Source organism: Pteropus medius, unplaced genomic scaffold (genome assembly GCF_902729225.1).
Source record: "Pteropus medius unplaced genomic scaffold, Ma_sr-lr_union100, whole genome shotgun sequence".
NCBI classification, from domain to species: domain Eukaryota; kingdom Metazoa; phylum Chordata; class Mammalia; order Chiroptera; family Pteropodidae; genus Pteropus; species Pteropus medius.
Window position 1 is genome coordinate 3,828,602 of NW_024354886.1, and position 67,336 is coordinate 3,895,937.

General features: G+C 41.3%; 1 protein-coding gene across 4 annotated transcripts; it reads right to left on the minus strand.

Moving 5' to 3' along the window:
- Window positions 1-1,173: 1,173 nt before the first annotated feature.
- On the minus strand, window positions 1,174-35,275 carry BRPF3 (bromodomain and PHD finger containing 3). 4 transcript variants are annotated; one of them, XM_039856068.1, is made up of 13 exons: window positions 35,051-35,275; window positions 30,663-32,139; window positions 27,644-27,800; window positions 25,305-25,436; window positions 22,738-22,866; window positions 22,128-22,440; window positions 21,117-21,419; window positions 18,480-18,986; window positions 15,545-15,638; window positions 11,993-12,090; window positions 9,034-9,131; window positions 4,894-5,048; window positions 1,174-3,559 (listed from the first exon to the last, which is right to left on the minus strand). In XM_039856068.1, the coding sequence occupies exons 2-13, from the start codon at window positions 32,111-32,113 to the stop codon at window positions 3,376-3,378; spliced, it is 3,621 nt and encodes a 1,206-aa protein (XP_039712002.1). In that variant the 5' UTR covers window positions 32,114-32,139; window positions 35,051-35,275; the 3' UTR covers window positions 1,174-3,375. The 4 variants fall into 4 exon arrangements, with proteins under 4 accessions (XP_039712002.1, XP_039712005.1, XP_039712004.1 ...); XM_039856071.1 differs by having other exon boundaries at window positions 30,663-32,118; window positions 35,051-35,168; XM_039856070.1 differs by lacking the exon at window positions 35,051-35,275 and adding an exon at window positions 34,757-34,820.
- Between the last annotated feature and the right edge of the window lie 32,061 nt (window positions 35,276-67,336).

The following is a 67,336-nucleotide window of genomic DNA, read 5'->3' on the forward strand; positions in this document are numbered from 1 at the left end:
TGTGGGGGTCTCCTTGCTCACAGATGTTTGAACAAGGGGCAGAATTTGGTCTCAGACTTATTTCCACTGAAATGTACCCCCAGTACCAAAGATGGAGATATATAGCTCTCATTCAGTTTCAATTGCTGGAGACTACCAATATTTTAGCAAAACAAAAGAGCATAAAAAACAAAACAGTAACAGGCAAAGGTTGGCTTAGGCCACTTCAGGATACACAGCAAGTGAGGTACGGCCAGACTTGGGCGGAGGCAGTGTCAGGTCTTGTGTTCCAGTCCTGCCAAGAATTTCTGCAAGAACCATCAACATATTGGAGGTCCTTTGTTAATGTTATACCAAATTGAGAATGTTCAAAATTTAGTGACTTCAATGTTGAGAATTCATAGGTCCTGTGGAAGTAATCAAGAGACCCTTGTGTCCTTTAGCCATACCACTGGGACAAGCACAAGAGCCATGCAAGACCAGAAAGAATGGGAGTGGAGGGGATGGGGAAAAGCTACCCTAGGCCCAGCAACCTAGTAGCGTGTCCCTGGGGACTCTCCCTCTGATTCTGCTCAAGATGTGCCTTTCCAAAAATGATGGAGACACAGCCACTGAGAGAGGGAAGAAAAGTATGAAAAAGGCTAGCACGCCTTGAAATGTGTGGAGCCCATGAGAAAAACCTTGGCCATATTCTTGTTCCAGGATTCTGCCACCATTTCTTGGCTGGCTGACTTTGAACAGATCTTCAAATCTTGGTTGGTTTCTTCATCTGCAAAATAAAGACCTAAGAGGCTCAAGGATCCCTAATGGGAACAGAGACAAGGTCAAAGGAGGAGTGAGCATCCTAGAGTCGAATTCCACAAGCTGGATAAACAGGTGCCGGAGATGTCCAAAGGGCCACTTCTGCCACTAAAGGAACACAGCCACAGGGAAGCTGAAGCATGGGAGATAGGCTGGACCCTCCACAGCTCCCAGAAGGCGGTGCTGTTTGGGAGGGAAACAATGTCAGAGCTCATCTTCACACTCTTTCCAGGAGTCTGAGACCGACAGGCAGGCAGACAGACACCTCTTCAGCTGGGAGCCTACGACAGCAAGATGACCCCCTTCTTAATGGCCCCTGGCCTTTTGAGGAGGGGGTGGGCTATAGGAATTAGGAATTATTCCCACTGATAACACCAAACACAGCTCAGCAACTGCTGCCCATTAGAACATTTATTTCTCAGAGAGAAAATAAGTTTCAGACAGTCATATTATAGTAGGTAAAATTAACTTTTGTATTCTTTACAAGCATAGATTTTTCTCTGTTTATTACCTCTCTTATACCATCTGTTATAAACAATTCTAGAAAGCAAATAAAGTCACTTTCTACAATAAATAGAGCATCGTGTGCTTCACAGCAGACGCGACTGAGACACGTAGGCCCCATGCCACAGCAGGATCTGAGCCGTTTCCCATTCTAAAAGAGCAGTTTTAAAAATGAGACTCAGAAACTGAAAGATTCAAAGAGATTGAGGGGGGAAAAAAAGAGAGAAACTAAGAAAGAGAAAGTGTTAGGGGGAAGGAAGAGAAAGACACAGAAAGAGAAATAGAGAAAGCCCCGAGATTTTACAACACAGGTTGAGACAAAGGTCACAGAGTCCACAGCTGACCGACTACCTGGGGAGAGGGGGATGCGTTGGCTCCTTTAAATAAACCACACTGTGCGCATTTATAATACTCAGCCACACAATGGAGGAGGACTCCAGTAATGGAAACTATAGGCCTGAATAATTTAGAACAATATTTTACAATTATATACACCATGTCCTTCCCTAGCCATATGCTGTTGTTGTATTTTTAGTATTGTACAAAATCCAAAACCCCATCTTTTATATTATAGAGAGTTTTGTTGGTTCCCTTTAAAACTCTGGCTCTTGTCCCAAATGTATAAGAAGTTGTGGTGGTTGGTTATTTATTTTAAAAATTTGTGTGTGTAAAAATGGCAGTGATCTCCCCAGTGACTTGTTTTGTCCAAAACTCCCCTATGAAAATTTTAAAACAATTAGAAAGAACGTCAGGTTAAAAATCAACATGGCAATCAGTGGCCTGCAACCTGGCCCTGCGACTTTGGTGCTTAAGAAGTAAAAAGAAACACCCAGAGAACAGACATCGAAGCCTCTTAAAGTTGTGGTGGTTTGTCAGTCAGCATTCCCTGTTTCACAGTTTTTTCCTTCTGTTTTTAGAAGGTGATGGTGGGGAGGGGATTGAAAGAAAAGGAAGAGGACAGAGGGTCTGAAATAAAAGTGTTGAGTTCCCTGGAGTTCAGAAGTGGGAGCAGCAGAGGCTGGGCAGGCAGAGCACAGGATAGGAAGATGCTGGACTGCAGGAACCATGCCACTCATGATGGTGGAGAGGGAGGCTACAGGCTGCAGTTGCAGGAAAGGAAAAACCCATGAGAAGAGGAGAGGAAGGATAAAGGGGCAGACCCAGCTCCACCCAACAACCCTTGACATCCAATTGGACAGATGGACACATCCATTCAGCCTGCTCTGCTGACAGGAACCCACCTAGCCTCAGCCCACCCCTTGGCAAGATAGGGAGAGGGCAGGAGGGGCCCCACCTCAATCCAAGGGGCAAGCTCTCACAGCCTGGCTTTAGATGTGAAGGTCAGTGGGTGAGGGAAGGGCAGGAGGACAGGAGGTGTGTGCTGGTGGAGGGGTCACCCGAGTGGTAGGCTGGCCTCTGTTCTGGGCCCTGACGAGCCATGCGAAGGCGCCTACCTAGCATAGCAGCTGGCCTCAAAGGGAATGAGACATAAGAACAAAAAAAACCAATTTGGTGATGGTTTCTGTCAGTTTGGCACAAGAGAAAGTAAGGAAAGGAACATGGGAAAAAGACTGGGAAGAGGTGCAGGAAATGGGACAGGGAAGAGGTGTGAGAAAGGGTGATGGAGGCGGAGAGAGGGTGAGCTCACTGAGATTCCCCGCAGGACCCTAGTGTATCCACAAGCACCCTGGGGTCAATGTCAGAGCCTCACTCGCCCTGAGGTGTAGTTAGTTGGGAGTGGGGTAGAAAGGGTCAGGCACACCCTTGAGAAAGAGCCCAGGACTCCTCGCCTTCTGGGGCCAGGTCCATCTCCTCAGCTGGGCCTCACAGCTGTTTCTACTTCTAACTAGTTATTCAGTGGACTAGGCCCTGAGGGAGCTCAGGTGGGAGTTTTTGGCACAAAGCAGGCCCACCAGTGGAACCATGAAGTTCATCAAAATTGGGGCCCTGCCCTTGGAAAGGACACAGCCCAGTCCTTGGCCTGCTATAAAAGGGGGAAGCTGCAGGCCATGTGTGGCTGGGGTAGGGAGATGCTTCTCTGTGTCCCTTGGGATGGAGGCAGGGCAGACAGACACAGGCCAGGCCCCACCCTTACAAGTAGCTGGAGGTGACAAAGGAGTGGGGCCCCCGGACACGGCTCAGGTGGATCATTGCGCGGTCGTAGGCCACCTGCACTGACTTGCGGATGCTGGTCTTGCGACCTTCCAGCATCTTGAGCTTGTCCACGGTGTCTTCTACACCCAGGGGCAGGACTTTGTCCCTCGGAAGCCACTGCCTAAAATACAAACACAGTAAGGGGCCTAGGCCGTGGTGGGTCAGTCCCATGAGGATGGTCCTCAGGGCCCACTTGCACAGGATCAGCAAAGCCAAGGGGAAGGGACAGGAGGAGGGAGGCAAGCTGGGACACCCTAGAGAGAAGGCCACCAATGGACCTATTTTGTAGTCAGGCCCTTCCCTGGGGCCCCAAGGTGGTCACTCTGCTTAGGGCGTTGTCAGGGCCCAGGAGCCAAGAGAGAGCCGTGTGTTGTTGCCCTCTGGGATTGGCTGAGCCATCGCAGGGCTCTGAGCCTTGCCCTGCCTTGGAGAACCAGGGAGCTATGGCTAGGAAGTGGGGCTGATGCCAGGCATCAATGAACTGATCCCTGGTGGGGACTGCAGGTGAATCTAACATGTGGCTAAGAGACGAGCCTTTGGAGCCAAATCTTGGTTTGTACCCCAGTTCTGAGGCTCAGCTTCCTCATCTGCAAAATGGATTGGGAGGGAATCAATGAATAATTAAATGAGATCATATATGTAAAGTAATTTACAGAAGAATACAGAGTAAACAATAACTGGTAGCTATTACTACCCATTATTATTATCATTTTTACTAGCTAGTCCTACCTCCTTGTTCTATAGAAGCAGAGGTGAAAGAACTCCCCTGCTGGTGCTGAGAGAAACCTTAAGGTCCTCATAAACAACAAACAAGCAAGCCCCTTGCAGTGGACCCTGCACTGCCCAGAACCCTGGCCCCAGGACCAAGACATGCATTCCTGTAGCCACTGGATATACCGGCAGCTGTCAGGCTCTCAGCTGAGTTCTCTCCAGAATCACCCTCCAAGGGAGCTGCCTGGCCCTAGGTCATCCCCCTCCTTGGGGGCAGCCAGCATTCAATGACTAGTTGATGTGGAGGTGCAAAAGCACAGCCCCAATTTCTGACACTGCTAACAATCCACTCAGCTGCAGAGCTCCCCACAGGTCAGCTGAGGCCTCTGTAGCAAGTGCATTGCAGTTCATTTTTCCTTCTGCCCAGTGCTGCATCCCTCAATCTCACACCTCTCCTCTGTAGGCCTCCTGAATCAATTTCCATCTTAGTATTTCCCAGGGAATGTGATCTCAGTTACTATTAACACTATTAATCAGCGTTGTTAGTAACATTAACTTACTATTAATATGGCAAGTGCAGGCTAGCTGCTGACAGGTAATACCCCACCTTCAGCTGGGTGGAGGCAGGGCAAGTCCAAAGTTCCTCTGTGTATCTCTCCAGCATGTCAGCATTTAAACAGCTTCCTGACTGTGCCCCTCAGCCTGCACCCTGGTGCACCATCCTCAGCTGCAGCGCCCACTTACCAGGTGCGCTTGTTGTCAAAAAAGAGGACAAGGAAGAGCTTCTCTCCAGCCTCGGCCTGTTTCTGCTCTCCCAACTTCAGCACATCCAGCGGGGGGACAGGGATGGGGACGCCATTGTGAAGGAGGCCCTCCCGGGGCATCTTGGGATCGATGATCTGGAGGTAAAAAGGAGATGGCACTCAGCTGCGAGTGGACAAGGTGAGCGGGGCACCCTGCCCCAGGACTAACCACTAAATACCCGCACCAAAGCTATGCAGGGGCTTGGCTAGATTCACAACCAAGTGGTGAAGAGGCTGACCTCTTCCATGACCCTCAATACCCCAAAATGGAAATCTGTACTGTTTCCCTAGCTCACTGTCCTAATCCTCTGGCCCAGTTCTTTAGATGAGGGAGCATGCTCCTCGAAATGTCAGGGCCCAGAGCTGAAACAGAAGTCATGGGAAACCAGCATGGGGGAGTTAAAATTGAGTGGGGTGTCTCTGATGTCCAGGTCAGACAGGCAAACTCTTTTCTCTCAATGTCCCTTAGAGGAGAGGAGTGGAGACCATTGTTTTCCTGTCGATTTCCCCTTAGAACTTTTGCAATCCACTTTAAATGCTCCAGGTCCTTCCCAGATACCATGAAGAAGGTTCTGCATCAGCAGGAGGGCCCATCCTTCTTCCAGTTCTAATCTAACAGAGCCTCTGGTTACCCACTGCCTTCATGTCTTACTATAATCCTTCCTGGTGCTTGGATCAGATACATTTATCACACTTTCACGGTAAGATCAGAGAGAAGGTAGAAGACTGAGCTAGCAGGGTTGCTGGAGAGGGGAGAAAGATGTGGCTGGAAATAAGGGCCACTAGAAGAATGAATCCTTGAGGTTGTATGTTCCACAAGGGCAAGGGCTCAGCAAAATGCCTGATCACACATTAACACATCAACAAAACAACAATTCTCCACCTCTATGGAGCACGTACAAAGTTACCAAAGCTCCTAATTATTCACACATCACCATCTTATTTCATCCTCTTGCTCATGCTGAGAAGTCTTCTGATACGTATTAGCTGACAAAGAAAAACACCAAGCACAGAAAGAGGATGTAGCTGGCTGAAGCCATGGCTGGGACTAAAACCAGGCACTTGAACATGGTTTGGGCCTCTGCTGCCCACTGTCTCCTACACAGCTTCTCTTCCAGAGCAGCTGGCTGACAATCTCTATGTGCTAAGGCCAGAGAGACTTGAAAACTTACTGAGGAACCAGCTTTCTCCAGAGATGGAGCAATCTTCATTTCTGTAACCTGTCCCAAGGGGCTTCTCTTAATAAACTACTCTATTATTTACCTTTGGGTGTCTGCCAGCCTCCCAACATCCTTCTCAAGACAAACAGCTGAAAGCAGATGCTCTGGTTAAGAGTTTACTCTAAGGAAGAACCACGCCTGCCCTGCTGTGAGATGTGGTTAAAACTCTATCTCCTGGCCTGTCTGTCTCTCCTAGGACTGACGCCAAAGGTACTAGTGAAACCACCATATAAGCCCTCCTGAGCTTCCTCGATTACCGAACAAGACATCTTTCCTCTTGACTAAGTCACACTGGTTCATGCCTTGGAAAATGGGGAAGACAGTGAAAAATTTCCCCCAAGGTGGGTAAGTCTGCCACTTAAAGAGAGCTCTTCTTCCTTCTTAAAGAAGATATAGGCAAATGTGTCCCAAATAATAAATAATGGTACATTCACGCAAATGTTATACAGATGTAAAACAACATAAAAATAAATCACATGATAAACTTTCAACATATAATAAATGTGTACATACACTGTTACAGCTATAACATTATAAAGAGTAAAGAGAAGGAATGATACAAAATGCTTACAGTCGACATATTAGAATGGTAGACATTTGTGCTGCTTTTCTCTATTTTTCCAAAACTATTATAATGTAGATATGTTACTTTTATAGAAAAAACAAAAGCGATTTTCTTAAAAAAACAAGAAACTCCCCCCACAAATTTAAAAACCATATATTCACTACGGATGCAAGCATAGTTGACTCTTACACATGGTGATTAGGAGGACCGACTCTATGCGCAGTTGAAAATCTGTGTATAACTAACTTTTGAACCCCCCAAAACTTAACTACAGTCATCCCTTAGTATCCCCAAGTGATTAGTTCCAAGACCCCTGTGGTTTACCAAAATCTGTGGATGCTCAAGGTGCTTATAAAAAATGACGCAGAAGAATGCATACAGTTGGCCCTCCGTATCCGCAGATGTGAAACCCGAGGATATGGAGAGCCAAGTATGTATTTATTGAAAAAAATCTGCAAACAAGTGGGCCCGCGCAGTGCAAACCTGTGTTATTCAAGGTTCAACTGTACATATTCAAGTAAGCACAGGAAAACAAATGGGAGAGCATAAACCAAAATAAAAACACAGGTTGTGTTCAGGTGATTAGGTTTTCAGGTGGGAGTTGAATTTCTTTAATCACGAAAGAAAATAATTAAAAAAAAAAAAGAGGAGACTAGTTTTAGATGAGTTTTGCATTTGTGTAAGATTTAAAAAAACCAAAACCAAAACCTGCCCAGCCTTAATCACTTTTTCAACTACTAAGCTGGGAGTCTCAGGGACAGCAGGGCTCAGGGCTCAGAACCTTGTATGGACAGCCCCAGGCCGAAACATCCTCTGCAGCTGTCAGTGTGGATTCCTGCACTTGCCACTGCTAAGGAAGAAGTGAGGCAGGCAACATTGGCTCCGATATGGCTCCAGCAAGTTGTATAACCTTTTGGAGCTACAGTTTCCTCACCTGTCCAAAAAGGATCAGAGTTCTTGCCCTCTTTACCATAAGAAGCTGTTAGACAGGAAAGAGCCCCAGACATGAATAAGCTGGGAGAAGCCCAGAACTCTGTGTGCACAAACGAAGTTGGTGGGGTAGTTCTCAAACATGGCTAAAGATCATCTGGGAAGCTTTTTAAAAAATATTCATGGGTTGGTCTGGCCTCAGACAGTCTATTTTGGTAGTTCTGAGCCTCAGTATCTGCACTGTTTAAAAAAATTCCCCCAAATGATTCTGACATGCCCCAAAGATTAGAATCGGTATCTTTCAGAGCCAGATGGACATTACCTTCCCAATACAGAAAGAGTTCTAAGAAATAACATTCAAGGTGGTAAGAATGGAATTTTTAGCTTACTTCTACTATGGAAAAAATGTAAATTTTAACTACTGCTGGTGGGAGTATAAACCAGAACTAACTTTCAAAAGGGCAACTTGACAATATGTATCAGAATTTTGCAAAGACTTTGCCCTAAGAAGGCACTCCTAAGAATTCCCTGTAAAGACATAATCATGGATGCGCACAAAGGCAAAGCTACAGTGATGTTTATTGCTAGCTGTTTATCATATGAAAATTTCTAAACAATTTAAATGACCAGCTAGGGAATAGTTAAAATAAGGTAAATACATGCATATAACTAAAGATAATGCAGTCAATAAAGTGATGTTGATGAAGAATGTTTAATGACATAAGCATGCATGTTTATATGTTGTTAAGTGAAAGGAAGGCTAAATGGAGTATAGTCTCTTATATATGCATATTTATGCATTAATCAAACAAAAAAAAAAGGTTGTGTATATATACACCAAGAGGTCATTTCCGTCTGAATAGACAGGACTGTGGATGATTTTGAACTCCGTGGCTCAGAACACAGGCATCACACATTTTAAGCCCTGGGCTCAAACTGCAACCTTGCCACTTAATAGCTAGATGACCATGGGTAATAAATAGATCCTCAGGTTTTTTTCCCTATGAAATGAAAATAACCATACTCTTCTCAGTATTAAAAAACCTTAGCATGACAGATGTTTAATAAAACATCTAAGTATGATTAGCAGCTTTTAAAATTCTCTACAATGAGCACATATTACTCTTATGTATTAGCAAATAAATAAATCCCTAAGAGCCCTAGACTCTGTCTCCCCAAAGCTGGGATCCTTGCTGGACTGACCCACCCGAGGCTGGGGCACAACCTCCCTCCCTTCTGCAGCCTAAAGGCACTCTGACTCCCACCACACTCTGCTGGCTTGATCCAATCAGATAAGCCCCCAAGGCAAGGCAGGGGCCAGAACCGCTCAGGGGAGGGAGGAGGGTGGCATCTGGGGCAGACTCACCAAGGCAGGGTAGGAGGGATAGCCTCGGCACTTGGCCCACACCAGCTCCAGGGGCTCCAGGTCTCCACGGTCTTCAAAGGGCATCAGGAGGCTTCTGCCTGGGGGTAGGGGAGGGGAGGAGACAGTGCCCGAAGGGGACTTGGAATGGTGCCCAGGAGGCCTGCCTGTAGCCTCCATTTGACTGGGGCAACCCCAAAATGAGTAGGCCACATCCCCTCCACCCTTCCTCCTCTCTGCCCCTTCCTTAGCAGTCCTTAAACTAGATTAGAGGTTGGCAAACTTTTCCTGTAAAGGGCCAAAGAGTAAACATTTTAAGTTTCAGTTAAGTCTCTGTTGCAATTATTCAACTCTGCTTTGCAGCAGAAAAGTAGCCACAGATAATCTGTAAATTAATGAGTATAGCTGTGTCCCAATAAAACTTTGCTTCTGGACACTAAAATTTGAATTTCTTATAATTTCCATATGTTACAAAACATTCTTTTGATTTTTTTTCAATCATCTGAAAATGTAAAAACCATTCTTAGCTCGTGAGCCCTACAAAAACAGGCAATAGGCTATAGTTTGCTGACTTCTGGACTAGAATCCTAGGATAGTGTTCCTTGGAAAAATCTAACTGCTTCATCACCAGGGCCCCAGGGAAAAGGACCATAACCCAGCTTGAGCAGAGCCACGGACTGCTCTCCGGGCCTCCCCAAGTGGGGAGTCCTCATGACAGACGCTTCATAGAAAAAGATGCCTGGGACAGACATCCTAGTAAAACCTATTGTTAAGTGAGTTCTTTTCTGACAGGGTCACACCTGGCCATCCAGGTCACGTGGATGCACAGCACTCAGCAAAACCAAGCAGGTCTGCAGGTCCTTCACATACCTGCTTTTGTCAAAACCTTATACTGGTGTCCAGCCTAGAGCGGGCACTAGGTCTCTTTAGCATCCTTTGTTCTGTACCCAGTGTACTAGCACATCTGCATAGGTGTTCCACAAATGCTTCTGAAAAGAAGAACCACCTATCCTCTCCCACATCTGTAAACTGGGAACAGGGAGATGACCACTCAATCAACCAAGGAAAAAGCCCCAAATCTCAGAGTGAAAACTATGTTCTAAGGAAATAGTACCACCATCATTTACAATTTTTAAAAAACCTACTGCTAATCATGAGGCATTATTTTCTACCTATTGAGTCAATAGCAATAACAACAAATAGATAAAATCCAATACTGAAGAGGCAGGCTGCAGGGAAACTGGTGCAATCGCATACTGCTCAGGCAACTTTCAGAATGTAATTTGGTGGTATGTCTCAAGAGCCATAAAACAAAAAAAAAATGTATGAACCATCTGCTCCAGTAAATTCCTTTCCTGGGAACTTAGTCTAAGAAATAACTTTAAAAACAAATAAAAGGACATATTTTTTTAACGTTATGTATAATGTATACGTATTATGTATTATGTTAAAGTTGAAAATAACCAAATGTCTAACAATAGAATGGTTAAGTAAATTTTAAGTCACTGAGTGAAAGGTACATTGTTCTAATAATATAAGATATATAAAGACTATGTCAATATGAAAAAAGTATGATAACACTGAAGAAATAATACAGAAGAGCACGTGTTTTAGATTATCATTTTGTTAAAAAAAAAGTACCTAAAATAAACAAAGCAACAGAGAAATGAGGACAATTATGTTAAGGGGATGGAACAGTGGGAGGTCAATTTCCTTATGCATCATTTCAATAAGTATGTGGTGTTTAAAATAAGAATAAAATGTCACCACTAGAAGCACAAGGTATGTGCCAGTACCCTCCCAGTTTTATGTCAGATGTTATACAAATGCATCTAGACACGAGCCTTGCCTCCTAGGCGCTGACAGTCAGACCGCAGTGAAACACACAGGCATGCATTTTTCAATACACATACAAGAAAAAAACTGATACTAAGGGAAGATAAAGCAGTTGGGAAAGGAAAGAGCGGAAGAGAAACCCTGAAGCCTGTGTGTTAGATGAAAGCTTCAAAGACAGGGCATCCAGAGAGTGCACACCTGCCAAGGGAAGGCTGGACGGTATATTCAGAAAACAGCCTGTTCTATGCCTGCTCCACCTGACCACCACCCGGCCCCCTCCTTTGGCCCTGCTCTGCCCTTTATTCCCTTGATCTAAGGAAACAAGACCCATATATTCCATGTTTGGACCAGCTGGAGAAGAATGTCTCATGAGGGGAAGGCTGAAGGCACTGGATCACATGAAATTACAGGGTTATGTGTGAGATTCAGTGATATAGGCTATCAATGACGACTCCAATGAGGGTAGACTGGCAATATCTACAGGGATTACAAATGCACACTTCCTTCCTTCAATAAGGTGACTCCAATTCTATAGATATACTCCCCACGGATACAAAATGATCTATGTACAAGGTTGCTCACTCCAACACTGACTGTAACAAATACGTAAAAACAATCTAAATGTCCATCTGTAGAGGGCTGGCAAAGTAAATGGCACCTCGGTATAAGGGGACACCAATTAGGCAGACGACAAAAAGCACAGAAGGCTCTCTAACATATATTATTAACAGAACAAAAAGGCATGGTTTAGAGAAATATGTGTATACTAGGTTTCTCTAGTTACTCTCTTATATATACACACAAGTTTTAGCTTGTATATGTATGGATTACAACTGGAAAGCCACCAAAACTGCTAACAGTGGTAGTTCTAGGGAAGAGAGTGCTGACTTTTCATTATGCATGCTTTTGTAGCTTTCTGATTTTTGTTATCATGGGCATGTATTACCAATTCAAATTTAAGATGAATTTAAAAAAAAAAAAAGTGTGAATGACCTGGGAAGGAGGACTATCTCCTTGCCCAGTGCCCGAGGATTTGGAAGAGGTTAGGGTCTGGCTGCAGCCCACAGAGCTGGTTCTTTGGAAGGCCTACCTCCCCACCCCCATCCACCTATACACTGCTCCTCACCTGAGCCACTATAGTCAGAGTCTCCATTCACACCTTCCAGGAAGGGCACTCGAGACAGGGCTGGCTTCCCACGGCTGCGTTTGGGGGGCATGAGACCACTGCATACAAAATAGGGAGGGAGAGAGGGAGAAATGAGCAATTGCAATGACTAACACCCCTACTATTGTTCTTCCATGGCTACAAAAACCCTTCAAAGAGAATGGTTTCTCACTTTCCCCTAAAAACTCACACTAAACCATAACATACTTCAGACCAGAAAGTTCTCACAGGCTTTGAGGAAACATTTCATCCAGGTGGAAAGACTCAACCTGGAAAGAGATGTCTGTTCCCCTGCTTGGGGACCTTGAACTTCATCCAGAGGAAAGGTCACCCCAGGCATGTCAATCAATCCTTTCAGAGTTAAACAGCAGGGCCATGAAGAGGGGCCAGAATTCTTTGCTCTATGGTTCACATTGCTTGTTCTTTTGAAAGCAATTTATTTTTTTAGAGGTACAAAAATTTGCCTCTTTCTCAAATTTTCTATAAAGAACATGTCTTAATTCTTTAATTAGAAAAGACATTTTTAAATTAAAAAAAATCCACTTCTCATTTCTACTTTGTGTGAAGTTTTTCTTAGAAACGGATCTTTTTACAGGGCTACTGCAAGGAGGTAAAAGAATATGTTAGATAAAGACTAGAAGGTAATAAGCAAAAATGAGAATAGTAATACGAGAGTAGTGATATAACTGGAACCCACTCAGGCGTCAGCATCTTTTCAATAGCTCCCAATACAATTCTAACACAACCACAGTTGGGAGCCTCTAGGCAAGAACGGTGTGGCCAGGGCTTTCTTTACATCTAAACTTCAAAAAACATTAGCGCTGTATCATTTTTTCGACTACAAAAGAAATGCTTAAAAGACAGGTCAACAATCTGCAGAGGAGTAGAAATGTTTAAGAAACCTCTGGTGGGATAAGAGGAAGCCAGGGTTAGGACTGGTTGGAGAGTAGGGCTCTCCTGTTTTGTTGAATCATAACTGACTTTATCATGGTCTTACACAGAGCACCTGCACAACCAAAACTCAATGAATTAGTAACTAGTACATTGAGAGCTTTCTTCCTGCTAGTCAAAATTAGGACCCATTTGGGTAAACACAACACCCAGTTCACATTTAGGACTCAGTTCTCACTTATCCTTCAAAAATCTGTCACTGGGCATAGAGACCCTAAGGCCTTATAAAAATGTAAGATATTACATTTGGTAGTTAACATGGTAGTTTTATTAGGAAAGCCTCTCTAAGATCATATCACAGATCTGGGAAGACACCTTCAAATACAACAGAAGAGGGTTAAGAGATTAAACTGTGGAGCCAGACTACCGGGGTTCAGAACTTGGCTCTTCTATTCAGTAGTTCCGCGACCTTGAGCAAGTTATTTAACCTCTGAGGCTTGTGTCTCCCATGTGTTGCTGTGAGGATTTAATGGATTAATACACATACCAAGCACTCAATAAGTGGCAGTTCTATAGTAAATAATATATGAAGAGCAATTAGTTTCAACGTCTCACTTTAAATATTACAAACTACTAATGTTAAACTACCAAATGATGAGGTCTGCGAAAGATGAGCTCAATAAAAATAGGATGCAACACCAAAACTAGGTCTGTGTGTTCCTGTTTCATAGAAAAAAAGCACAAGTTACTTGATCATGGCCTGCATTTCAGCCGTCTCTCCAAGTTACCGAGGCCTAAGCAGGTAACCCAATCTATAATTATTTGATTTACTGATTTAATATTCCTCTCTCCCCTACAGAAGGTAAGCTCCATGAGAACAGACACCCTATCAGTGCTTAGAACAGTGCCTGGCTCATGGTAGGTGCTCAATTAATAACTAAATGAGTGACCCGCAGAAAAACAGTAAAACCCTAACCTGCTCAGAAAATCAGCAGAACAGATAAACCAAGGTGGGGGAGAGGGGTGGGATTAGTGATCAGAAGTTTTTTCAAAGTTCTAATTCTGAGATTATATGATTTTAGTTGAATTAGTAAGATCTTCTTTTATGTACTTATCACCGGTATAGGAAAAAAAAACAGAAAAAGAAAAAAATCCCTACGATTAGAGCCCCTGAATCTCCTGTTTTAAACCTTGAAATGCCACTGAGAGCCACTGAGCTAAAGAAGAAATGCCTTCCAAAGGCATTTTTTTTCCAAGGGCAATCAGTGGCTCTGGACTGGAGTCTTGCACAAAGGCAAACAAACAGCCTGAAACAGCAGGCTAACTAAAGCCTGGCCTGGCTTGCTTCTTGTAGCTCCCAGCGGGGAAGAGCACCCTTCACAGAAGAAAGAGCCCAACACACCTTCGACCTTTAGTCAAGGTCTCGGAGGGGTCAGCCTGGTAACCCCAATCCTATCCACTCCTAATGAACTGGGTTTCCAGGCACCATTTCACTGAAGGGAGTCAGGAACTCCAACCGAGGACCAGACAAGAAGCATTTTAACAAGATTCTGAAATCTCTGCTTCCTCTCTATGCCTGGTAACTGTGTTCTTTCCCATCTACTCTCCCTATATCTCTTGAGTCTGCAACATGGAGGGAGTAAGCTAGGGCAATTTTGAGACTGGGTGGGGAGAAAAAACTCAAAGTAACCATCAAAAGCTGGGCCTTGCTGCAATGTGGGACCAGTGTAGGCCCAACGGATAGCTGGGCACCTCCCATGGCCCACCAGGAGCCCAGCAGCCAGGACGGAGTGAGCACCTAACAGAACACACACCCAATATGGCTTGGAGGTGCTTCAAACACAGACACATCATCTTTTGGTACTACCCTGGGACCTTCTCTCCCCTACTCAGAATCCAGGATCCATTTGGCAGATATGTGGAGGGACCATGAGGTCAGCCTTGAAGACAAGTTGTTTTTCCTTTGTGGCACTGATAGTCTCATTTCCAAGAGTCCCACACTCCTTAGTGCCTTACAGAGCACACAATACAGAGCAGGGATTCAATAAATTCTTAGACTTGGAAGAAACTTTAAGATTCTGTCTCAGAAATCCTTCCTTCAGGTAAAAGAATGGGAAAAGAAACCTGTCCCTTCTCAGCTCAAAGATGGTGGAAAAACTGGGGCCTTTGTCTAACAAAAGGCAATTCTCGATTTCCTATCAGCTCATTTCTTATTCCCATACCACACCTCTAAAGAGGCTATTACTATGATGCCCCAAAAGACAAAGGATGAAAACATGTCTGTAAAAAGCTGAGTTTTCTGAGTGGGTCGGGGGTGAGTAGGGGACTAGCTCAATTGTTAATATCACTGGGCAACAGAGATTTGGCTGTCCCCACCCTCTAAGGCCAAACTCAGCTCCACAAACCCTGTAAAGCATCAGTGCCACTCCTCCCCTTCGAGTCATATCAGGCCTGGAGTCAAGGGTCATGCTGTTTCCTAGGAGCTACCAGAGTTACAGACCAGAGGCCTCAGGAAATAGCAGTGGTGAAGGAAAAAAAATCTGAGATAAGAAAGAGGTTCAATCAGAGAATACAAGGAGGTGGTGAAGCTGCCAACAAAGCTTTGGGGTCAAGTGTTCTTACCTGCAAGCTTCAAATGCCAGTCCACCACTGAGACCCAAACTACATTCCGAGTCAGACCCGCTTTCAGTGTGTTTTCCAAAGCCGTTGGTCACGCCTGCCAAGGACACACAGAGTGAGTGAGCCTGAGTGCAGAAAACCCTTTCCTTTGACACGTGCTGCAGTGTGTGAGCCACCCAGGGAGGGCTCAGTGAGGAGAGGTGGAAAGAATGGCTGTGCCTTCCCCTGTGGAAAATGGGTCTTGGGCAGCAGAATCTGAGAAAAGTTTGAGGAAAATGTCAGCTAGGGCAATGAGCAGACACTGCATTTCTCTTCCCATATTCAAGTTATACTTTAAGGAAAATATAACACGTAGCTTACTTGGGCTATTGTCATTTAGCTACAAAGGGAAATATCAAGACTTCCCAACTCCAGCTGGCTCATAAGTCCCTATATCTGCTTCTCATTTCAAGCCTCGATTATCAGGGAGTCTCCTCTGCCTCTTGGGGAGCCCACCCGCCTGGCCTCTTCAGATAAACACTCACACACCCTATCCATCACACAGCTGGCAACGCTAGCTTCATTCTTTTGAGATGGTGTCAGGGGAGGTTGGGGCAGGATAAAGGCTGTGTCGACCACACCCGGAGATATTAGCTGGGTTTGTCAGAGTTGAGGATGCAGGTTCTTTTCAGCAGAACTAAAGCAGACCAAATCCTCCCGGGAAGGGAAGTCAGAATTCTCTGGGTTCTAGAGTGCTGAAATACAAGTCCTTTTTCTTCCTTAAGCCTTGACCCATCCTTTTGTGAAGATAATACCTTTTTACTTATAGAGGATGCTATTAAGTATGAATGAGAGGTTTATTTATAGCAGGAAGCCCTTCAGAGACAAATAAGGACTACCTGCTCATCCCAGGGACAAGTCTCATCTCCCATGAAGCCTTCAGCTCTCCTCTCTAACTACCTAATTCTTAACCACAATCCAGAGTCCTACAAGTCTGACAGCTGAGTCAAGACCTCTAAGTTATAGACACCTTGGCCAGAAAACTGTGAGGAAAGTCACACCCATAAGAGTAGGTGTCTAAGCCAAGATATCTGGACTCTGAGCTAGCTCTGCCTCTAACATAGTGACCTCAATTTAAATCTCCAAAGCCAGCTGTGCCTTAGGTGCCTCATCTGTAAAAGATCAACACCTGTTTTTGTGAGAGTCAATGAAGATTTTTCAGAAGTATTCCTGAGCGTCAGGGAGCTGGACTGTGCAGGAGGAATAGATTCTAACAGTATGCCCAAGCAGTGGGCCTGCTCAGGCTGAATGAGGCTGATGTCCAGACCTATCACTCAATGGCAGGACTATTTAGTGCAGTGTTCTCAGTGCTGTCTGGCTGTCCCTGATATAGCTGAGAGGATGGCAACAACCATAACTGCTACCTTCTACTGCTATATGCCAAGTGCTTATACAGACTATTTCCAATCCTCAGAGCCCTGCAAAGTAAGTATCATTAACTCTATATTAGAAATAAGAAAACAGGCTCAGCGAGCCTTTCTAACTTGCTCTAGTTAATTAATTTGATACATGGCTGATAAAAAGATGCAATTTGAATTCAGGGTTGCCTAACTCCAGGCCTCAAGATCTTGCCTCAATATACCAACCTATTGCCCTAATGCAGGGAAGTCTGGGCCAGACGGGAAAGGAAGATATTGCTGGAAATAAAGTGTCAGGAAGGAAGAGAGAAAGCATGTGCTGGCCACACAGCCCCAAGCCACTACATAAAAGGACATGAGAGGGATATGAGGAGCAACAATCAAGAGCAGGTCTCTCCCCATCAAGCAAGCTGGCCTTCATATGCCACCAAAACTCAACTCCTCTGGCAATGGAGGGCCTGCACATCCAGGCCCACCTCGCTCATCCAGCCTTGGCTCCTGATGCTCCGGGAAGCCCCTCTCCAATCTATCCTTCATAGGGACTCTGTCCGTGTTTCCATGCACCTGGGTCTAAACCCTTTATCCCATCTTTGTATCCCACCCTTATCCCTCAGGACCAGCTTAGGTAGTGCCTCTTCATGAAGACTTCCCAACATCTCCACTGGTGCTGTCACCTGACACATAATCACATACTGTCCAGCACTGTGACATCTCTGCTCTTCAGGAGACCATCGAGTCTCCTCCACTACAGTTAACTCTTCCAGAGCTGAAACTGAGTCTGAGCTATTACCCGCCAGTGACCAGCTGGTGCTGGAAACGCAGTAAGGATTCTTTAGTGACCAAGCCCCCATTTTCTACTTCTGGGACTTCATCTCCTACTACCCTCTGGCTCGCTCTGCTGCAGCCACATTGGTTCCCTCACTGTTCCTCAGACATGCAGGCATGTTCCCACTTCCAGGGCCTGTGCATTTACTAGTCTTTTTGGAATATTCTTCCCCTAGTTATCCAAACAGCTCACACCTTCACCTCCTTCAGATCTTTACTCAAATGTTACCTCCTCAGAAGGCCTCCCCTAGCCACCCTCTGTAACACCACCCCAAGGTCCCCTATACCCCTTCCCTGCTGGATTTTTCTCAATTTTTAATACAAAATATAATTCACTCATTTGCTTTTAATGTATCTCCCCTAGAAAGGAGATTCCTCCCCACCCCCAGTACCTAGAATAATGCCTGACAAAACTATCTGATGAATGAGCTAAAATGAAAATAGGACCCATTTTACCATATGCAGCTTTGTATCTCCCTCAAGGCCCAAGAGACCCCCAGACACAAATTAGCCGTCTCAAAATACTTGCTCGAAGCCTATTTCCCCGGCTACTACTCAGGCCCAACTGTGAGCTATGGAGCCTTCAATGCTACTATTGGCATCTGCAGAGGCCATTAGGGAGGCAACTGATGGGCGGCAGCGGGGAGGGGTGCTGCTGGCAAGGCAAAGCAGGAAAGCAGATGAGAAGTAGCGAGAGAAGTCACAGGCGGGGTCACCTGTTTCTTCCTCCTGCTGGGGGGATCTCTCCCCATCACTCTCACTACCGCTCCTGCTCCTCGGCCGCTTCCGGGAGTGCCGCTCATCCTCGATGCTGGCAGGAGAGGCGGGAGAGCCCACTGCACCATGGTCCTCGCCATTCTCCAGCGCCCGATCTGGGCTCCTCTGCAGCTTAACCCCATTCTTGGCCTTCTTGAAGAGGACTGAGGTGCGGCGGCCCACACCACTGAGGGAGGCACTGGCAGGGGTATCGGGGGCCATGAGGGATAGTCTATTGATGCCATTGTCACTGAGCAGGTGTTGCAAGGGCTCGTTCCCTAGCTGCAGAGGTGATTTTTCCAAGAGCTCATCTTCTTCTACCTTTCTGGGCTTTAGGAATCGGCTTGGAGGTTTGCTATCATTGATGGGTTTCAGAGTGGGGGGGTCCGGAGGGGATTCTTGCTCAGACAAGGAAGGTGCAGGCCCAGTGGGCTCCAGGGTTGGTGGGGGAGGCAGTTTGGAGTCATCTGTTAGAGAAAAATAGAACCTGCTTGAACATTTTAGAAAAAGTCTGCCCCTACAAGCCAGATAATGACACAGATTACCAAGAACCAAAAGCATGAGCATTATAAGGCTTGAGAAGCATCCCAGGTCTCAGGTCTGAAATGAAGAGAATGTAGGACTAAGTTTGATCGACTAGTAGTTCTCAACCTTGGCTATGAATTAGGATCGCCTAGCAAGTTTCTTAACCCATTTCCCATTTGCCCCGAGAACATTCACCGGCAGTGCTCACGGCTACAGCATTTACCCTGAGATAACTCATGGATTACAGTCCTAACCTTACTCCCACAGTTTGCCACAAAATATCTTGCTTTTATTTTCATATCGCTCTAGTATATCCACAGTCTTTGGAAACAAATGACATCACTCTATTTATAGCATTGTTTTAGTAGTAGTATTTCCTTTTACAAGATATAGTAATTCTCAGTCGCTGAAAATGTCAAATCCTAGAAAATGTAGCATTCCTACACATGTTAACATCGTGCTTGAACAGTTGTTAGCCGAAGATTCATATGATGAATCGATTTATGTATACATTTCTGTTACATTAGGATTAGAGACAAGTTGTTTAGAAATAACTCCAAGAACAGTTTTTATATTTTATTTTCACATTGAAAACCAGTCAGATTTGTTTGCTTCAGCCTCGAAGAATGTGTTTATGTAAAATTAAATGAACGTTGGCAGCAAGTTGTACTTTTTTTTCTAAATGAGAAATGGGTTAAAAATTTCACTGCCGAGGTCCCATCCCAGACCAAACCTATAAAGATGGGATATTGTTTCTTTACGCTTACCAGGTGGGTCTGATGAAGTGAGGGTTACAAACCATTGCTCTACACTCGAGAAAGTTGAAAGCCCCGTTCAATCAATTAAGTAAGTCTCAGCTTCGCAGATTAGGGGTCTCTTTATACTCTCTTTAGACTCAAGTGTTTTCCCACCTTTCAATGTATTTTGTTTCATTATCACCCAAGTGAAGCAAGTAGGACAAGCAGAAAGAAAAGGTTTATAAATATGGAAAACTGAGACAAAGTAAGTTAAATCTGTGATTTCCAAACATCTCTATTCACTTACCATTTTGATATTTTTCAAAATTGAGACTTCTAAGATATATCCCAGACTTCTCTAATCTGAATCTCTGGGAGGTGAGCCCTGGGAATTTTGTTTGGAAACCCTCTAGGAGAAACTGTTGCAGCTGGACCACTGTACATGACTCTGTGCTGCCAAAGCCCAAGAGTGGGGATACCGGTGGCATGCTATCTGCCACATGAGGACTTGAGAAGAATCGCAATGGACATGAAGCCCTCTAATGCCAAATGTGACCTCTCAGCAATGCCCCTATTCTCTTCCAACCTAAAATGGGCCATTCCTTGCAATCATCTCTAACCTCTAGAGATAACTCCCAACCTTTTGAACTATGTGGATGGCAGGCCCTTCAAAGCCATAGGCTCAGATCCAAAGACAGGTAGCAAAGAGACAATTCTGTCCCCAGTGAAGCAGGGTGAATGGGAAGCAGCTCTGAGAATCACTTCTCCAGCCGTCTTTTGCAGTCTGGCCTTTTTGCTTAGGATGGACCTATAGACTCAACCAGCTGGGGTCAAAGCCATGAGGTAGCTTGAGAGCCCAGACCATGTTTAGGATCCTTCTTTTCTGTGCCTCCACACCACAATTTAAGCTGCTCTAAGAGCTTCTCTACATGATGGTATGAAATGAGCTGATGTTTAACTGCTATGTGTAATAAGACTATGTCAGGTGCAAAACACTGAAATGCTTCTTTACTGGTTAGTGAACAGCTGCTGGGCCCCAGCATGTGAAACTCCGTGAATATGCCCACAATTTGGCAACTAAATATCTACATCAGTGAACCTCAGGAGCCAACTCCAATACAATGGTCAATATCTACTCTGAGTAATCAATTTTGGTCTCTACCGATTGCTAAATGTTTTGAATGTCATTCCTGGGTACACATACAACTGTGAACCCCTCTGAAGGCTTCTGCTTGCCCATAAAGATCAGACCTACACTCAGGAAAGGATGATTCGACTATGGGATTTCGGTTTAACCCTTACTCCCTATCCTGCCTGCTCGTGACTATCTCTCACCTCTGTCCTCATCGTCTTCTGGCTCCTCCTGCGGAGCCTGCTCCAGCACAGCAGCATCCTCCTGGGGCCCAGCTGGCAGCTCCCCGTTGGACACAGTCTTGTTCAGTGAAGGGGGCTGTGGTGGTGGCGGCTGCGCCAGCTTCTGCCGAAGAGCATTGATCTCCCGGCGCAGCAAGCGGACGCGGCGGGTCCGGGCCCCACTGGACCGCATGGCACTCACTAGGTCCAGTTTCTCCAGCAGCTCCTTCAGCTGCACCTCTGGGGACAAATGGGCCCGGTTCTCTGGGATGAGGATGTTGTCCACTGCCAGGAAGAAGGGAGGACAGAAGGGGCTGAAGGACCCGCCCAGCTCAGGGCAAGGGGAAGGGCTGAATCCTTTGGATGCAAAATATTCTCCTGGAATGCCTGGGCCAGTGGCTTCTAGCAGCATCACTGTGGGGCCTTGGCCCTGGCACCACTGCTGCCCAGAGGGCAGACACAGGGACAAGGTCAGAATCTGGGAAACATCTGCAGGAAGTAGTTCACAGTCATGATTACGGGCTCCATGGAACAGGCATGAGGCAATCCCCCGGCCCGAGTGACTGTTTGGTTGTTGGCATCGAGAAGCAGAGAGCAGGGGTAGGCAGAGCATGGGGCTCAGAGGCAATTCCATTTTTGGTCCTCTATCTGCACTCTTCTGAATGAGCCAGACGTACACCAGGATTGCACTCCGCCTGCCCCATGCTCCAATGCCACACAGAGGGGGTCCAGGGGAGAAAGACCCGGTGAAGCTTTAGCTTTTCAAATAGACAGCTACTACCTGATTTCCCTTTCCTACCATTCAAGAAGTACTCAGTGAATTAAATTTTAATCCTTGAAACTATTCTGGCCACAAGCAGGTATATTCCAGCCTGTGCCTACCCTCAGCTTTGCTTCTATAGCCCCAAGGCCCATCCCGATCCCTGGCTCTCTGAGCTCTGTCCCTGTGCCTCAGCCTGGCCCCTCTCCTCCCCACCCATCCAGGCTTCTCACCGTCTTCCCAGGAAAAGCGGTAAAAGTCCTCCAATTTGGGTGACTCAGGCAGGTGGGTGCCCCTCTCGGGGTCATAGCCGATGTTCTCTGCCTGCCGCCGGGCATGCCGCAGGATGGCCCCTCCCAGGTCCCGCAGGCGGACAGCTGCTCGGTGGAAAATTGTGTCTTTAGCATTATACTTCATGCAGTTGGTAACTATAAGGTTAAAGTCCTCCTCAAACTCCTCCAAGGTGCGGTACAGATGGGACTCCAGCTTCCGCCTCATAGTAGAAAAATCCATTGGCTTGGATATGAATTCCAGGTAATCTGGAACCTAAACATATAAAACCTGTACAATTACAACAACCATTTACTAGCCAAACAGGCATACCCGTCACCGATACTGTTGCCTCCCTGTTTTCTGGTTTGGCCATGCCAGGCTCACTCAGAGCCCCAGGGCCCTGGCCCACCCTAACCTGCTGACCCCTCACCATGGGTAAGTCTACTAGCCTTGTCAGACACCCCCAGGTTTTGTACATCCTGAGGCCCAATCCCCTCTGGGCCTACTCAGACCCTGTTTGCAGTTCAAGAGGGGCTCACTATTTAGGAGGTGGCTGGGGGGGAGACTTGCCTCACTCAGGTTGACGGGTTCAGCGAAGATGTGTGCAGGATCCTTCTCCTGCAGCAAGTCCAGTGTTGTCCTCAGCAGAACGTTGAATGGCATCAGCTCCAGCTCCATGGCAGCCTGCTGGACCTTGATCTGTGGGTTAGGTGGGGAGAGATCAGGACACCCCCCAATTTCTGCCAAGAGGCACTGAATTTTTTCTTGATAAACTTGACTTTTATCAATCATGCAAAACATATTTTCATAGGATGTTAAGCTGACCAGTTTATGAGGAACTATCACCCAACCCACAGCCTAGAAATAATAGCAACTGCCATTATGTGGATGTCTCCTATGTATCAAGCATCATATCAAAACTTAAAGTAATAATAATTATTACTTTTGAATTAAGCAGACCCGCTCAATTCAAACCCACATTGTTCAAGGGTCAATTATACAGCTGACCCTTGAACAACATGGGTTTGAATTGAGCGGGTCTGCTTATATGCAAATTTTCCCAAGAAATACTATAAATGTATTTTCTCTTCCTTATGATTTTCTTAATAACATTTTTTCTCTAGCTTACTTTATTGTAAGAATACAGTATATAATACATATAACAGAAAATGTATATTAATCAACTATTTATGTTGTCAGTAAGGCTTCTGGTCAAACAGTAAGCTATCAGTAGTTAAGTTTTGGGGGAGTCAAAAGTTACATGCAGATTTTAAACTGCACAGGGGGTAGGCACCCCAAATTCACGCATTGTTCAAGGGTCAACTGTAATAACAGTTAACACGTTTACAGTCCTTACTAAATGCCAAGTAATATTCTAAGCATTTTATGTAATATAAGTAAGTACATGGGATAGGTACAGGAGAGATATTTTACAAAAAGGAAACTGAGACAAAGAGAGACTAAGTAACTGACTGGCCCAAGGTCACACAGCTAATAAGGGGCAGAGCTGGGACTCAGTCCCGGATGGTCTGGTTCCAGTGTGTGCTCTTCACAGATATGCCACACTGCCTCTCTATAGTACCTCAGTTAATCACAATAACCCTGAAGGAGAAACTTACTATCCTCATTTTACAAATATGGAATCTGAGGTTTGGGAAGAGTATAATGATTTGTCATTTGCCCAAGGTTACCCCGCTGGAAAAGAACAGAGACAAGATTTGAACACAGGTCTGACAGTCCAAGGAGCACACTCATGATATAAAATGTTCCTTGGGCTAGAATTCCCACCTAATGTGCTGAGATATTGATCCTGTTGGCCCTTGGTGTGTCTGGATTGGCCAGAGCAACCAGGGCTTCCAGGCTCACCCCCTCAGGCAGCAAGCAGCTGCATGTATTTACAGTAAGTAGTATGCTGTACAAATGTTATTTTCTCTGTGCGCCCTAATGTAAAAAAATTGGGAAGCCATAGATTAGACTATGAAAAGTTCCTGCCTCTCAGCTACATCAAAAGAGGCCTGCCTGCTTCCTTTTCTCTTTCATTTCTCTGAACCAGAGGCAGGAAGAAAGGCCCAGCTGTGGAACCAGGCCTGGCATGGCACAGACAGTTTGAATCCACAGAGAAAGTCCTTAGATGTTTTCCACGGCCATCTATGCTAAATATGGCAAGAGCTGTCCACTCTCATAAGTGGAAACTCAGGCTATAGGCCTACAAGAGAAGGGATCATGCTGGAGCTGAACAGTGAAGCGGGAGTTTGGAGAAAGACGGAAAGGAACATCTTTAACCCAGGCCTTTGAAGCATGCGTGTAACAGCTGCTGTTCCTGAACCAGAGAGAACAGTTTTGGCTCATCATCCATTCAATTAATAGTATTTGCTCTCTGCCACGTGTACAGCACTTACAGTAGACACTTCAGGGAAACAAAGAATATCAATAGCAATAATGATGATAGCAACTGACTCTATAACCCCTATGTGCCGAGCACTGTTCGATGCTCTTTATATATACAAATCATCTAATCCTCACAAACTACCTTATGAGGTAGGTTCTATTATTACCCCCATTTTATAATTGAGGAAACTGAGGTATAAGGAGATTAAGCAACTTACTCAATGTCACACAAGTAGTAAGTGGCAGAGCCAGGATTCAAACCCAGGCAGTCTGGTGTCACAGTTCATATTCCTAACCTCTATGCTACACTACCTATCTCAATAGTCTCCATGCTCAGAGGCCTAGAATTTCCTCTAGAGGTTGAAAAATTTAAATGATTCAGGACCATAAGTGTTTAAGGGCCAACTGAGAACTCTTAGAAGTCCCCAGGCCAGAGGTGATGCCTGTCAGAATGCTCTGAGAAGCTTTTGAAAATACTCAAGGCCTGGCTTCCCCTAAGAGTCCCTGGGTCAGAAACTCCAGAGATGGGCTCAGGCATATGATAACAAGCTTATGCTTGAGGCCACCAGAAGCCAAACCCCAGTTACAACACAGTAGCAATACACCCAATGCAGAGTATGCAGGCTCATAGTGCTGGGCAGGAAAGGAAAAAAGTTGGCACTAGGCAGAGGCTCCAGGTCTCCCTATAACATACTGACAGAAGAAAAAGTTCTTGAACAAGAGCCCTAAGGCTCAGAGTTCTTCCTCACCTGCTCCCTCTTGAGCTTCTCTCTTTTCCGAATCAGTTCAATAAGCAATCGCGCCCGTTCCAAGTCGTGCCGGAGCTTCTGCCAGTATTTCAGCTCCTCCTTCACTGCACTTGTTTTTTCGTCCTGCTCTCGCTGCAGGAGGGAAGGGAAAGGAAGGAGCTAGGTGCAAAATCCTCTCCCTGTTCAAGCTTCATCGGGCCTCGGCAAGTAAGAGCCCCAATCCCTTCCTTGAGCCACAGTCCCTGAGAGCCCTTCCACTCCCTCTCCACCCCATCCTTCCTCCTGTGCTTCCCTGACCTTATAACAATGTTTCTTCATTGCTGCACAATAACCACTGCTGCTTCACCTTAACCTTGGGGAAACTAGAACAGCTGTGCCCCTCAGGGCTGGAAAGAATTTCCAAAGGAAACTAACAGACACCTCGAGGTGAAAGGACTTTCACCCTAGAGCTTCGACTTGGCTAGAAAACAAAATATTCTTACTATGAGCTTATACTGACTGACCTGAACATATTTTAAAACACAACCACTACCACCTAAAACATGACTCCCGTCCTAGAAGAGGTTATAGTGTGGTTGGGGGAAGCAAGAGGCTCAGACTTGGATACACAAGGGGGTAGTAGCATAAAGACGACAAAAACTGATCAGATAGACTGAATATAAAATGCTGAGAGAGGATAGAAAATAGAGAAGATCTGAGTGAGCTGGGTAAGGTAAGGAAAGGCTTCCTGGGAGAGGCAATCTTACTAGGTTTTTCACATGTAGTGATGGACATGGATGACTAAAGCAATAAAGCCGGCCTCTTTTGGAACCAAAGGGACCAGAGAACAGAAGTGTGGAGACAGAATTAGTGATTCTTTGCTTGGTGAGAAAAATGGGCTGGCCAGAGCAGAGAGGCTGAAGAACCACAAAAGCCAAGGAAGACCCAGGATCCAGCTGACAAGAAGCCTCAAATGCCAGGCAAAAGAGCCTAGACATGGCCTGCCTAGAGAGAGGGAATACATTCTGGAAAAGAAGTGACAGGATGGAAAATGGTATGTAAGTCATTATCAGTTATAGCGCAAAATAAGAATTAAGGGTTAGTGACAACCTAGAAAGCTATTGTTGAAATTAAGATGACATGGGTGAACAGGGTAACTGGAGAATGGAGACAAAAGGCCATATTCTGATAAATTTCTCCAAAGAGCTCAGGGGATAATTAACTGTAGCTTGTTATGGAGGGAAGAGGCAAAAATAACTCTAAGGTGGGGAATATCTGAGGCCAGGAGGGAGAAGGTTTCATGACAACAATGGGGAAGTGCGTTTACTGAGAAGAAGGAAGATAAACTTAAGAGCTACTGCCACATTATTTAAAACAATGAGAGTGAACAACTACTCCAGGCAAACAGGCAAGCAACAGAGCTCCTGGAAATGTTATCATTAAGGAATACGAAGTGGGACGGGCACAGGGTGCAGTCTGTGGGGGTGTAGGAGGTAGAAAATGGTGTCACAGAGAAGCTCTAGGACAATGTGATCATGGTGTCAAATGTAGCTCAATGGTCAATAAAGTAAGAATCTGAGGAAAGACTTGTTGGACTGGGAGGCAGTTGCTGATGTTGGAGGGGAGCCTTCAGGAGAGCATGTGGACCATTTTGAGGAAGGACCAGATACAGACATGCACTTCAAGACTTTAGTTACAAAAGACAAAAGTGAAATCAGACAGAACACAGAGGGCACCATTGTCATGTGAAGGCTTGCTTCATCTCTGGAGTAGCAGTGTGGGAATACTTAAAGGCAGAAATAAAGGAGCAAGTAAAGAGGGAGAGGGAACTAAAGATGATTTAAAAAGTCTCTCGGGAGGCCTCTACCTTCTCAGAAAACACTAAACATGTAGCAACTCCAGTTGCTAGTGGCTAAAAGGACACTACAACTGTGCAGGCAGTGCTCTCCAACTTAGATGGTAAATTGTATATTTTCTATGAAACATGTTTTGGCAGATAGCAGTATAGTGTCTTGAAGAAAGTGTGCCTCTTCCTAATTCATACAATGTGGCTGCCTGGCTCTCATTCAACCCACTTTTTCCTTTCTGCCACATCTAAACGATTTTCCCGACATATACAGAAAGTTGGGGTTGCTTTCCACTCTCCCCTAGAATTTGCTCCAAAATCGAGCCTTTCCCATCCAGGAGAAGCTATCTGATCTAAAGAGCTCTGTAGTGCTGCAGGTTGTTCCTGGAAAAGAAGTGAGAGGATGGAGGCAAAGGCTCGACAAGGGCTCGGGAGGAATGCCCCAACCATCACTCCTTCTCCTCCACTCTCCACCTCCTTTACTCCACCACTTTCGAATCACCATTTCACCTACCTGCTCGGCATTTCTTTGGGACTGCAGGTGGGAGTGCAGGCGCCTGATGAGGGGGACACCATTCCGTGCCTGCCGTTTCAACAGCCAGTAGTTGTGAAGCCGCTGCATGAACTGGTTTTTCCTCTGAAAGGAGAGACCACTACAGATCTTGTTCAACCTTGAGTAGAGGCACAGGGAAGTGAAAGACAGGGTCAGTAGGCAGCCCAGATTATAGCCTCCTATTCAGACCCAGGTTCACTTCCAAACCTTATAAAGGAAGACAGAATAAAGTAGCCAAATGCCTCACCTCAGAGGAATGCTTGAAAAGGACAGCAAAGTTAAGCAGCTTCAGCATATTTCACCTGACTTTCTACCTCCTGCACTGCAGTCCCAATTTTTCAAAAGAACCCTCTCCCAGAAACCCTGTTTCCTGTGGTCCTGGACTCCTGAGAAACAGGCCTGTGACCCAACACTCCCAGCCTTCTCCTGATAAAGGCAGCAAAAGAGAACAGGAACTTGAGTAAACTATGGGCAATGTGGTCACTATTTTCTGTGGCTGAGGCTCCCACCAAACCAGGGAGTAGTCCATAGCCAAGACAGAAGGAAAACTAGTAGGAGCAGTGCAGGCTTCTGAGCCCAAATGCAACTCCTTAGGTTTGTCTGATTTCAGATTTTTCATTAAAAACCTCAGCAGCCTAAAAATGTCCAATTCTGAACCAAATTAAAAAAAAAAAAAAGAATATAAATGTATAAGAGGATGGAGAATCTGAAAACTTAGCTGGCTAAACTACCCCAGAAGAGAAGTTTTAAGGTCAGGTTTTAAGCCAGTGATATGTGAGAGAAAGAGGTAGAAAAAGAGTTAATAAAAGCCTACAATCTCTGTCCTCATGTCCATACCATAAGGTGGGTATCATTATTCCCATGTTACAGAAGATGGAAAGGCAGTTTAGGAACAGAGGCTGAATAAATGGTCAAAGTCACTACTGCAGCTAATAAGATGATAGAGCTGGGTGGGATTTGAATCCACGATCTCTCTGCTATACCATGCTGTGTTTCATAATTGGTTATCCACCAGGTAATCAAGGCCTCAGTGCTCCTGTGGTGTTTCCAGTGCTTTCGTTTTCATCTCACTCTACTGAAAGGACAATAAGCATGGCTAAACAAGAAGGTAGAACCTAAGAAGGACAGGCATCTTGGACTGGATATTGCTCACCTTGGCCTTATGTCTTTCTATGGTCAGACTTTCCTGCCCCAAAGCCAAGCTTACAAAATCAAGGCCTAAGCCTTTCCCCAAAGGACAGATTCCCCCACCAACGCCCATGCCAAGCACACCTGCCCAGATGCAGGCAGCCCCCTCCCTCTACAACCTCTTGGCATGGAAGGTCCCAATAGCATTTGTGCAGGTAAGAAAAAGAATAATAACAAAATAGCAGCAGCAGCAGCCACTATTTATTGAGCACTTACTATTTGCCAGGCACTATGCTAAGTGCTTTATTTTTATTATTTATTTCTCACAACCACCATATGACAGTAGATTCATTTGCAAATAAATATACTAAGGATTAAAGAAGATAAGTAACTTGTCAAAAGTCACACAGGTAGTTAATGAAAGAAGCAGGATGAAATGCAGATCTGTCTGGTTCTAAGCCAGCATGCCATGCTGGCCTTTTCAAGAGACACAAGAGCAGACAGGACCGAAGTCAAGCCCAGCACAAAACCACCCTACAGGTAGGGGCTAAGCATTCAACCACTCACCTCAGAGAAGAGGGTTACGTAGAACAGCTGTGACTAAAAGATACACTTCCAGTTGACTGAATTCTAACTCAAGCCATGGTTTGCAACAAGAGCCTTGCCCTCCTGACCTTCTCCGCTCTTATTTTCTTCCCAGACTGACAAGTCTGGTTGCCTGTTCCCCTCATAGAACTCATTCTCCACTACCCTCTAGTACTTCTTTCTCCCAATCCCTCTCATCAAGAGAGACAAACAGCAGGTACAGAACCTAGAGGCATCATGAACTCCAGCTTGGGGTCCAGAATCTGCCACTTTTCCACCTAGTTCCAGCCCTTAGAACAGGACTTGGCATATAGTAAGTGCTCAATAAATATCTCATTGAATGAATAAAGGAATGAACAACTTTACCTCCCGTGGCCGCGGTTTCTTCATCTGGGGGTGTGGGAGAAGGTGTAAGGACTACATTAGATGAATATTAGATGAATAATCTCCAAGATTCCTTCCTACTCTAACCCTATATACTTATTAATGTGCATTACTTCTGAGATGAGCCCCCACTGGAAAATCTTCCGTCTCTTGCTTTTCTGCCAACCTCCCATACCTCCAACAGCTCCAGCTACCTCTCTGATGGTTTACAAGGTACACTGGTCTCTCTACACACTCAGTAGGGGTTAAGGTGGCTTAGTTACACAGCTAAACTGAGTGATCCTCTTTCTCCTAAATCTAAAAGCTTCTCAACAGGAGGACTAGCATGTGCCCCTAATGCCACCGCCCCCTCACACACTGTCCCCATCATTCCCAAGACCAAGCTTTCGGGACAGCAGAAACTTTTAATTGAGAAACAGTTGTTAGAAGTAGCTATATCACTGTAGGGGTTTTTGGAAACATGTGGGGAATGTTTGAGGTCATGACAAAAACCAGGCAATAAGGGAGCGGATGCAACTGGCACAAAGACCAGCGATGCTAAACATATAGAAATGCATGGGACAGTCCTAATAATGAAGAATTATCTTGTCCAAAATGCCATCTGTGCCCCTGTTGAAAAATACTGCCTTAGACATCATTTCCTGAGTTTATAAACAATTTGAAATGTTTGTCTCACCTCGAACCAAAGGAGATACATTGTTCTAAGGACACAATCAAAATCACAAATCAGGCTAGGCAAGCCCAGGGTCCAAAGGAGAAATTTGAGGGCACAGAAGAGAACAGATGTTCACCAACAGTGCTTGGGGAAGGAGGCCTGGCTCAGGGCCAACACCAGCCCAAGAAGAAACCATGAGTCCCTAGGGAGCCCTCAGGGCAGGCTCACCTGTAAGAGGGTATCTGAGTGACAGTGACCAAGGGGACAGTGGAGGGTGTGTCTCGACCCACTTCCTCTGGCTCCTTCTTGATCTTCTGCTTCAAAGTCATCTTGTTCTTCTTGGGCACTCCCTTGAGGGGGCTGCCTACTCCGCCCTGGCCTTCACCTTCCTCCTCCTCTTCCACCTCTTCCTTCTCTTCCTCCTCCCCACATCCCTCTTTCAGCCCTTCCTCATCTCCAGCCTCACTGAGGCTTCCGGGGGAGTCACCCTTCCTCCTAGCAGCGGCAGCCCCTGGTGGTGAGTGGGCCTCACAGTAGGCAGTCTTGCGCACTGTGAAGATGGTTCCATTGAGGCTGGTCTCACGCATGGGTTCAATCTTCATAAAGAGCCCAGCCCGCTGTGCACACGTCACATGGAAGGCTGTGTAGCAGTTTACCTTATGGCACTGGATGGCTGCACCCAGCCCCTTCTGCTTGCATATATAGCAGGTTAGTTTCCAGCGGGCAGGCGGGATGTTGTCAATGCCCTCAATGGGCTCCAGGAACACGGTGTTAGCAAAGCAGACTTCGGGGATCCAGATAGCACACACCACGTGGGCCCAGTGCCCATCACTGGTCTGTTTGAAGGCGCCACCTTTATTGGGGCAGAGGATGCAATCCACAGGCCGGGAGGGAGACTGAAGGCAGCAGCGGCAGAGCCACTGACCCTCAGGGATGTAGGGGACACCATAGCATTCCTGGTGTACAGCCAAGTTGCAAATGTCACAGAAGAGAATGACATTGCTATTGTGGCATTCATCATCCAGGCACACACAGCAGAAGGCGTCTTCATCAATGAGTGACTGTTGGGCCCCACTACTGCGACTCTCCAAGTATGACTCCTTCTCAAGCCGGTCCACCAGCAGCTCAAAGGTGTCTGCTGACACCAAACTGTGCCCATCTACTCGCCGCTTCTCATTCACCATGTCCAGCCAGGCAAGGTCCTCCTCATCCATGTCATACTCTACCTCTGCATCCAGGTCTTCAGGCGGCTTCTCAATGTAGCGGTAGTAGGCAGCAGGCAGCGGAGGTGCTTCTGGTTGACTGCCTGAGTCTACCATGCGGAAGCTGGGCTGCGGGAGGTGGAAGGAGGTGCCGGATGCATGCTTGGAGCAGGACTCCTTCTTTTTGCCCTTGGATGAGGGTTTTTTGGACTTGCCAGGGAACTGAGGCTGTTCACTGTTTTCCTTGTTACTATTGCATTCGGTGATATCCTGGGCGGTCAGCTCATCCTCTGTGATGATCTTGAGTGGGTCATAGATGCTGATTCGATGCAGACGTCCATCAATGTCCACCTCAACAATCCGCTGGGCCTGGGCATATGTCAGGGTTTCTCGAGTGGGTGAGCACTTGAGACTGTAGGGGGATGGGGAACGCCGGCCCTCGGCATTCTGCCGTGACTTCCGGCGAGGCTTCCTCATGGCACCTGGGAAACAAGGGGACAAGCCTAAGGAGAGAAAGCCAGGAGACCATGAGCATTCATTCACCCTTCCATCTGATCAAGCAGCCACCAACAAGACTGGCTGTTCCCTCTGTCTGAGCATCCTGCCCCTCACATGTCCACATAGCTTGCTCCTTTAAGTCTTCCCACAAACATCAATTCTCGGTGAGACCTCTCCTGACCACTCTATCTAAAATTGCAAATCCCTTTCTCCCACCAGCAATCTTTCATCTTGCTTTATCTTTCACTATAACACTCACCATCTTTTACTATGCTAATTTACGTATTTATCATGTACATTTGCTTCCTTCCACTAGAATGTAAGCTCCATGAGGGGAAGGATTTTTACCTGTCCTGTTCACTGCTATATCCCCAGCACCTGGAATGGTGCCTGGTCCCTAAGTAAGTACTCAGTAAATATTACTTAAATGAAAGGAGAAATCAAACATGATCCCTGTCTCCTAGGAGTTCTGTTTGAATGAAGAAGGAACAGAAAAGTAAACAAAGCATTATAATGCAACATGGGGAGAGATATAATGTTTTAATGATGTACATAAGGCTGTGGGACAGCTAACTATGTTGAAAAGGAGAGGGTGAGCAAAGCTTCAGAAAAGGACAGCGTCCACTTTCAAGCTTTGGACATGAACAGTGACCCCAACAAAGGATCAAAAATTCACAAGTCTACAGCCCTCCTACCATGACCAGAAACCCTATCCCCTGATTATGCATAGGGAGAAGGTGTGATGGCACAGGAAATGTCTATCTCATGCAGTCTAAGGACTTCGAACTACAGTATTCAGGGTTTTCTTTGCAAAAGGCAGCATTCAGGATGCACTGGCTAGTATATCTCTAAGCAGAAGCTCTGGAAGCAGCCCCAAGTGGCACTGAAGTTTTAAGTGACCTATCTGGGAACTTCATTAGACCTAAGGCCAAGGTGACTGGGGCAATACCTGAGGTAAGCTCTCAATACATTGTTACCTCAAAAGTCCCTCTCCTCCCAAATACTTACATCTAGTCCACCCTCGTGCAGCATAGAGAAAGCCCTAAAGTTTCCCACATCATTCTCTACATGGAGGGAACTATGACAAGCTCAAAGGACCTGTGGTAGGCAGTTACTGAGGCCATGACAACAAGGAAAGAACTTTGGGGATATGGTGCCCTGAGGTGTGGGCAGAGACTTGAAAGGGTATGAACAAGGAAAGGAATTCAAGAAGAAAAATAGTTTTGTCATCTTGGTTACAGGATCTTTATCCATAAAGTGGTTATGGTAATGATTAGCATATTTTTACAAACTACAAAGCCCTTTTATTTTTAATATTTCTCAAAACTAGTTTGGGAGGCAGAATAGATATTATCATATCCATTTTACAGATGAAGAAACAAAAGCTCAGAAAGTTGTCACTCAACTCCAAACTAGTAAAAGCTACAATTCAAACCCAGATCTCCTAACCTGCTCAACTCATCTCACTAGGAGGTAAGAATACCACAGAGATACCATTGTCTCATACAAAAAGAGGCTCTGAAGCAATCTAGGTTCTACTTTTGGCCCTGTATGATCTGAAGAAAGTCATTTAATCTCTGTGCCTCCATATTCCATCAGTAAAATTAAATCAATGAAATCTACCTCTTAAGGGTTGCTATTTGTTTATAAGGTATAATTAACATCCTTATTTAAAAGGCCATCCAATCCCAAAGTGTGACTGAAACAAACAAAAAACAATGTGGCTGAGGAGCAGTGCCAGGGAGAGAGCCACCCATTTGAAGCCAAGGAAACAGAATCATTCCAGCAATTCTGTCCAGGTTCCAGAGGCCCTTGAACCACTACTTGCCCTACAGATGCCAACTCCCTGGGGGTAGCCGGGGCCAAAAGACTTGCTTTGTGGCCCCCAATCCCTCAAGGGCACAGAGACCCTTGCAGAGGTGTGAAAATCTACCTCAGTAATAACTTGACATAGTCTAGAGAGGCTATGGCCCCCACCTTTGTTAAAGCCACTCTAAATCATTCCTGTTACTCCCCAGCAGCTCATGTATCTCTCCATCAAGCAGCAAGTATCTAGGGAGACCACTTCTGTCCTACTCAAGCCTCCAGACTCTGGGGGGCAAACTCTAAAAGGAAAGGGCTGCTGCTGAGTAAAATGAAATGAGTTTCGCCCACAAGGAGCTTAGTTTTTTGGCGGGAGTTTCTCATCCCCCACAGCCCTTCCCACATACACACCTCCAAATATCTCTAATACCCGCAGAGGTCTTTTCGTTATTCGCTGAGACCCCGGTCATCCACCCCACTCAGGTTCCAGAAGAATGAGTTTCTGCAATTAGATGGTACCCCCTGTACCCCACGAGATACTCATGAGACGTGGACCCCAGACAAGACTCCTGCCACTTTAAAGGGGCACCTCTTCCAGAAGAATCCTGACCCTTCGGAGGAGAAAGGAGGGAATAACACCACCTTCCCAAAGGGGAGGGGGCGAGCGCGCCAGAGACAGACTGAGGCGAAGTCCGACCCTAAGACGGAGAAAGCTAGCGCCAGCGAACGAGCGGGGCAGAGCCGAGTGCCCATTGGCCACCTCATCTGTCCGTCAGGGGAAACCGGGGTGGAAAGGGACGCTCAGGGGGTGGGACTCGCCTCAAGCCTGGCCAATTGGAGAGCGTGGCGGGGGCGGGGCTCAGCGGCTCGGCTTCCAGGGCTGGGGGGAAACAAGATGGCGGCTGCGGGAGGGGGTCCTCGCTTTTTCAGCTCCCCCCCTCACCCGCCTTCTTCCCCGCCGCCGCCGCCGTCGCTCCAGGAGAGGGCCTTCGAACCGTTCCCGCCCTGCTCGGGAAGCCCCCCCTTGCCTTCCCAACCCGCGCAGTCCCAGTTCCCCGCAGGCCCCGCTGCCCCCGCCCCTGCTCTGTCCAGCCCCGCTGGCGCCCCCATTACCTCAGCGGCCGGCCCGGCCCCACCGTTCCCGGACCCTGGGCGCGGACGGGCCGACCGTCGAGCAGGTCGGCGCGCCCTGGGGAGCGGAGCGCGGCCTCCTCCCGCGCTGGCGTCCGCGGCCACAGCCGTGCCCCCTTCCGGCCCGTGCTGGGGCCCCGGCCCGGCCGCCGCCACCGCCGCCGCTCCCGGGGGAGGAGGGGGAATGGAGCCGCCGCCGCCGCTGCCGCCACGGAGCCCGGCCGAGGGGAGGAGGGATCAGCCCCCAGGCAGGATCCGCCCCTCCGGCCTCCCCCCGCCACCTCCACCCCTTCCCTCGCTCTCTCCTTGGCTCCGCGGGCTCTCCCGCTGAACGGAGCGAGAGCGCGAAAGGGGGGAAACGAGAAAAAATCCCCCCGCCCGTGTCGGACGCGGCAGCGGCCGGGGTGGCGCAGAGGATCGCGGAGCCGCCGCCGCCACGGGGCACCGTCCCCGGTTCGGCCTCACGGTGGCGGTGCGGACGCGGCGGGGGCGCGGAGCAGAGACGGGTCTGCGCCCGCTGGGGCCCCGACTCTCCCCAGCCCAGTCTGCCGCGGGCTGAGCCCGACAAGAGAGCTGGGGACGTTCGGGTCTAGTTGGGAAAGACGGGGGTCCCTATTCTTGAGAGTGTTCAGTCGTCCCCTTCCCCTATGCCTGCGGGGCAGGCGGCTAAGGTTTTGGGTAACAAACCCCTTCCCGGAGCTAAAGGGTCCCTTCAACGGTTAAGCCAGGGCAGTCACTGAAGTCAAAATCGGTTTGTAGTTCCTTGGGGTGCGGGTGCCTGCTCTACTCCCAGAAAGTCGTTCCCCACCCCACCCCGTGCTCGGGTCCGGAGGACAAAGGTCTAGCGATGTCTGTCCCCTCCCCCAGTGAGGACAGCCGGGAAAGACCTGCCTCTTGTGTACAGGTGAGCGTCTTGTTCCCCACGAGGCATCTTTCTTAAAACAGACCTGACTTTTCGTTTTGCCATCCTCTCCCCTCTGTGTTTAAAAAGAGTAAACACAAAAGTTTGACAGTCTGCTTAAGGACGTCTGGTAACTCGTTTATCACTGTAGGCATGGGAAATACTCTTCTTAAACCTGATTTGGCTAGGAGTCGGTTAATTTAATGCGATAAGCGGCTTTGTAAAAGATGCTTGACAAATGGCAACTTCTGGCTTTCAGATGTAATCAGACTGGCTTTTGTTTTATAAAGAAATTTAAGAAGGGAAGAGGGCTCCTTTGCCATTCCCCTTTTGCCTCTAAATCGGAAAGCTTACCTGATATGACTGAAGTCTTAAGCACCAATATTTAATGATATTTATAAACGACGTATGGATAAACTGCCTTTAAATGTGAAGATGAATGACATTTTGAAAGTTTCTTCTGCCCACGCTGATGGTGTAGCTTGGTGTTACTTTCACAATTTCTTGCCTGGTTTTGATGATCAAAGACACAGATTCTAGCGTTAGAGAATGAAGACAAAGTCTTAGGATCCAAGTCTTCCAAATGTTTAAATTGAACGTACTGCTACTTTCGAAGTATAGGTATTCATTATCCTAAGAGATTTAAATATATTGTGTTTTGAATTTGAAAGTTTGGTGAAAAGTAATGAAGCCAATTTGTATTACAAAGATGTTTTCCCAATTACAGTGTAGCACCCTCTGGCAAAGTGATAGCAAAAATACTGTTAACCAGTTTTTTAAAAGAAGAGAGGGTGGCTTATGGAGCTAAGGGCAGGGCAATGTTTTGAAAACTGAAGATGAAACAGTATGAATTAATGTCAGGTGTTCTAAGGCTAGGGGGAATAATCATTTGGAGGGAAGGTGTGGAAGAAAAGATAATTGTGGAAGGGAAGCTGCAGGGGCAAGAATATTACAGTTACTTTTAGTTAAGAAAAAATAACCGAAGACTAATAGAAACAAGAATACTGAATTTCTTCTTTTAAAATGTGAAATATACCCATTTGCATATATGATTAGTAAACTTATTTCTTGATGGATGGTTTCAAAATTTAACACAATTCCATTTGTGTGGTTGGGAGCTATCTTTTTCCACTAAAATTAATAAATAAAACACCTTGAGAAAATGGATTGAGTTCCACTCATAACAGTAAGTAAAATAATGATTTTAATGCTGTTGAAAATGCATTGTTAACCTAACCTCTAGATTTTTCTATTCAGAGCTTTCATAGAAAGACCTTATTCAATCTAAGTGTTTCTCTTCCATTTTCAACTTCCACTTTCTTAATTGTAACGTTGCAGTTGTCCTCAGTTTTGTTTTTGACATTTTGAATTGGTTTCTGTTAATGTAACTGCATACATAACCAGTTCACTATGAAGTAATCTTAAATATAACATGGGACAATTATGTTATTAAAAACAAATTCAGAACATGTATCAAAAATACCAGAGGCTCTAAATTTCATTGATTTTAATCTTTAGCTATTTTAAAGAGTTTAAAGTCACCAGTTCCTGGCTTTTCCATTAAACCAAACAGCAATTAAGTTCAACAAACAGAGGCACAGATTCTAAATAGTAGTGTTTTTAAAATCCTGCGTTTCTAAGTAGAAACTAACTTAATTGGAGTAGAAGAATGTTTTTAACATTTAGACTAAAAGTGGAAACATGAATACAAAAAATTTCTCCCCCAATTTTTTTTTTCAGCATCTCAGGATCTGTTAGTCAACTCTTTACTATTACCATTAGTTTACCAAGGCAAGAAACCTCTGAAGGGTCAGACACAGTGCCCACTGGATTAATAAAATGTATATGATGAAAAGAAAATAGGCTTTGATTGATAAATTAGTTTTAATAGAATATTCCTTCCTTAGACCCAAGAGAATTTTGAAACCATAATTGGGAAGAACGTTGGAGTTTGGAATCATTGCAGTGTTTTTATACTGTAATGAAAATGGTTTAAGAATATAGAGTTTGCTTAGAAAACAAAAGTTTAGCTAGGCTAACAACAGGCTTTACATTGAATCCTATGGCCTCTAAATTTAATTGCATTCATTCCTATTACAGACACTTATTGAACACCTACCGTATGTCCAACACTATACAAGTTGCTTTGGAAAATGATGACAAAATCTCAACCTAGAAAGGGCCCAGTAATCATATGTAAACATAGAATGTATTTTTCCTTGACTTGACTAGTATGTGATCAAGAAGCAAGCTGGAAACAACTAGAAACACATGCAGGAGAAACTAGATAAGTTGATGAACAGTGTGGAGCCACCATTATTCAAATGGAGAATGGGAGACTTCTTTTAGCCAGGTTCTAAATAGTGATGGATATGAATTTGTGAAAAGAGTGTGGAATGACATTAGTTTAGTGACAGAGCAGCCCAGGCATAGGGACAATATACAGAGAATAATAAGAAAAATTATCCTAACTAGTTCCTGTGGGCAGATGTTAAGAAAAAAAGGGTTGAATTGGATATGAAGTATGGCAAGGGTATAGGGATAACAATATCTAACACTGCAAAGTACTGTGCTTTGTGCTGTACATACTGAATTTATCAAAGATCTTCGTTACACTTAAAAAACTCAAACTAGTTTGAGTAATAAAGGAAATCTATAGACTTATATCCAGAAAGTCCAGGGGTGCATCTGGCTTTAGGCAAGGTCAAGTCAAGAGACTAAATTATGTCATTAGGGTGCTGTCTCTTCCAACAGATAGCTGTGGCCAGAAAGGCATGCTAATCTGATGAGGTCTGGTTGTGGTCTACTAACTAGAACCAGAGGATATGGGCAAGAGGTGATTCTTCAAAGAAATAGTGGGTACTTGTACAAAATAGGTCCAGTATGCATGCCATATCTCACTTACAAATTTCTTAACTCTGATATTATTATTTTTATGGTCCCCATTATGTACAGGATAAACTAGAGCAGGAACAGTTTTAGGTAAACCAGGAAGAATTTACTATAGTTAATTAGGTATTATGAAAATAAAAGGGCATTGACCAGAATGGTGAAAGAGATGTTAGAGAGGAGGGAAGGGAAGGGTCAAATCAAATATCAGAAGACAACAGTTTGATGACTGATTGGACATGGGAACAAAGGAGAAAATTGATTAATCCAAGTTCAAACTTAGTTTTTTTATAATGCTGGTACAATCACTTCAAATGTAGAGATGATGAAGGGTTATTCATGAGATCCTGTTGGGTCTGAGGGCCCAAGGATTGAGGAAGCGATGAGTCAGCCTAAGTTCTCTGGAGCCTCTCTTAGTTACACTAAAATGTATATTCATTCAATAATTATTTGTGAGCTGCAGATAAGGATCTATTTTACACCTGTGAAGATCACAAAGATGAAGGCTATGCTCTCAGACTTGAAGCTACAGCCTAATCACAGGAATAAGGCAAGTATTTTAATAACCGAAACATGCAATAGCATATAAGCATTTCTAGAATAATGCAAATAAAATTAGAGTTTAGAGAAAAGAGAGTGAGTTCGTCTGTTTGGAGAAGAGGGAAGGAGAGAAGGCTCCCTGAAGAAGTCATTTCAGCTCCACCTTAAAGCTTGGGTTGAGTGTCAGCTAGAAGGATAGTAGAGGGAGTGTGGTCCAGGCTGAGTACTAGCATAAGCAGAAAATGGTAGAATACCATTTAGAATAGATTCGGGGAACAGTGGATTACCCTGTTTGACCCAAAAATGGGAGATGTGAGAGAATAGGCTGGAAAGGTAAAATAAAGTCAAAACATGGAGGCTGTTGTGTAGGAAACGATATGAAGATACAGTAGTCCCTGATGATTTTTGGAACAGGGAAATGACTTGCATTATTTCCATGCTCTAAGATCTAGTCAGGCAAGAGAGCGTGGTACAATACGTTTTAAATTATCTATCTAACATGGCTTGCATTATCCTTTTTGGACTTGAATTCTAGCTAGAACATTTTACTATATACCCAGCAGAATATTAAACCACAAGCCTGAAAGTAAACAGTTTGTAGCAAGTGGAAATTGTTCAACTTGAGTTAATGTCTTTTCATTTTAACTTTTAATTAGCATTTCTGTTAAGTCCTAAGCTCTTAATCATGAGTGAACTCAGGACACCATAGAATATGTTATTTCCATATTTTAGCAAAAGAACTGATCCTGTAAGTAACCATCTGCTTGGTGTAATTTTACTAAAGAGAGAAAAAAATACACAAAAATAATAGCATCTCCCCAAACAGAACCCTCATTTTAACAAGGTCCCCCTAAGTGATTCATATGTATGATGGTTAACTATGTGTCAACTTGACTGGGCTAAGAGTTGCCCAGATAGCTGGTAAAACATTTCGAGGCAAGTCTGTGAAGGTGTTTCAAGAAGAAAATAGCATTTGCATTGGTAGACTGAGTAAAGATCACCCTCACCAATGTGGATGGGCATCGTCCAACGCGTTGAAGACCTGAATAGGATAGAAAGTTAGGGGAAGGTCAAATTTGCTCTCTGAGCAGAGACATCCATCTTTTGCTCTTGGACATTGGTGCTCCTGGTTCTCAGCCTTTGAACTTGGACTGAATTATACCACCTGCTTTCCTGATCCTCCAGCTTGCAGAAACAGATTGTGGGACTTCTTGGCCTCCATGATTGCTTGAATCAATTCCTATAATAAATTTATCTATCTATCTATCTATCTATCTATCTATCTATCTATCTATCTATCTATCTATCTATCTCTCTCTCTCTCTATCTATCTATCTATCCATCCATCCAGATGTTTGGTTTCTTTGGAGAACCCTGACTAACACAATATGCATATTAAAATATAGTGGCAGATTAGAGGATAATTAGAGAATTCTAGAATTAAAGTGTTTTAAGATCCTCTCATTGCCTGGGAACAGGGTAAAGTTCTACGATTAACATTGTCTTTTGATTAGTCAAGAATACCTGTTGTCATATAATGTATGATTCCATTTATATGAAATTCTCAAAAATGCAAACTAAACTATAGTGATAGGAAACAGATTGGTGGTTTTTGGAGGTAGAGGAGAGGACCGACTTCAGGGGCATGAGGGAATTTTTCAGAATGATGAAAACATTCTGTAAGTTGATTGTGATATGGAAAAACAAAAGTATATACATTTGTCAAAAGTCATTGAACTACTGAGTAGCTGTAGTTAATTTTACATAAATTATTACCACAATTGATAAAAAGAATACCTGTTGTAATTTTTAGACTAATCATGAAAAGAATTTTAAAAAGAGGAATAAAAAAAAGTGTGAACGATAGGTCTGGTTTGAACTAAATCCTAAGGCAGCATAGTGTAAGTTAAAGTGCTTGGACTTTGGTGTAGGAAATGAATGTCTGCCATTTGTTTAGCAAAATAAATTTGGGGAAATCACTTAGTTTAGTGGTTAAAGTTAAAAACTCTTAAGTCAAATTGCTAGGGATTGAATCCCAGCTCTATCATTAACTGTGTATAACCCTGGACAATTTATCTAACATCTCTGTTCTTTATTTCTTTCAGTTATAGAATAAAAGTAAATAGAAACTACTACACAGAAAAAAATAGGATATAACTCATAAACTAGTAGAGAGGGAAAAAGGAATAATAAAAATTACTCAACCAAACAGAAGATGACGAAAAGGAACATAGTAAAGGTGGAACAAATAAGCAATAAAATGATGGCAGATTTAAACTCAGTCTGCATCTACGCTATAGTAGTCTACAATGAGAGGGACATTTCTGGGAACATTTGATGATAGACAGTTAAAATGTGTGGATTGAGCACTTGCATTTATCGCCCCCACTTTACTAATATGTTAGCATATGGTTTTTAAAAACACACACACAAGATAATAAAATCGACAAGAACAAAAAGAATGGGAGAAAGAACAACAGCAGATGAGAACTCAAAATTTTGGAGAATGGAAGTAGATGGATGAACAAATCAGAGAAAGCTAAAACAAGTCTGCAAAAAGAGCCAGTAAAAACTAGCTGATTCACATTAGACTTCTAGAAAGGCTTAGGAGAGTATAGGTACTTCTGAAAGGGGCGGGAGAAGAGTTGATGGGGGGTGGGTGTGGGGTAGACCTGAATGTTGGATTAGCTGAAAAATCTGTAAAAGGGGCAGTTAGATCTTGCCAGATCTCCTCACTACTCCTTGGAGATTTACCATCTCAAGAAATTGAACTAAGGAGATCTGGACTTGGGGATATAAGGCACCAATGAGGGCAGGACCAAGTGCTATTATGAAAATGGGCGTTAAAATGGAACTCTACATACCAAATGGTGAGACACTATTTCTCTTCTCGGGCCTGATAAAGAAGAAAGGAGAAGCTGGTACAAATTACTGGAATCTAGTGTCTTCCAGAGGGGGGCTGAGAGAAAGTCCAATAAAAACACTTTTAGCCACTCCATCCTTTCAGTAGGAAATTAAAAAAATGTTTTCATGAAATCAAAATGATTTCATGAAATCAATGGCCCTGCCGCTTTCCACTCTCCTCACATTTCAGAACACTAGGAATCAAGTTTATATTAGAATCTTGCCACTCAGATTGTTGGCCAAGAACCAATAGCATTCTCTGGAAGCTGATTAGAAATACAGAACCTCAGGCCCCACTCTAGACCTACCGAACTGAAACCCGGATTACAGGTTATTAGAGAATTCCAGAATTCCTCTCTGGAAGTGGAGAAAAGACCTATTTATGAAAATTGATGAAGGAACATCCCCAATAAAACATCCAGCTTGCCACCTTTTGCCTTACACGGAAGCCCCCCAGATATCAAGTACTCTTTCCCTTCCCCCAACACACAAAAGTTAAAACAGCCTTTTAAAAAATCATTACCTCTTAAAATTGAATAGATAATCAAGAACCAACAGATATATGAGGAAAATCTCAGGAAGTTTAGAGTTCCAAACAAAACAGTCAATATAGAGAAGAAAGTCTTAACAAACAAAAATCTCTAATAGCCTCAAAGAGCATCCATGAAATGGGAACATGATAATATTAAAATATAAGAAAGAGAAAAGCAGTCGTAAAACAAGTACAAAGTCTTGAAAATTAAAAACAGTAATTACAAAAGATTCTTCCTGGAAGATTTGAAAGGTAAAGTTGACAATCTCTCCCAGAGAGAAAAGGAGATGGGAAATAGAAAAGAGAAAATAGAATTTGAGGATGAACTCAAGAAACCTGATATCCCATTTATAGTAATTCTAGAACAAGAAATGAAAATTTTTTCCCCCAGAAATTAAGGCAGTGAGTTGCCAGAATGAAAGTCTTCCCCAGTGCCCTGGTACAATGAATACAAAAAGACCTAAACCAGGAACAACAGTGATAGAAAAAGGGAGGATCCTAAAAGCTTCTGGAGAGAAAAATCAGGCCACCTAGAAAGGGCTAAGAATCAGAATGACATCAAGGTAGAATACAATAGAATAACCAACCCCTTCAAATACTGAGAGAACACTGTTTCCTAGCCAAAATATCAATCAAATGTGAGTCTAGTATAAAGACACTTTCATCCTAGGTCTCATAACATTTATCTATACTTTCTCAAGAAAAAACTAGATGACATTTGCCACAAAAGTGAAGGAGAAAATGTCACAAAAAATAAGACATGATATCCATGAAATGGGATCCGAGTAAAGAAAGAAGCGAAAGATCTCCAGGTTTATGGTGAAGGGAAACTCCAGGAAGAGAGTCGTGTGGCAGGCCTAGAGTACAACCATTGGGGTAGAGGAACAGAGGGAAGACTTCAAAAACAATTGGAATGGATAGATTACCAGATACATTTGACCATATGAGAGTAGGTTTTTCAGTACTAATAGTTTGGAGATTAATTTAATAATATGTACTTAGAAAATAAAATTTTAAAACAGGCAATTTCAGAAAAGGCAACAACTCACGTGAAAAAGTATAATTTTTGTTGCACCTATGTGGCTTATTTGCAAATATTTATATAATTATAATGATGAAAAACAACTTAAAATTATGATAAAACACTATTGGGAATATGAGGTGAGTGGTGGGAAACATAAGAGTTAAATCCTCATTATAGTCAAAAGATAATAATGTATAAAATTGATAAATCAAAAACTAATAGTAAATGCATGTCATTTAGAAAAGAAATATAAATATTGGAAAAAACTACTGAAGAGTTTGAAATAGTTGCTTTTGAATTGAGAGAACTGAGTTGGGATGAAGCAGGGGATCTCTGGTTTTATTTTTAAGCCTCGTGGTTTTATTGACTCTTAAAGACTGTAATTTCATAAAAGTTAATATGAAATTTATCTAAAGTTAAATGGTATTATTCTAGAACAAGTAAATGAAAAGTGGCTATGATAAATAAGCTTTCCAATTCAATATGGCAGAAAGAATGCACATTATGCAGAAAAGAGTTAACACAGTAGACCTGACTGCTATCCTCTGAAACGCATACATACAAGGTTGGCCCATGGCTGGCGTCTGGGAACTTGGACTTCAGAAAGATTTTCGCCACTCTAACTGATAAGAGAGGCTCACTGTGCCTGAACTATTTGTGCAAACAATATGGTTTATGCTGAACACCTGCTTTCCTTCTGGAAGGGTAGAATTTGCGTACATGCTAGGCAGAGGGTGCCTATTTTATCAGCCCACAATAAAAAACCCCAAACATACTTTCTAATAAGCTTCTGCAGCAGACAACATTTGGCTTGTGTTGTTACAACTCATTGCTAAGGGAATTAAGAGTGTCCTGTATGATGCCACTGGGAGAGGAGGACTCATGGAAGCTTGGGCCTGGTGTCCTCCAGACTTCATTCCATGTGCCTTTTCACTTTGCTGATTTTGCTCTGTCTTCTTTCATTGTAATAAATCGTAGCCATTAAAATGGCTGAATGCTGAATCCTGTGATTCCTTCTAGAGAATCATTGAATTTGGGAGTGATTTTGAGGACCCCTGACACACACTTTACTCCAAATATCCCATTAAAATAATAGTGTAATTACAGGATATGTGCTTGCAAGCAACAAAACTCAAACCTATCTGTCTCAGGCAAAAAGAGAATTTATTGGCAGGGTTTAAGGAGTGCTCACAGATTGACAAGAAACTGGAGGAGCAAGCTACAAATCAAATATAATCTAGCCAGGTCATTGCCACCAGTGCCTATACTGTAAATAGTATCTTAACTTTTTTCCTGTTAGTTGCTAGTATTGGAAATACAATTTATTGTTGCATATTCATCTTTTAGCCAACTTGATAAACTTGCTTATTTCTAATAGTTTCATAGTTCTTAAGGGTTTATTCTGTAGATAATTATATTATCTGTAAATAATAGTTTTGATCTTCCATTATCAAACATGAGACCCTTCCTTCCTTCTTTCTTTCCTTCCTTCCTTCTTTCTTTCCTTCCTTTCTTTCCTTCCTTCCTTTCGTTCTTCTTTCCTTCCCTCCTTTCCTTCTGCCCTCCCTTCCTTTCTTTCTTTGTTAGTGACCTTCAGTACAGTGTTGGATAGAAGTAGGTATAGTAGACATCCTTTTCTTGTTACTCAAGGGAATGCTCCTGACATTATTAAGAATGATGTTTGCTTTAGGAGTATTTAGCTACCCTTTAACAGATTAAAAAAGATTATTTCTGTTCTTGCTCTGCTAAAAGTTATTTTATCATCGTGAGTGTTGAAGTGCATCAAATGCTTTTTATGCACCAATTAAGGTGATCATTGTTTTTCTCCTTTACTGTTAGACAATTGGTTCTCTAACATTAAGCTGTTCTTGTATTCCTGGAGTTAGTTAGCCTTTGTTATGATTTATTGCCTCTTTTATACATCACTGATTTGGTTTGCTAATACTTTAATATATTTACATCAAAGTTCACAAGTGAGATTGGCTATAATTTGACTGCTTTGGGAATTAAGTTTTATTAATCTCAGAATGAATTGGGAATATTTCCTCTTCTATTTTCTGGAAGAGTTTGTATAAGATCGAAATGAACTGTTCCTTGAAAAGTTGGAAGAGTTCACCTAATACATTATTTAATCCTGAGAGTTTCCACATAAGAAATTTTAACTATCTTCAATTTCTTTAAAAAGAGTAGGATTATATGAGATCTTATTTCTTGAGCTGTATTTTTCTAGGGTTTTGTTCATCTAAGTTTTGTAAAATATTATTTTTTAAATCTCTGCTGCATCTGTAGGTATGTCCTCCTTTGCGTGACTAATATGCTTTCTTCTAGCTCTCTCCTTTCTCTTCCCTCTTCCCTCTCCTCCCACCTCTGTCAATTTTATTAGGTTTTTTCCCCCACTAGATAACCAACTTTTGGCTTTGTTGATCCTCTCTATTCCATTTTCTTGAATGTTGTTCTAATCATTTTTTATCTGCTTCCTTCTACTTTCTTTGAGTTTATTCTGTTATTTCTCTAACTGGAGTTGGGCACTTTGTTCTTTAATTTGCAGACTTTCTTCACTTCTAATATAAGTATGCAAGGCTATAAGTTTACCTTGAATTACCACTATTATTTGTTTGTTTCTCAAGTTTTGATACACAGTATTTTTTATTATTATTATTGCTCTGTTCTAAATATTTTTTACACTTCTGTTATGATTTCATCTTGGACTCAAGTGCTGTTTTCGAAGTGTAATTAATTTTTTTATTTTGAGATAATTGTAGATTCACATGCAGTTGTAAGAAATAATACAAAGAGGTTCCATGTACACTTTATTCAATTTCCCCCAGTAGTAACATCTTGCAAAACAACAGAAAATATTGCAACCAGGATATTGACATTGATGAGAATTCAGCTATTAATCTGACTGAGGATCCCTGTATATAAGGAATCACTTCCCTTTTGCTGTTCTCAAAATTCTTTTTGTTCTTGGCTTGCGACAGTTTGATTATGATGTGTTTGGTATGGATCTCTTTGAGTTTATCTTAATTAAAGTGTATTGAGCTTCTTGTGTGTAGATTAACGGTTTTCACCCAATTTGGGAAGTTTTTGGCCATTATTTTTTCAAATATTCTTTTTATCCCTTTCTCTCCTCTTCTCCTGGGACCTCCATTATGTGTATGTTGGTACACCTCATGACGTTTTTCAGGTGTCTGAGTCTCTGTTCATTTTTTCTTTATTTTTTCTCAATTGACCTGTCTTCAAGTTTGCCAGTTCTTCTCTCTGCCAGCTTGAATCTACAGCTGTGTCCCTCTAGTAAATTTCTTATTTCAGTTACTGTACCTTTCAACTCCAGAATTTCTATTTGGTTCTTTTATAATTCTGTCCCTTCATTTATATTCTCTATTTGGTGAGACAGTGTCATACTTTCTTTTGTTTATTTACACATGATTTCATTTAGTTCTGTTAAATAACAAAAATTCAGCTGAGTAAATTTAAAGATCAAATTGGCTTTATTCAATGATTCATAAATCAGGCAGCATCCCATCTAGCAAATGGAAAGGTGCTCCAAAAGGCTATAGAAAGGGAAATGTTTCTAAAGACAGAGAGGGGCCAGGGAAAGGGGGTTTATTAGCAAAGAGTAGATTGTTTCAGGTTTAGGTAACCTACCTATGGGGACAAGAGGGATCTTATCAGAGATTACCTCATAATGCTGGCCAGGTAATTCTAGGTTGACTGGTTAAATGAATGGACAAATATTTCCTTACATGCCTTGAATGAAATCTCCCAGTCTTTGCCAAAATGTGTGTGTGTGTGTGTGTGTGTGTGTGTGTGTGTGTGTGTGTGTGTGTGTGTTAGGGTATATCTTCAAGATTCCAGCACACCGTGGACAACTCTGTTTTATTCTTCTTGTTTGTGCAGAGCCTCAAGGTCTGCCAGTGGTGAGAGAGATTAGGGTCTTCTCAGACCTAATGTGCACACAGCCCTGCAAATGCATATGGCCTTTTAGATTTCCAGCAATATGTTAGAACTTTTCGAAGACTCCTATAGATATCTTATTTCCAAGATTTTCCTTTTAAGCTTTTTGTCAGCTACTTCTTTGCTCCACCAACTGTTATCATCTAAGTCACCCGTGATGTTAAAGAATTGCATCTGACTGTTTTCAATAAATGTTCCAAGGAAAAGGGTTTTCACAGTGAATGAGCTCCAAGTCAGTTCAAATAAACACAAGTCCTGAAAGTGGTTGTTTATAGGGAACTGCCAGCCAGGTTAAATAATGACAATGCTTTGAGGAGCTCCAAACACACTTTGCCCCCTCTAATGATGCTAGGCTGCTGGTTTTCATGGCTACCATAATTGCAGGGTATTAGATTCCAGGGTCACCATGAAACTGGGGAGAGAGGGATGAGAATAGGACAGGTTAAAATGCCACAAAATTCTCTGTTTACTGAGATTCAGCCATTTTTAGTGAATGAATACTCCTCACTCTTCTGAGCCTTTGGTTAATTTCTGGAGTTCAGAAAATTTTGATTTTGACCATTTTGTCAGTTATCTGGTTGATTTTATGGAGGAGCAGAGTTTTGAACGTCCTTACTCAACCATTTAAGAAGTGGCTCTTATCATATTGCCTTTGATACAGTCAAGATAGAGAACAATTCCATCATAATAGCCACACCTATTTCCTCTCCAGGTAGCTCTCTTAAGCCCTAGCAACTACTAATCAGTTCTCTACTTCTATAATTTTGTTATCTCCAGAGTTTTAGGTAAACGGAATCATACAATATATAACTTTTTGGGATTGGCTTTTTCACTAAGCATCCAGATTATTGCCTTTATCAATAATTTGTTCCTTATTAGTACTAAGTAATAATCCATGATGTGGATGTACTACAGTTTGTTTAACCATTCGCCCATTGAAGGACATTTGAGTTATTTCCAGTTTGGGGCTTTATGGATAAAACTGCTTTGAATATTCAGGTACAGGTAATATTATGTGAACGTAAGTCTTCATTTCTCTGGGATATATGCCCAGGAGCACAATTACTGAGTCATATGGTAATTGTGTATGGGCAGGTCCTGTGAAATATGATAGGGTATATTACTCCCATGATTATGTTATATTATGTAGCAAAAGAGAAGGGATTTTGCTGATGTAACGAAGGTTCCTCATCTGTTGACTTTGAGTTAATGAAAAGGAGATTACCTTGAATGAGCCTGACCTGATCAGGCAAGCCCTTTAAAAGAGAGTTTAGGACCTTCTCTGAACTCAAAAGAAGCTTTCCTGTTGGCTCTGAAGATGCCAGCTGCCCTGAGTTTTACAGCTGCAAAGTAATAAATTCTACCAACAACCATGTGGCTTGAAAAAGGATGTGAGCCTCAGGAGAGAGTTCGGCCTGACTCACACCTTGATTGTTGCCCCCTGAGACTCTGAAAAGAGGACCCAGCTAAACTATGATTAGACTCCTGACACATGGAAACTGAGATTAATAAATGTATATTATTTTATGCTGCTATGTTTATGGTAATTTAGCACACAGCAATAGACAATGAATACTCACTATTTTTGCATCAAAACTCAGAAGTGAGATTTGTGTTTAATTTCCTTCCTTTCTTCCTTCCTTCCTTCCTTCCTTCCTTCCTTCCTTCCTTCCTTCCTTCCTTCCTTCCTTCCTTCCTTCCTTCCTTCCTTCCTTCCTTCATCGTCAGATTTTGGTATTAATGTTATACATGATTTATAGAAATAATTTGGAAGTTATCTTCATTTTTCAATGCCTTGCAATAGTTTAAAAGGCATTTGAGAAAGTAGCGTTGGACTGTTGTCTGTTTCTTAAAGGTGTGGTAGAATTTCTTGTGAAATGTGGGACTGATTTTCTGGGGAGGGGTATTCTTTAAAAACTCACGTTTTGATTTTCATCTTATTATTTTTTTATTTTCCTCAAAAGTAATATATTTTATGTAGGTTTTCAAAATTGCTTGCATAGCGTTAAAGTTATTTTTAAATGATTCTCTAAAGTTTATTTTGGTTTTATGGTGATTTCTTATTTTATATATTTGTGCTTTCTTCTATATTTTCTTCATTAGGTTAGATTAAAATTGTCCGTTTTATTTATCCTACACTTTTAAAATTTATTTATCTGTTCTTTTGTTTTTGTTTTCTAACTTATTAATTTCTGCTTTTATTTTGATGTTTCTCTTCTTTATTCCTTAATTTATTACTTTGTTCATTTTATAACTCTGAATAGGATGTATAATTTATTTATTTTCATTTTCTTTCACTGACAGACGTATTTAAGGCTATGAATTTTCTTTTCAGCACTGCTTTAGGTATATCCTACAGGTTCTAACATATAGTTTTATATTATTGTTTTCTAGAAATTCTATAATATCAGTTTTGAGTTCCTCTCTGAAAGGTTGTCTAAGAGAGTGTTTTTAAGTTGCCAGGAAAAAGGAGTTCTGTTTTATTGATAATTCCTATACTTGCATTCAGAGAATATGGTCTGTGTTATCTTTACTTTTGAGCTTTTAGTGAGGGTGTGTGTGTGTGTGTGTAAATATCCATTGTCTCTTGAAAAGAAAGCGTATTCTCAATGTCAATCTAAAATTGTGTGTGTACTAGGTATGTGTGTGTACATGTGTGTTAGCCTTGTTTTTATTTGTGTGATCGTACAAATACTGAAGAGTGAATTAAAATATCATCCTGCTAGCATATTTCTTCTTATTTCTTCTCCTGACATATTTTTATTAATTTCACTGTTGTACTATTTGTCTACATAAATATTCAAAATTGTATCTTCATTGTGAATTGTGCCTTTTAGAATTATGGAGCAATCTTCTCTGCCTCATTTAACTTTTTTGTGTGTGAATTCCACCTTTCTAACATTAAGAGCAAGACTCCCACTTTATAAAACATGTATTTACTTATTGTATTTTTTACATTTACTTTCCGTATTTTCTTTTATATTTTACCTGTCTGAATTATTGTTTGAGTAAAAATTTTCTTTTAACGGATGATTTAATCTCATTTATATTTGTTGATATAACAGGAAAATTTGGTTTGAGTTGTCACATATTTTATATTTTTCTGTTTAAGTCTTTCAGTATGTTCAGTATGCTTTGCTTTTTGTTGTGTAGCTCTTCCACTATTTGAAAAATTTTCATTTTTAAGTGTTATTTTTATCATTGTAATTTTATATAATATCCTTAATTCTCTATTTCTTTAGATAGTATGAATTTCCAACTATGGCTAATGTTAAAATCAATGTGTTTCGCCTTTTTTTCCATTACCTTCCTTTTCTTCTACAATCTAATATTAGTCAATAAAATCATCTTTCTTTGTATTTACCTTTGAAGTGTTAAATATGGTTCTACTTCTGTTACTTAATTTGTCAATTTTGAATGGTATTATTTGACCCCCAGCTGTTACAGTTTAGGTAATTATCCAACATAATCTAGTTTTCATTTTCTTTTTCCCTTCTCCCATTTTTGTTAGTCCTATGAATTTATGTATTGTCAGACATTATTATGTTTAAATATTGATTTGCCACCTTGATCTCTACATTTGCTTTAATATTTAGTTATTCAAATAGTTATATATTAAGTTAAATGTTCATCGCCATCCTCGTCATGGTTGTTGCGATCATCTTTTAGTCGGCTAAAGACATTTTCTCAGAGAGAGCTCATGGGAACAATGTTCCCTGAGTTTGTGTGTATCTGCAGTCTTCATACCTGAAAAACTTGGCTAGATGGTAAATCCTTGGCTCACGCTTTCTCTCCTTGAGTATCTTTCAGGTATTACCTCATATTCTGCTGGTACTGAGTATTGCTGTTAAGATATCTGAAGGCAATCTGAATTTTTTAAAAAATTGGCTGCCCAACCAATTCTTTATGTTTACAGTCGAATGATTTTACTGTGATATGTTTGAATCAATTTTCCCTGGCTCATGCTATGTCCCTTGACTTAAAAAGAAGGTTCAAAACTTCTTTTATTTCCAGAAAGGTTTTCAAATTTATATCTTGAAATATATCTTGAACTGCTTTATAAATACTTAAATATTTTATTGGTTTAGTTTTCTTCTTCAGGAATTCCAATTACGTGTGGAGTCAGATCTCCTTTACCTGTCTTCTACATCTAGCATTTCCCTCTAATCATGTACTGTCCAGTATGGTAGCCACTAGCCACATGCTGCCATTAAATGAAATGAAATGAAATGAAATGAAATGAAATGAAATGAAATGAAATGAAATGAAATGAAATGAAATTAAGAATTCACTTCCTTAGTTACACTAGCCACATTTCATGTGCTCAGTAGCCACTCATGTCTAGAGGCTACCACATTGGACAACATATATATAATTTCCATCATCATAGAAAATTCTTTTGGACAAGGCCATTTGTTTGAACTTGAAATTTTTCTTATTTCCATTTTATTTTTTTGCTTTTGCACTTCTGTCTTCCACGTCCCTTACTGTGACATTCAAACATGGTTTATTTTTCCTCTTCTATTTCTTTCTTAAGTTCGGCCAACTCATGTTTCATCTGTTTTCTTTCCCTCTCTTCTTTGATTCCTTTCATTTCTGCTATGAAGCCTTTCTTCATTGAGGCAGTTGCTTATTTTGTTTCTAGTTAACTTTTGGTCAGAATTTTAATCTGTGTTTTGTATGGTTCTTTTTCTTCTAACTTTTGCTATTCCTTCCCACCTCTCATAGTATCTTTGTAATGCCAGTTCCTTTTTTATTACTATTTATGCAATGAGTTGGATTTTTCTGGCCCAACTATTTGTAGGAGATTCCTTCCATGAGTGTGTTATGTGGACATCTAGGTCTGCCATCTCAGAGTAATTTCTCTATTCTCCCTTTATCTTTACCGTACCTCCACCCACACAGCTTCTGACTACTTGCTTTTTGCCTGATGATTTCCAGCTCTCTCAGCTCTTGTGGTGTATAAAGAATGTAGATTTCTCACTTCAGGGTGAGCCCTTTACCCACAGGAAATATAGTTTTACTAATATTTTCTGAGATCTGTCACTTCTGGCCTATTTCTGTTCACTTAATCCCCTGTGGTATTGTACTTCATGCCCATGTAGCTTCTGTGATGCTTTGGGCAGCACTTATGCATTTTTGAATATACAGATTATATCTGTCACTCAGTCTTTCTGAAAATGGGGGTTACTTGTTTCATCCCCAGTATTTGCAAAATATCTTTAAGAAGGGAAAAATTGCTCTTACTAATTCCTTTTTGCCACAAGCCTTGACCTTTTATTAACTTACATATTAGATAATGTTATTATTATCATTTTATAAAATGTTTGTTCACATTTGCCTACATGTTTACTATTTTTTAAGCCTACCATTCTTCCTTGCATCTCATATCTACTTACTGGGATCATTTTTCCTCTACCTGAATTATACCCTTTAGAAATTCCTTCAGAGAAAGCTAGTTGTTTTTTGTTTATCTGAAAATATCTTTAATTTATAATTTTCCTTGAAAGATAAATTTCTGGCATATAATTTTAGGTTGATAGCTATTTTCTCTCAGTACTCTGGGCATTATTCCAATATTCTAGAATTTGCTGTTGCTTTTGAAAAGTCTGCTGTTAGTCAGTTTGTTGTCCCTTTGTAGGTGATCTGCTTTTTCTCTTTAGCTGCTTTTAAAGGCTTCTCTGTTCTTGATGTTCTGAGTTTTACTATATTGTGTTTAGATGGGCTTCTTTTAAAATTTATCTTGCTTGGTATACATTCTGCACCTTGGGTCTTAGGATTCATATCTTTCATCTGGCCTGAAAAATTACCAGTAATTACTTTTCCAAACATTACTCCTCTCCAGTCCACTTATTCCCTCCTTCTGTAACTAATTAGATTACATTAGATCGTCTCATTCTGTCCCCTTTAATCTGTCTTTTAGAGTTCTTCAATTTCTTATCTCTCTGTACTCCTTTTTGAATCTCTTATTCATTCATAGTGTGATTGCACTTTTATTTATTTAAGCATTTCATGTGTTTAAAAGTATTCTATGTCAAGTGAAAGATGACAGACACAAAGAGATATATAATGTATAAGTCCACATAAATGACATTCTTTAAAAAACAAAAGTATAGGGTCAAAATTCAGATTAGTGACTGCCAAAAACTGGAAGTTGAGGAGAAAATTGACTTCATAGGGGCATTAAGGAATTTTGGAGGCAAAGGAAATATTCGATATCTTGATTGTGGTAGTGGTTACATGACTGTACACAAGTTGAAATTCATTGAGCTATACACCTAAAAAGGAAGAATTTTTTTTATTGCTTAACTGATTTTAATAGCATGACATAAAAACTCTACATTTGATATAATCATCATTCAAAATACATAAATGAATATGAATACTGTATTCTAAAAAGGATGAATTTTACTGTACTAAATTGTATCTCAGTAAACCTGTTATTACAAGTATTATATGGTTAACCACTACTAACATGCCAAATATAAATAGTGAAAGTGGGGAAGAAGAAAGGGAAAAATTATTAAAATGTATAAATATATATACAATAAAGAAAGATATATAGATAGAGGTGGCGGCCTTTATTCTGCAATTGATAATGTAGTTGGTATGCATGACTTTCCCCATCTGTAATTTGTGTTATGTTCCCTTTGCCTTCACATGGGCACTCAGTAGGTTGGGGTTTCTTACCAAATATACCTTCACAGGGATCTGGGCCCTTGAAAATTCTGTCCTTATAGGGGTATGATAGTTTTCCATTAACTTTTTCCGCTGAATATGGTAATATAACACCTGCTCCAGAACTACAGATCTGAGTTCTGTTAAGATATCCCCTTGCTCACTTTGAAGCTGCAACATTTTTTCCCTTGGTAGTCAAGATTATTCAGGATCAGTCACCCCTTTTTGCCTAATCATTTGTAGTATAAAAACCCAAAGTTACCAGCATCGGAAACATTGATTTTCCTCTTATAGAAGCAGTTATCTCTTATTTCTCCAAATCCCGAGTCAGCAGAGCCCTAAGTCATAGATATGAAAAGCAATTATTTAGTAAGTCATTTGACTTAATCATGAAAGGCACTATCCACTTTCACCTCCTAATTCCCATGCCTACATATTCTAATTACAAGAGAAGCAATGAATACAGATACATTGGTTCATGATTCCAAACATATAATACCTCCTGCAGGCCAGCATCCCAACTTCATGAAATATTGTCCCAGTTATAGTCTCAATTGGATCTTTAATAAGTCACTCCGCTGTTCTATTAGGCAAGCTGCTGGTCTAGGCATAACACAGTCATGCAACTTACTATGTCTTCAGAAAAGGCTGGAACTTAATCCTGTATGTTCTGCCTCTTCCAGCTAATGACAGTATTGCTTGGAATGCCCTACTTTATAGCTGGGTGACTCAGATAACTCATGATTGGCAGCTTCAATATGTACACCAGCATTTGAGTTCCCCAAGGACCCAAGAACACAACTCTAGGGGCTCTGCTCAGATTCCTACTGAGGCCTGCTAGTGGCATTCTCATCTGCCACCCATTCATGAAACACCATTGGACCCACTGGGTCATAAAGGCTAAGTGAAAAATTCCCTGCCTCTTCACTAGAGATTTTTTTAGTTATATACATTAAGTATGTCTTGAGTATATTGCCCACCTTCCTTCACCCCAGGGAATTATCAGGATGCTTTTGACTACAAGAAAAACTCTAACTCAAACTGTCTTAAATGATAAGAAAAGCTACCATCTTACATAAATGGGAAGTCTAGAGGTAGGATGAATTGTGATTCATTATGGATTGTGATTCAGCAGGGTTCATTATGATCAGCACTCAGTACTGTCAACAGAAGTTCTTTCTGTTGTTCTACTTTCCATCCCTCTGAGTGATGGGCTTGCTCAGGCTGGCTTCCCTTAAAATCACAAAGTAGCTACAGTAATTCTGTGTGTCACATCCAGACATAAAGTCCAAAGGAAAAAGACAAGTTCCCTCCCTGCCCCTTCCTGTGTGGGTGTCTTGTTTAAGAATTGAGGAGACATTTTCCTTCAGGAGAATTCCCATCATATCTCTGGGATTGATGGCATGTCCAGTTGTACACCAACCATTGGCAGAGGGAATAAGAGTACCATACTTGACTTAGAGATTAATTATTTGAGGTGGAATGGATGTTGGACAATCAAACACCAGGAGGAATACAGACTCCAACTAAACACCTCTAAGATCACTACTGCTTATTTGGGTAATCATGCCCACTTTGCTTCTGGTGGTTAAGTGCCACTTTATGACCTCTGCCACCCTAAAAGCTCCCAACCCCATTAATTTAGGCATTCCATCTCATTTCCATGTTCCAGCAGCATCAGTGGCTTCCAAAGAAGAGACATTAAAATGCTTTTAAAAAATGCTGGCACTCCCTCACCAATGATTTCTTAAGCCTTTGGTGGGCTTTCTGAGCTCTCAGAGGGTCCATAATTATATGAACATGGTGGTGGTGGTGGTGGTGGTGGTGGTGGTGGTGGTGGTGGTGTTCACATAGGATAAATTGTTCCAACCTGTCTTCCTAAGTCTTGAAGTTTCTTTTTCTGTATTATTTCAAGAAATTTCTGGCACCCCAACTTGGTATCTTGGTGCGGTCCATTGTTTAACGAAGACCAGGGGAGATCTGGGTTTTGGTTAACCAGTTGAGCAAATCATTATAACTACTTTCAGCTGCTAGCATAATGACTTCAAAATCTTGAGTAAGAATACCCACATCAATAAATTCAGTTCCAATCTAAAATTACATTCCTCCTAACTTGGTGAGTAGACATATAATCCAGTCCTACTTTAAATTAGCAAAATCCTTATAATTATTTTTGTGTGTGTAAGCCTTCTTCTCCAAGACCTGATTTGACCTTTTCCCTCCCAGAACATGCCCAGATATGACTCTAGTTATAGAGGATTGGTTTTCTCTTTCAAGGGAAGGGGGTAGATGTGTTTTCAAGCAAGGGAGAAACAGCTTCATTAGATAAGAAAGGAGAGGTTATTTTAATAGATAATAAAAGCAAAAGTGAATATTGAAGCTAAAAACAGGAAAGATAGTTGCCAGTCCTTTCCACCCAAGTCTTAGCACAGAGCACAGAATAATTACCTAAAGAGAATTGAACATAAAGTCCAGCAGGATCTAGGGCAACTTGTTTGGTTTTACATCCCAAGTAAAGCCCTCTTTATTCTGGAATTTGAAGACTTCACCGTAAAGCAAGATCCATACTCCTTACCCAAAGCAATACAAGCTTCCCGTATACATGGCTCTCATTGCAATGTCCTCTTTTCTATTTTTATAATATGAACAGAAAACCAAAGATCACCCAACATTGAGAAAAACCTATAGCAAGGAAGTGGAAAACCAAGATGAAAAAGTAGGGAAAAAACCTGACAACAGAGACTTTTCAAGAAATAGAATGGAAACAATAATAACAACAAACAATAATCTCAAATAGGTAGCTTTTTAAAAACAAAATCAAGTTATAATACTGTGAAAAAAGGAAGAAAGAACAGGAAAGAATCTTGAAACTTATAAATATGATTACCAATTTTAGGAAGATAATGGTGGCAGCATAGTTTTTAAATTAAAGCTTTATTGTGGTATTAATGGGATAAAATAAAGGACACATTCGTAAAGTATAAATTTATAAGTTTTTACCTATGTACATACCCATGCAAACATCATCACAATCAGAATAATGAACATATCTATCACTTCATTTCTTATTCCCCTGCCCTTCCAGGTAACCTATGGTTTATAAATGGAATATAAATACAGTATATACTGCCTTTTGCCTGGTTTCTTTCATTTAGCATAATTATTTTAAGATTTATCCATGTCGTGGTATGTATCAATAGTTTATTCCTTTTGATTCCATTGTATGAATATACCAGTTTGTTTACCATTCACCTGTGGATGGATATTTGAATTATTTGATTTTTTCGACCATTACAAATAAAGCTGCTATGAACATTTGTGAACAAGTTTTTAATGGGCCTGAATTTCCTTTCTCTTGAGTAAATTCCTAGGAGCAGAATGGCTGGATCATATGGCAGGTTTATGTTTAACTTTTCAAGAAATTGTCAAATAATTTTCCAAAGTGGTTATACCATTTTACATTTCCACCAGAGTTCCAGTAATTCTACGTCTTCATCAATACTTGATATTGTGTGTCTTTTTAATTTTTAAAACAGCCATATTGATATAACTTCCATACCATAAAATTCACCCATTTAAAGTTTACAATTCAATGATTTTGGAATTTTCACAGAATTGTACAACCATCACCACTATCTAATATTAGAGTATTTTCCTCGCCACCCAGAAAACCTCACGTCTATTAGCAGTCGCTTCTCCTCCCTATTTCTAGATAACTACTAATTTGCTTTCAGTCTTTAGATCTGCCTATTCTGGACATTTTGCGTGAATTGAATAATACGATATGTGATGTTTCATGACTGGCTTCTTTTACCTATAAGGTTTTCAAGATTTATTCATGTTGTAACATGTATCAATATTTCATTCCTCTTAAAAAATTTTTCAATTCTGAAATAAGTATAGAGTCACAGGAAGTTGCATAAATAGTATATATAGCGATATCTTCACCCATTTTCTCCTAATGGTTACATCTTACTTAACTAGGGTACAATACCAAAATCAAGAATTTGTAATTGCTATATGTGTGCATCATTTTATCACATGTGTAGATTCATATAACTGCCACAACACGCAAGATCCAGAACTATTCCATCACCACAAAGATCTCTCTTGTCCCTCCTCCCATTTTCCCTAACCAGTGGCAACCACTAATCCATTTTCCATCTCTATAATTTTGTCATTTAAAGAATGCTATATAAATGAAATCACACAGCATGTGCCCTTTTGAAAGTGTCATAATGAATTTCCTTTAATGTTCAAAAACCAAGTATAACTAGAATGAAACTAAAATCTCATGGGTGATACTTATAACAAAGTTAGGTGACAAACCCCAAAATAACAGAAAGTGGGGCTACAACAAAAGCCTCACAGCTGCACAGTATAGGCAAATGTGTGAGAGGAAGCACAGGAGAGAATGGTATGTCCGGGGAAAGTGAGAAAAGGATAACCTCACAATAGCCCCAGAAAGTATACTGGAAAGTAAAGGGGGCTTCTGAGAACAACAGCAGAAAGTAGGAGGGATTTCACTCACTCCAGGAGCTGCTTAGTGCAAGGCTATCCCCAGGAAGGTCTGAGGGGGTTGGAGATGTTTGTCATGATTCGTTCATGTGACTGACATCCCAAGACCTCCACACTGAGGAGAAACTAGGGAGTGGAATCAAAATTGAGCAGAACAGGAACAATGTAAGAAGTAAGGAAAGACAAAGGCAAAATAAAATTGGCGGGTAGAAGATAGAGCCAAAAAATCTCAGAAAATAAAATGTTATTTATAGGAACACTACACAAAGACAGAAAAGAGAACTCTGTGAAGTTAGAAAAGCTCTTCTGATCACACCTCCTTCTAAAAGTTAGGGGAAACTAGTTTCAAATAAAAATGAGCAACAGAAGGAACAAGGCAAGGGTGCCTGCTTTCAATACTTTTATTCAACACAATGTTAGAAGTTCTAGCCAGAGCAATTAGGTAAGAAAAATAAATAAAAGGTATTCAAACTGGAAAGGAAGAAGTAAAATTATCTCTGATACCAGGCAAAATGACATAGATGATAAGGGCTTCGCTCATCCCCTCTTGTGACCACATCAAATTTGAGACGGAAACACAGAGCAAACAGCCAGCAAAGTTGCCTGAGGGCCTAGATGAACAGAAGCCCTACAATTAGGAAGAGAAATAAGAAGTCTCCCAGCAATGGTTGGAGGTAGAAGGGAACGGAAAAGTGAGACTGCCTGGCCCAAAGCAGCTGAGTAGGACAGAGGCTATGGAAGCTGCAGACGCCTCTTAAAGGGGCCATGTCTATGATTGTACTTTCACAGTGATGAACCTGCTCATTCTGAGCACCAGTGACAGGTCAGCCCTGAGGGGTCACCAAGAACTTACAGGGAGACACTGAGTTGTCAGAGTGAGGGCCGGAGGCGAGGCTTTCTACTGCGCAAAAGTGCTAGTGGTATCCATTGTTCCTCTGTTGAGCCCCCGCCCAGTGCACAGATGCAGCGCCGCCATAGCTGAGACATCACAAACTGGATAACAGAGGTCACTCAGCACAGAGGACTCCCTGAAATTCCACCTCCCCAAACTCGCCGCCCCACCCAAGCCACATCCAGTTGTGTCCTCGGTGAGTCCTGTGCCACTTGCTGAGCAGTGCCAAGACTCGCACTGGTAGCAGCTGATTTTGGTTTCTGGTGTGGTTTCTTGAGGCAACTAAGCACTGCATCTGTGGTTTGCTTCCTGAATCTTAACAGGTGGCCTCAGAGGGGTACAGGCTGGGGCTAAACTTGGCCTACAGCTGAACTCTTTTCAGGACTGTGCTGCTAGACACCTACTACACAAAGCCACATTAATAAGACCGGGAGACTTAGGAGCTTTTCTTAGTACATAGAAACAGACACAGAAGGGCAGCCAAAATGGGAAGACAAGCAGAAACCATATGAGAGAACAGAACAGAGATCCAGGAATAATGGAGTCAAGCAATCTCACAGATAGAGAGTTCAAAACATTGGTTATAAAGATGCTCAATGAAATTAAGGGCAGCGTAGATGAACTCAATGAGAACTTTAAAAAAGAGATAAAAAAAACATGAAAATGGAAGTGGAAATTATAAAAGGGAATCAGTCAGAAATGAAGAATGCATTGTCTGAGATGAAGAGTATATTAGAGGGAATCGACAGAGTAGGGGAAGAAGAGAATCAAAACACTGACATAGAGGATGGGGAAGCCAAGGACACCCAACCAGAACAGCAAGAAAGAAATAACCAAGAATATAATAATTTAAGGAGCCTATGGGACACAATTAAGGCTAACAACATCTGTGTCATAGGGGTACCTGAAGAGGGAGAACAAGAAGTTGAATATATATATGAAGAAATAATGATGGAAAACTTCCCTAATTTGGTGAAGGAAATGGACATACAATCCCAGGGAGCTCAGAGAGTCTCCTCAAAAATTAACCCAAAGAGGCCCACACCAAGATACATCATAATTAAAATGCCAAAGGTTAAATACAAAGAGAGAATCATAAAAGCAGCAAGAGAAAAGCAATTAGTTACCTACAAGGGAGCTCCCATAAGACTGGCAGCCAATTTCTCAAAAGAAACTTTGCAGGATAGAAGGGCTTGGCACAAAATATTAAAAGTGTTGAAAACCCAGGATCTATAAACAAGAATACTTTATCCAGCAAAGTTATCATTTAGAATCAAAGAACAGATAAAGAGCTTCCCAGACAAAAATAAGCTAAAGGAATTTATCAACACCAAGCTAGTATTACAGGAAATGTTGGAGGGACTTCTTTAAGAAGAAAAATATGTATCAAAAACATGAATAAAGAATAGTAATAACTATATATTTATCAACAAATATCTCAAATGGAAAAGAATTAAGTACTCCAACCAAAAGACAGAGTAGCTGAATGGATAAGAAAACAAGACCCCTACATATGCTGCCTACAAGAGTCTCACTTTAGATTAAAAGACACACACATACTAAAAAGAAGGGTATGAAAAAAGATATAACCTTGATGGACCTAGAGAGTATTGCGCTGAGTGAAGTAAGTCAGATAGAGAAAGAGAAATATCACATGATTTCACGTACATGTGGAATCTAAAGAACAAAATAAACAACAACAACAGCAACAACAATGGAAACAAACTCATAGATACAGAGAATATTTTGAGGGTTACTAGATGGGAGGGGATGTTGGGGGGATGGTGAAAAAGGGCAAAGGGATAAGAAGTACAAATGGATAGATACAAAATAGTCATGAAGATATAAAATGTAGCATAAGGAAAATTGTCAACAATGTTGTAAAAAATATCTAAGGAGAAGAGAGGTACCTGATTTGGTGGGATGACCACTCTGTGAGATATACAGATCTCTAATCACTATGCTATACAGCTGAAACTAATATATTACTGTATACCAACTATAATAAAAATCTCATCAAATTGTACAATGTAAATATGAGCAACTAATTGTCTATTATACTTCAATAAAACCGGGGGTGGGGGGTAAAATTATCTCTGTTTATAGATGACAGAAACTTATATGTAGAAAACACTAAAGATTTCACAAAAAACTACTAGAACTAATTAACAAATTCAGCAAAGTAATGAGATACAAAGTCAACACCCCAAAATTATTTTCTTTTCTATATACTAACAAACAATTCGAAAAGGAAATTATAAAAAATAATTTCATTTAAAATAGCATTGAAAAAAATAAAATGCTTAGGAATTAACCAAAGAGGTGAAAGACAATGAAAACTACAAAATATTGCTGAAAGAAATTACAGAAGACATAAATAAGCAGAAATATGTCTTATATTCAAGGGTTGGAAGGCTTTATATTGTTAAAATATCAATATTACCCAAAGCAATCTACAGTTTCAATACAATCCTTATCAAAATCCAATGATTTTTTTGCAGAAATAGAAAAATTCATACGGAATCTCAAAAGATCCCAATTAGTCAAAACGATTTTGAAAAAGAATAATTTAGAGGATTCACATTTCAAAACACTACAAAGCCACAGTAATCAAAACAGTGTGCAGGCATAAAGTGCAGGCATAAAACAGACTATAGACCAATGAAACAAAATAGAGAGGCCAGACATAAACCCTTACATATATGGTTAAATGATTTTTGACAAGAATGCATTCAACAGGGGATACGACAGTTTTTTCAACAAACAGTGCTAGGAAAACTGGATATCCATATGTAAAAAAAAATGAAGTTGGACCCTAACCACGCACAAAAATTAATGCAGTATGGATGAAAAGCCTAAATGTAAACCTAAAACAATAAAGCTCTTAAAAGAAAACATAGGACAAAAACCTCACAACATTGGATTTGGCAACAATTTCTTGAATATGACACCAAAGGCACAGGGAACAAAAGAAAAAATAGACATATTGGACTTCATGAAAATTAAAAACTTCTGTGCAACGAAAGACACTATCAACAGAGTAAAAAGGCAATCTGCAGAATATATACAGAACTCATAAATTCAACAACAAAAACGACCCAACTAAAAAATGCACTCGAACTTGAATAGATATTTCTCCAAAGAAGATATACAAATGGCTAATACTCATATGAAAAAATGCTCAACATTATTAACTATTAGGGAAATGCAAATTAAAATTACATTAATACCACTTCACATGCATTAATATAGCTACTATCAAACAAATAAATAAACAAACAGAAAGCAACAAGTGTTGGTGAGGATGTGCAGAAATTGAAACCCTTGTGCACTGTTGGTGGGAATGTAAAATGATACAGCCACTGTGGAAAATAATACGGTGTTTCCTAAAAAAATTGAAAATAGAGGACACAGTGAAATGGCAGCCATCTGCAAGTCATGGAGAGGCCACAGAAGAAACCAAACCTCCTGACACCTTGATCCTGGACTTGTAGACACCGGAACTATGTAAAAAATAAATTATTGTTGTTTAAACCACCCAGTCTATTGTATTTGTTATGGGAGGCCTAGCAAACTAATATATAGAGGCAATTAACATAAGAATAGGATAGTGTGTTATCTTTTAGCACCATAATATGAAAAAGAAAACACTGTGATATGAATTGCTTTCATTTCCAATAAAAGGGAATATGATTGTAAAAAAATTTAAAAATAGAATTACCATATAATTCAGCCATTCTACTTCTGGGTTTATAGCCAAATCAATTGAAAACAGGGTCTCAAAGAATTATTTGTGCACCCCTGTTTATAGCAGCATTATTTACGATAGCTAAAACACGGAAGCAACCCAAATATCTATCAATAGATGAATGGATAAGAAAAATGTGGTATATGCATGCTATTTAGCCTTAAAATGTAAGAAAACTTTGCAGTGTGCTACAACATAGATGAACCTTGAGGACATTATGTTATATGAAATAAGTCAGTCACAAAAAGACAAATACTATATGATTCAATTTATATGAGGTACTTAGAGTAGTCGAAAACATAGAGACAGAAAGTTTCCAGGGGCTAGGAGCAAAGTGGGGATGAGGAGTTATTGTTTAATGGGTACAGAGTTTCAGTTTTAAAAGATAAAGAGTTATGGAGATAGATGGCAATTATAGTTGCACAACATTATGAATGTATTTAATATCATTGAACTGTTCACCTACAAATGATTAAGATGGTAAATTTTATATGTATTTTACCATTAAAAAAAAACTGAAAAAAAGAGCAACAGAAAAATATCAGCCCCATATAAAATTATTATAATCAAAAAGAATAATATGTGGAATAATATTTCTATAGATAATGAACACATACCAGCACAGGTTCAAACAGTAGATCAAAGTTGTGACCTATTACTTTAAAACAGGCTAAAAGACATTAAAATAAAATAATGTATGACATGAACAGAAACACCTAAATCAGAAATGGAAAAAATCAGAATGAAGTGACAGAATTCAGAAATTAGAAATAAAAAATTATTTCATAAATGGAAACCTAATTAAAAGAAACGGAGTAAAAACAAAACATAATAAATGATGCCTTAAGAGAAATATAAGGTGAAAAGAAAAAAAATTGATACAAAATAAAGATAAAAAAAGATTTGAGAGAAAATAGCAAATATTGAGGATAGGCAAAGAAGAACCAACATACATGTAACAGAAGTCCCAGAATTATTATTTTTTTAATCAGGAACAAATATTAAAAACTATAATTCAACAAAACTTCCCTGATATTAAGGTTTTTTAAAAAGATTTAAAACTACATGCAACTTCTCCATCCATTTTGCATACCTCTTCCAACCCTTTTGTTCTGTGTTGCAGCTTACTGAATGTTCTGAAATTCCCAGAACATACTTTCTTATCATGGTTCTGGGCCATTGCTCAGGTTCGTCCTATGCCTAAAACATGTTTCCTTGTTCCTTCACCTGGCACACTACGATGTGTTCTTCAAGACTTTCTCCATAACATATTACCTGAATCCTTTTATCCCCACCCACCTCCAGTTCTCAGTTATATGCCCCCTTTTGTACTTTTATAACACCCTGTAAACATGTTTTCATAGCTCTGTCTACCACACTTTAACACACACACAGAAACTATAATCACATGTTCAACCCCTGCCCTCTGACTGTAAGTATTCCAGGGCACAAACCTGTCATTTTTGTCCTTTGATCTTCTTTATATGGCACAATACTTGGCAGTCTGTTGCTGTTAAATGAATAAAAGAGAATGAATTTTGTTTAAGTTACTATTAGAGAGATAAAATAGCCTAAGTAGTCCATTCTTTTTAGTTTACAGAGGTATGATAGAAGAAAAAAAGCATCATCTTATTATATTTACATGGCTACATTTATTATATCAGGAACAGTTTTTGCTCTATTCTAGTAAATAGTAATATTATGACAACATTTTATCAGGAAAAAAGTCAAATAAAAGGGCAAAGATATAATAAATATGATATTCCTAATGAAAGTGAAGGAAAAAATATGCATAAGCCAAAAGAATAAATATTTTAAAAAAAATTTGGCATTGATGTTTCATCAAATGCCTTCACCCTCTGTTGGGGCCTCTACCTTCTGAAACTTAGGAAAAGGCTGGCCAGGTAAGCAAGAGATCACCTGGATGACCCTCTTCCTCTTAGTAGTGGCAGTTCATGTTTTAAATGGCTGAAAGACTCTCAGGTCTCATGTCCTTATATCTTAAGTGTCTTTGTTATGTGCCCTTTAACAAAGTGGTAGCTAGATATTTATATTTGCAGTCATTTAAGCATTAACTATGTGATAGAGCAGGCACATCCATTGTCTGTGGTTGTTCCTATAAGTAATGCCACACTGGGGTACACACAAGAGTCTGGGGAAACCTGGAGAGACATTTGTAATTCAGACTGACATACTTACATTTGCTTGGCAAGAATTCATGTTTATTGCCTCTGTAAAAAATGACTAACTCTCAGCAAGGTTGAAATCAGTTAAAATAATAAAAATAAAGTTATATTTCCTTTTACACCTGAGTCATGACTATAAATTTCAAATGCGCTACAATAGGATGATGTTTTTCTTTGTCCAGTATTATTCTTGGTCATGCACAATAATTCACATCTCACTGAAATGATTTCTTAACAGAACAATCACTTATGACTGAGAGCTGTTTTCTGATTATTAGTAATAGTTTAGAGTTCATGATCCTCACACTTTATTCATTCTATTTCCTCTAAGATTTGCACATATTATAGTTCATCTGCTAATGTTCTGATCAATTATACAGCTTCATGACACTTGTCTGCCCTTTGTCCCTCTTGCTTGGCACTTCATCTAATGTCATCTCTGAATTCACTTACCTTTACACTCCTTTTCCAAGATTTATTTTAAAAAACAACAAATCTGATTATATCTGCATTAATTCCTAGGAAACCACACTGAAACTTTTCTATCTAAAGAATTATCCATCTGCCTTGCTTGTTATCTGCCCCGCTTTAGCCTACAATTGTTCTCCTATAATTTGAGTCAAAATACCTTTAAAATTTAACTTACAGTTTGGCACTTCCTCATAAAGTTAAACATAGAATTACCATGTGAACCAACAATTCTACTCCTAGCTATATACCCAAAAGAATCAAAAACAGATACTCAAATCTTTGTACACCAATGGTCATAACTGCACACTATTCACAATAATCAAAAGGTAGAAATAACCCAAATGTCTATCAATGAATAAACAAATTGTGGCATATATGTATCTTGAAATATCATTCAGTCATAAAAAAGAATGAAGTATTGATAAATGCTACAACATGGATGAATCTTAAAAGCATTATGTTATATAAATAAAGCTAAACACTAAAGGTCATATATCATATGATTCCATTTATATGAAATATCCAGAATAGGTAAATCCATAGAAAGCTTGGGGTTGCCAGGGGCTAGATGTAGGAGAGAATGAGATGTAACTGCTTAATTGCTGTAGGGTTTATTTTGGGGTGATGAAAATGTTTTGGATCTAGATAGAGGTGGTAGTTACATTGTGTATACTAAATCCACTGATTTTTCACTTTAAAATAGTTCATTTTTTGTTATGTGAATTTCACCTAAAAAAATTCTTTCTGCTGAGCTTAACTGTGTCTCAAAAATGTTCTTTATAACTCTCACAAAGAATATTAATTTTTGAGGTAATTGTGAAGGAGAGTACAAAACAGAAAGGCTATTAAATACTTTACTGAGACCAGCATGACAACACAGACCACATTTCTAGCTGAGCAATTCTCCTACTGTACCCATTAAATAATAATGAGAGAGAACTACACAGTATAAATAATTGGAAAGCAGAAAGAAAATTATCATTATTTATAAATAATTGAATTGTTCAACTGGAAGACCTAAGTAAACA

Excerpts from the sequence above, each read along its gene's own strand:
- BRPF3 (XM_039856068.1), bottom strand. The coding sequence starts at position 32,113 with ATGAGGAAGCCTCGCCGGAAGTCACGGCAGAATGCCGAGGGCCGGCGT. Across the intron at positions 27,801-30,662 it reads ACTCAGATACCCTCTTACAG|GTTGAACAAGATCTGTAGTG; the intron begins GTGAGCCTGCCC and ends CCTCTACTCAAG. Across the intron at positions 15,639-18,479 it reads CCAGCAGGAGGAAGAAACAG|GCGTGACCAACGGCTTTGGA; the intron begins GTGACCCCGCCT and ends TGTCCTTGGCAG.